This window comes from Petromyzon marinus, unplaced genomic scaffold, assembly GCF_048934315.1.
Source record: "Petromyzon marinus isolate PM22_M1 ecotype Great Lakes invasive population unplaced genomic scaffold, UKy_Petmar_22M1.pri1.0 PM_Scaffold_23, whole genome shotgun sequence".
Classification (NCBI taxonomy): Eukaryota; Metazoa; Chordata; class Hyperoartia; order Petromyzontiformes; family Petromyzontidae; genus Petromyzon; species Petromyzon marinus.
The window spans coordinates 934391-1006479 of record NW_027423202.1 but is presented as its reverse complement, the minus strand read 5'-3'; the positions used below and the strand labels follow the sequence as shown (position 1 = coordinate 1006479).

The window sequence follows — 72089 nt, the reverse complement described above, 5'->3', positions numbered from 1 at the left end:
AAATCAAACAGGAGAATTTAGCATTGAAATAACTAGGCGAATTTAGCATTGAAACAACTGAGTGATTAGCTAGTGACTGGTCACAGAAATGACTATGTTGAAGTCAAGGCCTACACATCTGAGCTATTCACAGTACTATATAGTGAACCAATAAAAAACTAAAATATAAATTACCTTAATGTTATCAATAAACTCTATATTCTCCAATCAGCTAAGCTACCAACAATAAGTCGTTATATATCACAATGCTATATGGCGAAAAAATGGGTGGATTCTTACCCTCAACTTTAGCACCACGGATAGCTACGGGCCCCGTTCAGATGGACGAGTTCATCCATGGTTGGAACAGAGGAGGGGGAGAGAGACAACTGCGAGGCGCTATTATACTCCATGTTGTAAACCATACCATTAACCGTGGTGTGAGAGGTATTAAGAGTCAATGCTGGTGAAAGAGCTGCGGTCTGAAGGTCATCGTAAAATACAATTAATTAAGAACAGAAATGGTTTAAAACATCTTTCCAATGGTTACTAAGCCAGAATCCATCTTCTCGGTTGAAATTGTCTCTGTGCTTGTATATGTGAATGGCCTCATGAACGAATCTCTCATGGTAGCCGGTTGGTTTGCAAAGAACCTCCGTCTTGGAGAAGTCAATGTCATGTGAGCCCACTGAATTATAACAGTGATCTGCCACGGCAGAGGAGTTCGTCCTACCGTGTTTCAAGTCTGATTTATGTTCGCGGATGCAGTCCGAGATATGTCGTTTGGTTTCTCCAATGTAGCTACTACCACAGAGGCACTTTAGTTTGTAAACGCCCGGGTACTGTATGTCTGGAACAGCATCTTTTACAGATGGAACTAAATCACGGATTTTATGTACTGTGTTGAATCGGACCTGGATCTTGTGTTTATTCAGGATTTTGGAGATCTTTTTAGTGACCCCTGCAATGTAGGGTAAGGTGATGGTTTTGAGTGGCTCCACAAGAGGATCCTTCTTCATGACTGGAGTGATGGCTTTGCGGATTGTGTAGTCGGAGTAACCATTAGCCCTGAGAGCCTGGTGTACGTGCTTGAGTTCAATGGTAATGTGTTCCTGGTCGGAAATGCATTGGGCTCTATGGTATAGAGTCTTGATGAGGGAGTTCTTCTGGGATGGATCGTGGTGGGAATCCGGTTTCAAGTAAGCATCTGTATGGGTAGCTTTCCTGTAGACAGAGTGGCTCATTGAACCATCATGTCTCCTTTTAATTAAGACATCCAAAAAGGGGAGTTTGCCATATTTTTCGACCTCCATGGTAAATCTGATGGCTGGGTGTATGGAATTGATGTGGTCGCGGAATTGGTCTAGAGCCGGCTGGCCATGTGGCCAGATGACAAAGGTGTCATCAACGTACGTCTTCCATAAGGTCGGGCGTAGAGTGGCAGTCTGGATGGCGTTAGTTTCAAAATTTTCAATGAATACGTTGGCTACAACCAGAGATAGGGGGGAGCCCATAGGGGTGCCCTCAGTTTGTTTGTAGAAAGTTCCATTCCAGGTGAAGTATGTGTTGGTTAGCAATGTCTCACCAGGGGGGGCACATCAGTATGCAGTCCTTGATTAACCAGGTCTTCAATGATAGTGATGGTGTCAGGTACCGGGACTTTCGTGAACAAGGACTCCACATCAAAACTGACAAGCAGGTCGTCTGGGGACAGGGAAATGCCTTTGATTGTCGATACCAGGTCAGTAGAATTTAGTACCGCAGAGGTGTTTTTTACAGTGAAAGGTCGCAGTATATCAGCAAGAAAACGTGCCAGTTTGTAGGTGGGGGAGTTGATAGTAGAGACGATGGGACGAAGGGGTGTATCTTCTTTGTGTATCTTTGGAAGGCCATATAATCTTGGTGGTCTGGCAGCAGAGGGTTTCAACGAGAACTGTTTGATCTCATCAATTAATGCTGTTGAATCAGAGATGATTTTGTTCGTTTTGGTGACCAGGCTGACGGTGGGATCTCTTTTTATTTTTGTATAGCTGCCATCGTTGAGTAGTTCTTGAATTTTGTTGTTATATTCTGTTTTGTCCATGATGACAGTGGCATTGCCCTTGTCGGCTGAGAGGACGACAATATCATCCCTCTTTTTTAATTGAGATAATTCAAAACGTTCGTCTTTGCTGATGCTGCTGGGTGGCAACTTAGCGTTTTTGAGGGTTGCAGCGATTTCAGATCTTGCTACGTCTGCAGAGATGTGACTCAAGCCCTTGAGTGCAACGTCGACATGGTCAATGATATCATTAACCGGTAAGTATCTCGGTGTGACAGCAAAGTTTAGACCTTTAGGTAAATCGGATTTCAGACCATCAGAAATGGAACTGTTACTGCGATTAAATACGACTTTGTTGACGTCTATCTTTTCGGTGTGCGGATGCGATTTTTTGCTGGAGAGGTGATTGAATTTGGAAATCAAATTGTCCCTACATTTGGTCGACATAGTGGTAGCCGAAGAGGTAGTCATATTGTCTACATGTTCCCAATCCGATGTAGACATTGTTGCTGTCAATTTTAAGTGTGATTTGTAGAGTGTCTTGTCTAACTGATCGAGTTTGGTGCGTGTAAGTCTGATTTTTTCCGAGATAAGAGCGAAGCTAGTTCTAGCTAGAATTCGTTTTGCATTGAGAGAAGTTGCAACAGCAGAGGTTAGTGTAAATGCGGTTGGTATTACCTTAGAGTCGCGGCATCTCTTCAGAAAGGTGAGAGACTCGATTAGTTGAGCCTTCTTATCCCGGAGTCTGTTGAATGATCTTAAGGATGTGTGGAATCCCTCCCCGTAGAGGCGGTTAAATTTCGATTTAAAGCTTTCGTGACTGCAATGTTTCATCTTCTTTGGTTCTTTCGGTAAAGTCACGTAGAATGAGAATAAAATAATAAATTGATAAAATAAAATAACACAATAATATTCTCACGACGTTTCGGCCACAACACAAGCGGCCTTCATCAGGTGACGGGACGAGACTGTCTGGTAGGACAGCGCTGGAGTGAAAGAGCCACGTTCAGATCACGACCTTTAAGCTGTGTGAGAGGAAACAAAGCGCCTTGACAAAGGAATTAGCATATAATTTAGCATTGAAATGGCTGAGTGATTAGCTTGTGACTGGTCACAGAAATAGCTATGTTAAAAGTTAAAGCATACACATCCGCAGAGGCACCCCTTGATAAAGGAATTAGCATAGAATTTAGCATTGAAATAGATATGTTAAAGCAAACACATCCGCAGAGGCACCCCTTGACAAAGGAATTAGCATAGAATTTAGCATTGAAATAGCTGAGTGATTAGCTTGTAACTGGTCACAGAAATAGCTACGTTAAAGTCAAAGCATACACATTCACCGAGGCACTTAGTACAAATCAAACAGGAGAATTTAGCATTGAAATAACTAGGCGAATTTAGCATTGAAACAACTGAGTGATTAGCTAGTGACTGGTCACAGAAATGACTATGTTGAAGTCAAGGCCTACACATCTGAGCTATTCACAGTACTATATAGTGAACCAATAAAAAACTAAAATATAAATTACCTTAATGTTATCAATAAACTCTATATTCTCCAATCAGCTAAGCTACCAACAATAAGTCGTTATATATCACAATGCTATATGGCGAAAAAATGGGTGGATTCTTACCCTCAACTTTAGCACCACGGATAGCTACGGGCCCCGTTCAGATGGACGAGTTCATCCATGGTTGGAACAGAGGAGGGGGAGAGAGACAACTGCGAGGCGCTATTATACTCCATGTTGTAAACCATACCATTAACCGTGGTGTGAGAGGTATTAAGAGTCAATGCTGGTGAAAGAGCTGCGGTCTGAAGGTCATCGTAAAATACAATTAATTAAGAACAGAAATGGTTTAAAACATCTTTCCAATGGTTACTAAGCCAGAATCCATCTTCTCGGTTGAAATTGTCTCTGTGCTTGTATATGTGAATGGCCTCATGAACGAATCTCTCATGGTAGCCGGTTGGTTTGCAAAGAACCTCCGTCTTGGAGAAGTCAATGTCATGTGAGCCCACTGAATTATAACAGTGATCTGCCACGGCAGAGGAGTTCGTCCTACCGTGTTTCAAGTCTGATTTATGTTCGCGGATGCAGTCCGAGATATGTCGTTTGGTTTCTCCAATGTAGCTACTACCACAGAGGCACTTTAGTTTGTAAACGCCCGGGTACTGTATGTCTGGAACAGCATCTTTTACAGATGGAACTAAATCACGGATTTTATGTACTGTGTTGAATCGGACCTGGATCTTGTGTTTATTCAGGATTTTGGAGATCTTTTTAGTGACCCCTGCAATGTAGGGTAAGGTGATGGTTTTGAGTGGCTCCACAAGAGGATCCTTCTTCATGACTGGAGTGATGGCTTTGCGGATTGTGTAGTCGGAGTAACCATTAGCCCTGAGAGCCTGGTGTACGTGCTTGAGTTCAATGGTAATGTGTTCCTGGTCGGAAATGCATTGGGCTCTATGGTATAGAGTCTTGATGAGGGAGTTCTTCTGGGATGGATCGTGGTGGGAATCCGGTTTCAAGTAAGCATCTGTATGGGTAGCTTTCCTGTAGACAGAGTGGCTCATTGAACCATCATGTCTCCTTTTAATTAAGACATCCAAAAAGGGGAGTTTGCCATATTTTTCGACCTCCATGGTAAATCTGATGGCTGGGTGTATGGAATTGATGTGGTCGCGGAATTGGTCTAGAGCCGGCTGGCCATGTGGCCAGATGACAAAGGTGTCATCAACGTACGTCTTCCATAAGGTCGGGCGTAGAGTGGCAGTCTGGATGGCGTTAGTTTCAAAATTTTCAATGAATACGTTGGCTACAACCAGAGATAGGGGGGAGCCCATAGGGGTGCCCTCAGTTTGTTTGTAGAAAGTTCCATTCCAGGTGAAGTATGTGTTGGTTAGCAATGTCTCACCAGGGGGGGCACATCAGTATGCAGTCCTTGATTAACCAGGTCTTCAATGATAGTGATGGTGTCAGGTACCGGGACTTTCGTGAACAAGGACTCCACATCAAAACTGACAAGCAGGTCGTCTGGGGACAGGGAAATGCCTTTGATTGTCGATACCAGGTCAGTAGAATTTAGTACCGCAGAGGTGTTTTTTACAGTGAAAGGTCGCAGTATATCAGCAAGAAAACGTGCCAGTTTGTAGGTGGGGGAGTTGATAGTAGAGACGATGGGACGAAGGGGTGTATCTTCTTTGTGTATCTTTGGAAGGCCATATAATCTTGGTGGTCTGGCAGCAGAGGGTTTCAACGAGAACTGTTTGATCTCATCAATTAATGCTGTTGAATCAGAGATGATTTTGTTCGTTTTGGTGACCAGGCTGACGGTGGGATCTCTTTTTATTTTTGTATAGCTGCCATCGTTGAGTAGTTCTTGAATTTTGTTGTTATATTCTGTTTTGTCCATGATGACAGTGGCATTGCCCTTGTCGGCTGAGAGGACGACAATATCATCCCTCTTTTTTAATTGAGATAATTCAAAACGTTCGTCTTTGCTGATGCTGCTGGGTGGCAACTTAGCGTTTTTGAGGGTTGCAGCGATTTCAGATCTTGCTACGTCTGCAGAGATGTGACTCAAGCCCTTGAGTGCAACGTCGACATGGTCAATGATATCATTAACCGGTAAGTATCTCGGTGTGACAGCAAAGTTTAGACCTTTAGGTAAATCGGATTTCAGACCATCAGAAATGGAACTGTTACTGCGATTAAATACGACTTTGTTGACGTCTATCTTTTCGGTGTGCGGATGCGATTTTTTGCTGGAGAGGTGATTGAATTTGGAAATCAAATTGTCCCTACATTTGGTCGACATAGTGGTAGCCGAAGAGGTAGTCATATTGTCTACATGTTCCCAATCCGATGTAGACATTGTTGCTGTCAATTTTAAGTGTGATTTGTAGAGTGTCTTGTCTAACTGATCGAGTTTGGTGCGTGTAAGTCTGATTTTTTCCGAGATAAGAGCGAAGCTAGTTCTAGCTAGAATTCGTTTTGCATTGAGAGAAGTTGCAACAGCAGAGGTTAGTGTAAATGCGGTTGGTATTACCTTAGAGTCGCGGCATCTCTTCAGAAAGGTGAGAGACTCGATTAGTTGAGCCTTCATATCCCGGAGTCTGTTGAATGATCTTAAGGATGTGTGGAATCCCTCCCCGTAGAGGCGGTTAAATTTTGATTTAAAGCTTTCGTGACTGCAATGTTTCATCTTCTATGGTTCTTTCGGTAAAGTCACGTAGAATGAGAATAAAATAATAAATTGATAAAATAAAATAACACAATAATATTCTCACGATGTTTCGGCCACAACACAAGCGGCCTTCATCAGGTGACGGGACGAGACTGTCTGGTAGGACAGCGCTGGAGTGAAAGAGCCACGTTCAGATCACGACCTTTAAGCTGTGTGAGAGGAAACAAAGCGCCTTGACAAAGGAATTAGCATATAATTTAGCATTGAAATGGCTGAGTGATTAGCTTGTGACTGGTCACAGAAATAGCTATGTTAAAAGTAAAAGCATACACATCTGCAGAGGCACCCCTTGATAAAGGAATTAGCATAGAATTTAGCATTTAAATAGATATGTTAAAGCAAACACATCCGCAGAGGCACCCCTTGACAAAGGAATTAGCATAGAATTTAGCATTGAAATAGCTGAGTGATTAGCTTGTAACTGGTCACAGAAATAGCTACGTTAAAGTCAGAGCATACACATTCACCGAGGCACTTAGTACAAATCAAACAGGAGAATTTAGCATTGAAATAACTAGGCGAATTTAGCATTGAAACAACTGAGTGATTAGCTAGTGACTGGTCACAGAAATGACTATGTTGAAGTCAAGGCCTACACATCTGAGCTATTCACAGTACTATATAGTGAACCAATAAAAAACTAAAATATAAATTACCTTAATGTTATCAATAAACTCTATATTCTCCAATCAGCTAAGCTACCAACAATAAGTCGTTATATATCACAATGCTATATGGCGGAAAAATGGGTGGATTCTTACCCTCAACTTTAGCACCACGGATAGCTACGGGCCCCGTTCAGATGGACGAGTTCATCCATGGTTGGAACAGAGGAGGGGGAGAGAGACAACTGCGAGGCGCTATTATACTCCATGTTGTAAACCATACCATTAACCGTGGTGTGAGAGGTATTAAGAGTCAATGCTGGTGAAAGAGCTGCGGTCTGAAGGTCATCGTAAAATACAATTAATTAAGAACAGAAATGGTTTAAAACATCTTTCCAATGGTTACTAAGCCAGAATCCATCTTCTCGGTTGAAATTGTCTCTGTGCTTGTATATGTGAATGGCCTCATGAACGAATCTCTCATGGTAGCCGGTTGGTTTGCAAAGCACCTCCGTCTTGGAGAAGTCAATGTCATGTGAGCCCACTGAATTATAACAGTGATCTGCCACGGCAGAGGAGTTCGTCCTACCGTGTTTCAAGTCTGATTTATGTTCGCGGATGCAGTCCGAGATATGTCGTTTGGTTTCTCCAATGTAGCTACTACCACAGAGGCACTTTAGTTTGTAAACGCCCGGGTACTGTATGTCTGGAACAGCATCTTTTACAGATGGAACTAAATCACGGATTTTATGTACTGTGTTGAATCGGACCTGGATCTTGTGTTTATTCAGGATTTTGGAGATCTTTTTAGTGACCCCTGCAATGTAGGGTAAGGTGATGGTTTTGAGTGGCTCCACAAGAGGATCCTTCTTCATGACTGGAGTGATGGCTTTGCGGATTGTGTAGTCGGAGTAACCATTAGCCCTGAGAGCCTGGTGTACGTGCTTGAGTTCAATGGTAATGTGTTCCTGGTCGGAAATGCATTGGGCTCTATGGTATAGAGTCTTGATGAGGGAGTTCTTCTGGGATGGATGGTGGTGGGAATCCGGTTTCAAGTAAGCATCTGTATGGGTAGCTTTCCTGTAGACAGAGTGGCTCATTGAACCATCATGTCTCCTTTTAATTAAGACATCCAAAAAGGGGAGTTTGCCATCTTTTTCGACCTCCATGGTAAATCTGATGGCTGGGTGTATGGAATTGATGTGGTCGCGGAATTGGTCTAGAGCCGGCTGGCCATGTGGCCAGATGACAAAGGTGTCATCAACGTACGTCTTCCATAAGGTCGGGCGTAGAGTGGCAGTCTGGATGGCGTTAGTTTCAAAATTTTCAATGAATACGTTGGCTACAACCAGAGATAGGGGGGAGCCCATAGGGGTGCCCTCAGTTTGTTTGTAGAAAGTTCCATTCCAGGTGAAGTATGTGTTGGTTAGCAATGTCTCACCAGGGGGGGCACATCAGTATGCAGTCCTTGATTAACCAGGTCTTCAATGATAGTGATGGTGTCAGGTACCGGGACTTTCGTGAACAAGGACTCCACATCAAAACTGACAAGCAGGTCGTCTGGGGACAGGGAAATGCCTTTGATTGTCGATACCAGGTCAGTAGAATTTAGTACCGCAGAGGTGTTTTTACAGTGAAAGGTCGCAGTATATCAGCAAGAAAACGAGCCAGTTTGTAGGTGGGGGAGTTGATAGTAGAGACGATGGGACGAAGGGGTGTATCTTCTTTGTGTATCTTTGGAAGGCCATATAATCTTGGTGGTCTGGCAGCAGAGGGTTTCAACGAGAACTGTTTGATCTCATCAATTAATGCTGTTGAATCAGAGATGATTTTGTTCGTTTTGGTGACCAGGCTGACGGTGGGATCTCTTTTTATTTTTATATAGCTGCCATCGTTGAGTAGTTCTTGAATTTTGTTGTTATATTCTGTTTTGTCCATGATGACAGTGGCATTGCCCTTGTCGGCTGAGAGGACGACAATATCATCCCTCTTTTTTAATTGAGATAATTCAAAACGTTCGTCTTTGCTGATGCTGCTGGGTGGCAACTTAGCGTTTTTGAGGGTTGCAGCGATTTCAGATCTTGCTACGTCTGCAGAGATGTGACTCAAGCCCTTGAGTGCAACGTCGACATGGGCAATGATATCATTAACCGGTAAGTATCTCGGTGTGACAGCAAAGTTTAGACCTTTAGGTAAATCGGATTTCAGACCATCAGAAATGGAACTGTTACTGCGATTAATTACGACTTTGTTGACGTCTATATTTTCGGTGTGCGGATGCGATTTTTTGCTGGAGAGGTGATTGAATTTGGAAATCAAATTGTCCCTACATTTGGTCGACATAGTGGTAGCCGAAGAGGTAGTCATATTGTCTACATGTTCCCAATCCGATGTAGACATTGTTGCTGTCAATTTTAAGTGTGATTTGTAGAGTGTCTTGTCTAACTGATCGAGTTCGGTGCGTGTAAGTCTGATTTTTTCCGAGATAAGAGCGAAGCTAGTTCTAGCTAGAATTCGTTTTGCATTGAGAGAAGTTGCAACAGCAGAGGTTAGTGTAAATGCGGTTGGTATTACCTTAGAGTCGCGGCATCTCTTCAGAAAGGTGAGAGACTCGATTAGTTGAGCCTTCATATCCCGGAGTCTGTTGAATGATCTTAAGGATGTGTGGAATCCCTCCCCGTAGAGGCGGTTAAATTTTGATTTAAAGCTTTCGTGACTGCAATGTTTCATCTTCTATGGTTCTTTCGGTAAAGTCACGTAGAATGAGAATAAAATAATAAATTGATAAAATAAAATAACACAATAATATTCTCACGATGTTTCGGCCACAACACAAGCGGCCTTCATCAGGTGACGGGACAAGACTGTCTGGTAGGACAGCGCCGGAGTGAAAGAGCCACGTTCAGATCACGACCTTTAAGCTGTGTGAGAGGAAACAAAGCGCCTTGACAAAGGAATTAGCATATAATTTAGCATTGAAATGGCTGAGTGATTAGCTTGTGACTGGTCACAGAAATAGCTATGTTAAAAGTAAAAGCATACACATCTGCAGAGGCACCCCTTGATAAAGGAATTAGCATAGAATTTAGCATTGAAATAGATATGTTAAAGCAAACACATCCGCAGAGGCACCCCTTGACAAAGGAATTAGCATAGAATTTAGCATTGAAATAGCTGAGTGATTAGCTTGTAACTGGTCACAGAAATAGCTACGTTAAAGTCAGAGCATACACATTCACCGAGGCACTTAGTACAAATCAAACAGGAGAATTTAGCATTGAAATAACTAGGCGAATTTAGCATTGAAACAACTGAGTGATTAGCTAGTGACTGGTCACAGAAATGACTATGTTGAAGTCAAGGCCTACACATCTGAGCTATTCACAGTACTATATAGTGAACCAATAAAAAACTAAAATATAAATTACCTTAATGTTATCAATAAACTCTATATTCTCCAATCAGCTAAGCTACCAACAATAAGTCGTTATATATCACAATGCTATATGGCGAAAAAAATGGGTGGATTCTTACCCTCAACTTTAGCACCACGGAGAGCTACGGGCCCCGTTCAGACGGACGAGTTCATCCATGGTCGGAACAGAGGAGGGGGAGAGAGACAGCTGCGAGGCGCTATTATACTCCATGTTGTAAACCATACCATTAACCGTGGTGTGAGAGGTATTAAGAGTCAATGCTGGCGAAAGAGCTGCGGTCTGAAGGTCATTGTAAAATACAATTAATTAAGAACATAAATGGTTTAAAACATCTTTCCAATGGTTACTAAGCCAGAATCCATCTTCTCGGTTGAAATTGTCTCTGTGCTTGTATATGTGAATGGCCTCATGAACGAATCTCTCATGGTAGCCAGTTGGTTTGCAAAGAACCTCCGTCTTGGAGAAGTCAATGTCATGTGAGCCCACTGAATTATAACAGTGATCTGCCATGCCAGAGGAGTTAGTCCTACCGTGTTTCAAGTCTGCTTTATGTTCGCGGATGCGGTCCGAGATATGTCGTTTGGTTTTTCCAATGTAGCTACTACCACAGAGGCACTTTAGTTTGTAAACGCCCGGGTACTGTATGTCTGGAACAGCATCTTTTACAGATGGAACTAAATCACGGATTTTATGTACTGTGTTGAATCGGACCTGGATCTTGTGTTTATTCAGGATTTTGGAGATCTTTTTAGTGACCCCTGCAATGTAGGGTAAGGTGATGGTTTTGAGTGGCTCCACAAGAGGATCCTTCTTCATGACTGGAGTGATGGCTTTGCGGATTGTGTAGTCGGAGTAACCATTAGCCCTGAGAGCCTGGTGTACGTGCTTGAGTTCACTCGTAATGTGTTCCTGGTCGGAAATGCATTGGGCTCTATGGTATAGAGTCTTGATGAGGGAGTTCTTCTGGGATGGATGGTGGTGGGAATCCGGTTTCAAGTAAGCATCTGTATGGGTAGCTTTCCTGTAGACAGAGTGGCTCATTGAACCATCATGTCTCCTTTTCATTAAGACATCCAAAAAGGGTAGTTTGCCATCTTTTTCGACCTCCATGGTAAATCTGATGGCTGGGTGTATGGAATTGATGTGGTCGCAGAATTGGTCTAGAGCAGGCTGGCCATGTGGCCAGATGACAAAGGTGTCATCAACGTACCTCTTCCATAAGGTCGGGCGTAGAGTGGCAGTCTGGATGGCGTCAGTTTCAAATTTTTCCATGAATACGTTGGCTACAACCGGAGATAGGGGGGAGCCCATTGGGGTGCCCTCAGTTTGTTTGTAGAAAGTTCCATTCCAGGTGAAGTATGTGTTGGTTAAGCAATGTCTCACCAGGGGGGGTACATCAGTGTGCAGTCCTTGATGAACCAGGTCTTCAATGATAGCGATGGTGTCAGGTACCGGGACTTTGGTGAACAAGGACACCACATCAAAACTGACAAGCAGGTCGTCTGGGGAAAGGGAAATGCCTTTGATTGTCGATACCAGGTGAGTAGAATTTAGTACCGCAGAGGTGGTTTTTCCAGTGAAAGGTCGCAGTATATCAGCAAGAAAACGTGCCAGTTTGTAGGTGGGGGAGTTGATAGTAGAGACGATGGGACGAAGGGGTGTATCTTCTTTGTGTATCTTTGGAAGGCTAAATAATCTTGGTGGTCTAGCAGCAGAGGGTTTCAACGAGAACTGTTTGATCTCATCAATTAATGCTGTTGAATCAGAGATGATTTTGTTCGTTTTGGTGACCAGGCTGTTGGTGGGATCTCTTTTTATTTTTGTATAGCTGCCATCGTTGAGTAGTTCTTGAAGTTTGTTGTTATATTCTGTTTTGTCCATGATGACAGTGGCATTGCCCTTGTCGGCTGAGAGGACGACAATATCATCCCTCTTTTTTAATTGAGATAATTCAAAACGTTCGTCTTTGCTGATGTTGCTGGGTGGCAACTTAGCGTTTTTGAGGGTTGCAGCGATTTCAGATCTTGCTACGTCTGCAGAGATGTGACTCAAACCCTTGAGTGCAACGTCGACATGGGCAATGATATCATTAACCGGTAAGTGTCTCGGTGTGACTGCAAATTTCAGACATTTAGCTAAAACGGATTTCAGACCATCAGAAATGGAACTGTTACTGCGATTAATTACGACTTTGTTGACGTCTATCTTTTCGGTGTGTGGATCCAATTTTTTGCTGGAGAGGTGATTGAATTTGGAAATCAAATTGTCCCTACATTTGGTCGACATAGTGGCAGCCGAAGAGGTAGTCATATTGTCTACATGTTCCCAATCCGATGTAGACATTGTTGCTGTCAATTTTAAGTGTGATTTGTAGAGTGTCTTGTCTAACTGATCGAGTTCGGTGCGTGTAAGTCTGATTTTTTCCGAGATAAGAGCGAAGCTAGTTCTAGCTAGAATTCGTTTTGCATTGAGAGAAGTGCAACAGCAGAGGTTAGTGTAAATGCGGTTGGTATTACCTTAGAGTCGCGGCATCTCTTCAGAAAGGTGAGAGACTCGATTAGTTGAGCCTTCTTATCCCAGAGTCTGTTGAATGATCTTAAGGATGTGTGGAATCCCTCCCCGTAGAGGCGGTTAAATTTCGATTTAAAGCTTTCGTGACTGCAATGTTTCATCTTCTTTGGTTCTTTCGGTAAAGTCACGTAGAATGAGAATAAAATAATAAATTGATAAAATAAAATAACCCAATAATATTCTCACGACGTTTCGGCTACAACACAAACGGCCTTCATCAGGTGAAGGGACGAGACTGTCTGGTAGGACAGTGCTGGAGTGAAAGAGCCACGTTCAGATCACGACCTTTAAGCTGTATGAGAGGAAACAAAGCGCCTTGACAAAGGAATTAGCATATAATTTAGCATTGAAATGGCTGAGTGATTAGCTTGTGACTGGTCACAGAAATAGCTATGTTAAAAGTTAAAGCATACACATCCGCAGAGGCACCCCTTGATGAAGGAATTAGCATAGAATTTAGCATTGAAATAGCTAAGTTAAAGCATACACATCCGCAGAGGCACCCCTTGACAAAGGAATTAGCATATAATTTAGCATTGAAATAGCTGAGTGATTAGCTTGTAACTGGTCACAGAAATAGCTACGTTAAAGTCAGAGCATACACATTCACCGAGGCACTTATTACAAATCAAACAGGAGAATTTAGCATTGAAATAACTAGGCGAATTTAGCATTGAAACAACTGAGTGATTAGCTAGTGACTGGTCACAGAAATGACTATGTTGAAGTCAAGGCCTACACATCTGAGCTATTCACAGTACTATATAGTGAACCAATAAAAAACTAAAATATAAATTACCTTAATGTTATCAATAAACTCTATATTCTCCAATCAGCTAAGCTACCAACAATAAGGCGTTATTATTACGAGACCTCCTTTGCCAGAAACAAGATATAAGAATAGGTTTTACCCTTTTAACTGGCACAAAAACTGACACCTTTATTCAAGGCATCATGTTTGCAATAACCGCAACACAAGCAGTCAAAATGCAAACAAAAAAGACAACTCTGATAATATTATGCACTGTCCTTGAATTTGATTGGTCCACACCCGAGACAGCTTTTCTTAGAGCCTAGTCTCCATTGGTGTGGGACCAGAAGACGCCAAAAGGCGTACAACTCAAAAACAGCGCACTATCAGAGTATTGAGGGCTCGGGGTGAGCATTAACATTATGAGACCTCCTTTGCCAGAAACAAGATATAAGAATAGGTTTTACCCTTTTAACTGGCACAAAAACTGACACCTTTATTCAAGGCATCATGTTTGCAATAACCACAACACAAGCAGTCAAAATGCAAAAAAAAAAGACAACTCTGATAATATTATGCACTGTCCTTGAATTTGATTGGTGCACACCCGAGACAGCTTTTCTTAGAGGCTAGTCTCCATTGGTGTTGGACCAGAAGACGCCAAAAGGCGTACAACTCAAAAACAGCGCACTATCAGAGTATTGAGGGCTCGGGGTGAGCATTAACATTATGAGACCTCCTTTGCCAGAAACAAGATATAAGAATAGGTTTTACCCTTTTAACTGGCACAAAAACTGACACCTTTATTCAAGGCATCATGTTTGCAATAACCACAACACAAGCAGTCAAAATGCAAACAAAAAAGACAACTCTGATAATATTATGCACTGTCCTTGAATTTGATTGGTCCACACCCGAGACAGCTTTTCTTAGAGCCTAGTCTCCATTGGTGTTGGACCAGAAGACGCCAAAAGGCATACAACTCAAAAACAGCGCACTATCAGAGTATTGAGGGCTCGGGGTGAGCATTAACATTATGAGACCTCCTTTGCCAGAAACAAGATATAAGAACAGGTTTAACCCTTTTAACTGGCACAAAAACTGACAGCTTTATTCAAGGCATCATGTTTGCAATAACCACAACACAAGCAGTCAAAATGCAAACAAAAAAGACAACTCTGATAATATTATGCACTGTCCTTGAATTTGATTGGTCCACACCCGAGACAGCTTTTCTTAGAGCCTAGTCTCCATTGGTGTTGGACCAGAAGACGCCAAAAGGCATACAACTCAAAAACAGCGCACTATCAGAGTATTGAGGGCTCGGGGTGAGCATTAACATTATGAGACCTCCTTTGCCAGAAACAAGATATAAGAATAGGTTTTACCCTTTTAACTGGCACAAAAACTGACACCTTTATTCAAGGCATCATGTTTGCAATAACCACAACACAAGCAGTCAAAAATGCAAAGCAGGTCCCATAATGTTAATGCTCACCCCGAGCCCTCAATACTCTGATAGTGCGCTGTTTTTGAGTTGTACGCGTTTGGCGTCTTCTGGTCCAACACCAATGGAGACTAGGCTCTAAGAAAAGCTGTCTCGGGTGTGGACCAATCAAATTCAAGGACAATGCATAATATTATCAGAGTTGTATTTTTTGTTTGCATTTTGACTGCTTGTGTTGTGGTTATTGCAAACATGATGCCTTGAATAAAGGTGTCAGTTTTTGTGCCAGTTAAAAGGGTAAAACCTATTCTTATATCTTGTTTCTGGCAAAGGAGGTCTCATAATGTTAATGCTCACCCCGAGCCCTCAATACTCTGATAGTGCGCTGTTTTTGAGTTGTACGCCTTTTGGCGTCTTCTGGTCCAACACCAATGGAGACTAGGCTCTAAGAAAAGCTGTCTCGGGTGTGGACCAAACGAATTAAAGGACAGTGCATAATATTATCAGAGTTGTCTTTTTTGTTTGCATTTTGACTGCTTGTGTTGTGGTTATTGCAAACATGATGCCTTGAACAAAGGTGTCAGTTTTTGTGCCAGTTAAAAGGGTAAAACCTATTCTTATATCTTGTTTCTGGCAAAGGAGGTCTCATAATGTTAATGCTCACCCCGAGCCCTCAATACTCTGATAGTGCGCTGTTTTTGAGTTGTACGCCTTTTGGCGTCTTCTGGTCCAACACCAATGGAGACTAGGCTCTAAGAAAAGCTGTCTCGGGTGTGGACCAATCAAATTCAAGGACAGTGCATAATATTATCAGAGTTGTCTTTTTTGTTTGCATTTTGACTGCTTGTGTTGTGGTTATTGCAAACATGATGCCTTGAATAAAGGTGTCAGTTTTTGTGCAAGTTAAAAGGGTAAAACCTATTCTTATATCTTGTTTCTGGCAAAGGAGGTCTCATAATGTTAATGCTCACCCCGAGCCCTCAATACTCTGATAGTGCGCTGTTTTTTGAGTTGTACGCCTTTTGGCGTCTTCTGGTCCAACACCAATGGAGACTAATCTCTAAGAAAAGCTGTCTCGGGTGTGGACCAATCAAATTCAAGGACAGTGCATAATATTATCAGAGTTGTCTTTTTTGTTGGCATTTTGACTGCTTGTGTTGTGGTTAATGCAAACATGATGCCTTGAATAAAGGTGTCAGTTTTTGTGCCAGTTAAAAGGGTAAAACCTATTCTTATAATAAGTCGTTATATATCACAATGCTATATGTCGAAAATTGGGTGGATTCTTACCCTCAACTTTAGCACCACGGATAGCTACGGGCCCCTTTCAGATGGACGAGTTCATCCATGGTCGGAACAGAGGAGGGGGACAGAGACAGCTGCGAGGCGCTATTATACTCCATGTTGTAAACCATACCATTAACCATGGTGTGAGAGGTATTAAGAGTCAATGCTGGCGAAAGAGCTGCGGTCTGAAGGTCATCGTAAAATACAATTAATTAAGAACAGAAATGGTTTAAAACATCTTTCCAATGGTTACTAAGTCAGAATCCATCTTCTCGGTTGAAATTGTCTCTGTGCTTGTATATGTGAATGGCCTCATGAACGAATCTCTCATGGTAGCCGGTTGGTTTGCAAAGAACCTCCGTCTTGGAGAAGTGAATGTCATTTTAGCCCATTGAATTATAACAGTGATCTGCCAAGGCAGAGGAGTTCGTCCTACCGTGTTTCAAGTCTGCTTTATGTTCGCGGATGCGGTCCGAGATATGTCGTTTGGTTTCTCCAATGTAGCTACTACCACAGAGGCACTTTAGTTTGTAATCGCCCGGGTACTGTATGTCTGGAACAGCATCTTTTACAGATGGAACTAAATCACGGATTTTATGTACTGTGTTGAATCGGACCTGGATCTTGTGTTTATTCAGGATTTTGGAGATCTTTTTAGTGACCCCTGCAATGTAGGGTAAGGTGATGGATTTGAGTGGCTCCACAAGAGGATCCTTCTTCATGACTGGAGTGATGGCTTTGCGGATTGTGTAGTCGGAGTAACCATTAGCCCTGAGAGCCTGGTGTACGTGCTTGAGTTCACTGATAACGTGTTCCTGGTCAGAAATGCATTGGGCTCTATGGTATAGAATCTTGATGAGCAACAATATCTACATCGGATTGGGAACCTGTAGACAATATGACTACCTCTTCGGCTGCCACTATGTCGACCAAATGTAGGGACAATTTGATTTCCAAATTCAATCACCTCTCCAGCAAAAAATCAGATCCACACACCGAAAAGATAGCCGTCAACAAAGTCGTAATTAATCGCAGTAACAGTTCCATTTCTGATGGTCTGAAATCCGTTTTAGCTAAAGGTCTAAACTTTGCTGTCACACCGAGACACTTACCGGTTAATGATATCATTGCCCATGTCGACGTTGCACTCAAGGGCTTGAGTCACATCTCTGCAGACGTAGCAAGATCTGAAATCGCTGCAACCCTCAAAACGCTAAGTTGCCACCCAGCAACATCAGCAAAGACGAACGTTTTGAATTATCTCAATTAAAAAAGAGGGATGATATTGTCGTCCTCTCAGCCGACAAGGGCAATGCCACTGTCATCATGGACAAAACAGAATATAACAACAAAATTCAAGAACTACTCAACGATGGCAGCTATACAAAAATAAAAAGAGATCCCACCAACAGCCTGGTCACCAAAACGAACAAAATCATCTCTGATTCAACAGCATTAATTGATGAGATCAAACAGTTCTCGTTGAAACCCTCTGCTGCCAGACCACCAAGATTTTATGGCCTTCCAAAGATACACAAAGAAGAAACACCCCTTCGTCCCATCGTCTCTACTATCAACTCCCCCACCTGCAAACTGGCACGTTTTCTTGCTGATATACTGCGACCTTTCACTGGAGAAACCACCTCTGCGGTACTAAATTCTACTCACCTGGTATCGACAATCAAAGGCATTTCCCTGTCCCCAAACGACCTGCTTGTCAGTTTTGATGTGGTGTCCTTGTTCACCAAAGTCCCGGTACCTGACATCATCGCTATCATTGAAGACCTGGTTCATCAAGGACTGCATACTGATGTACCCCCCCTGTTGAGACATTGCTTAACCAACACATACTTCACCTGGAATGGAACTTTATACAAACAAACTGAGGGCACCCCAATGGGCTCCCCCCTATCTCCGGTTGTAGCCAACGTATTCATGGAAAATTTTGAAACTGACGCCATCCAGACTGCCACTCTACGCCCGACCTTATGGAAGAGGTACGTTGATGACACCTTTGTCATCTGGCCACATGGCCATCCTGCACTAGGAACACATTACGAGTGAACTCAAGCACGTACACCAGGCTCTCAGGGCTAATGGTTACTCCGACTACACAATCCGCAAAGCCATCACTCCAGTCATGAAGAAGGATCCTCTTGTGGAGCCACTCAAAACCATCACCTTACCCTACATTGCAGGGGTCACTAAAAAGATCTCCAAAATCCTGAATAAACACAAGATCCAGGTCCGATTCAACACAGTACATAAAATCCGTGATTTAGTTCCATCTGTAAAAGATGCTGTTCCAGACATACAGTACCCGGGCGTTTACAAACTAAAGTGCCTCTGTGGTAGTAGCTACATTGGAGAAACCAAACGACATATCTCGGACCGCATCCGCGAACATAAAGCAGACTTGAAACACTGTAGGACGAACTCCTCTGCCGTGGCAGATCACTGTCATAATTCAGTGGGCTCACATGACATTGACTTCTCCAAGACGGAGGTTCTTTGCAAACCAACCGGCTACCATGAGAGATTCGTTCATGAGGCCATTCACATATACAAGCACAGAGACAATTTCAACCGAGATGGATTCTGGCTTAGTAACCATTGGAAAGATGTTTTAAACCATTTCTGTTCTTAATTAATTGTATTTTACGATGACCTTCAGACCGCAGCTCTTTCGCCAGCATTGACTCTTAATACCTCTCACACCACGGTTAATGGTATGGTTTACAACATGGAGTATAATAGCGCCTCGCAGCTGTCTCTCTCCCCCTCCTCTGTTCCGACCATGGATGAACTCGTCCGTCTGAACGGGGCCCGTAGCTATCCGTGGTGCTAAAGTTGAGGGTAAGAATCCACCCATTTTTTCGCCATATAGCATTGTGATATATAACGACTTATTGTTGGTAGCTTAGCTGATTGGAGAATATATAGTTTATTGATAACATTAAGGTAATTTATATTTTAGTTTTTTATTGGTTCACTATATAGTACTGTGAATAGCTCAGATGTGTAGGCCTTGACTTTAACATAGTCATTTCTGTGACCAGTCACTAGCTAATCACTCAGTTATTTCAATGCTAAATTCGCCTAGTTATTTCAATGCTAAATTATCCTGTTTGATTTGTACTAAGTGCCTCGGTGAATGTGTATGCTCTGACTTTAACGTAGCTATTTCTGTGACCAGTTACAAGCTAATCACTCAGCTATTTCAATGCTAAATTCTATGCTAATTCCTTTGTCAAGGGGTGCCTCTGCGGATGTGTATGCTTTTACTTTTAACATAGCTATTTCTGTGACCAGTCACAAGCTAATCACTCAGCCATTTCAATGCTAAATTATATGCTAATTCCTTTGTCAAGGCGCTTTGTTTCCTCTCACACAGCTTAAAGGTCGTGATCTGAACGTGGCTCTTTCACTCCAGCGCTGTCCTACCAGACAGTCTCGTCCCTTCACCTGATGAAGGCCGCTTGTGTTGTGGCCGAAACGTCGTGAGAATATTATTGTGTTATTTTATTTTATCAATTTATTATTTCATTCTCATTCTACGTGACTTTACCGAAAGAACCAAAGAAGATATTTTTCTCACTTATGCTCACACATGCCTTTGGGACAGCACAAGAGGGAGTCTTTCTCCATACAAGAACTGATGGCAAACTGTTCAATCTTGGCCATCTCAGATCCAAAACCATAGTTCGCAGAGTCCTCATCAGAGAACTCCAATTTGCCGATGATGCCGCACTGACAGCTCACACAAAACAAGGTCTGCAGATACACATGGACCACCTTGCCAATGCCTGCAACAACTTTAACTTGACAATCAGTCTGAAAAAGACCAATGTCATGGGCCAGGATGTCAAAGACACCACTTCCATAAACATTGGCAGCTACACCCTGGAAGTCGTTCAGGACTTCACTCACTTGGGTTCCACCATCACCTGCAATTTGTCCCTTGTCACAGAGATTGACAAGCGCATTGGGAAGGCGTCTACAGCTATGTTCAGGTTGACCAAAAGAATGTGGGAGAACAAATCTCGAACGCTCAACACCAAAGTAAAAGTGTATCGGGCCTGCGTCCTTAGCACCCTCCTCTATGGGTCTGAGTTCTGGACAACATACGCCCATCAAGAACATCGACTAAACACATTCCACCTCCGATGTCTCAAGACGCATCCTCGGTATCAGATGGCAAGATTGCATTGCCAACACCTCAGTCCTCAACTTGGCCAATATTCCCAGCATGTACTCTCTACTCAGTCATAGGCGCCTGAGATGGATTGGACACGCGCGCCACATGCAGGATGGCAGAATACCCAAGGATGTCTTGTATGGCGAGCTGGCATCAGGCACACGGGTCACTGGTCGCCCAGTCCTGCACTTCAAAGATGTCTGTAAACGGGACATGAAGAGCTGCGACATAAACCCAAATGACTGGGAAAAAACTGCCGTCGACCGACTCAGCTGGCAGCAGGCTATGAAAACAGGCCTCAGGAGAGGCAAGGAGAAAAGACACTGCTTGGCAGACCAAGAGAGAGCGACGTAAAGAAAAAGCAACAAACACCTCTGGAGCTGCCACCGCCTTCACTCGCAATTGCTGTGGCAAGGATTGTAACTCAAGGATTGGCCTACTAAGTCATTATAGACGCTGCAAAACCTACAGCTGACCTCCTAAGGTGCAACCGAATTGTCTCTCGAAACACAAAGGCCGATGTATCTTTAAAAGTAGTTTGATGCTTACACACATCTCAAAAAGGTTTTTCGAGAAAATGTAACAATGAAAATTAAATCAAATGTACATATGCAGGTCATCACATATGCTAACAAAACACTTAAAAATGAGCAACATCTGCCGACTTATGTACAAGTGTGCATGATAAAATTAACCTGTCAGGCAAAAGTCTACATTTGATGGAAGGCACTGGCATATTTAAGATTCTATGAAAGTCACAATGCAAGCAAAAAGGGAAAAAAATCTGGATTGTTTCACAGCGGCCAGGGTAGAACATGTTGACACGTGATTACAAGGAGGAATGTATTGTAAAGGCAAGACTGGAGTGTGGAATCTATTTACGCAATCTTAACAAAACAGCTTTAAAAAAATAATAATGGCATTGTAGATTATAAGCATGGCAAATCTCAACAACAATTTAACGTGATTCGGGACAAACCACGAGATCTGAGACAGCACACGCACATCCATCCATTCGTTACTACTTTAGCAAATGATAACAAAATAGAAAACTGGTATGCATGCATGGTGGCACCCATTTGTATGGACTTAACAAAAACAACATTGTATAAAAGTAGGACTGATATTTTTTCAATATTATAAACCAAGCGTTCAGAAATATTTGAACATAAATACCCCCAATTGCCGCACATATGCAGATTCTGATTGACAGGCTGTGGTACAGACTTATTTTATTAATGTTGACATTTTTTTGCACCGTATGTAGCCAACCATGATAATCAGGGGTGGAAGCAGGGACGCTCCTCTTTAGGAGATAATTGTATGTTTTTAATCAGTCATGAAGCAATACGGGCAGTCCTCGGGTTACGAACATCATTCATTCTTGAGACCCATCCATAACTTGAACGGTTCGTGAATCGGAACACAATAATCCATTGTATTTAAATATGGTCAGTGTTAAGAAATATGCTAAGGTTCAACAGAAAGGGAAGCACTGTCCAACTCACAATTAAGAATATGGTACTTTTACATGTAACGCTATAAAACTACTGTATATTAAATAAAATAAAACATTAAATAAAGTGGCATTATTGGAAAAAAACACTATTTCCATGAACCTTGAGTCCTGATGCTCGTCAGAAGAGGGGCAATGAGTTACCACAATTGCAGACACCCACACACAGACAGAGACACACACACCACGACGACAATGATCCCCCGTGTAGCCTTAACAGACTATAGGGGCAAGTGCTGTTAGTAAGTAGAGCCGATGAAGGCCGGCACGGCACACGAGGAGGTGAGTAGCCAGCGCCACGTCCGACTGCCTTTGTCTCCCCAGTGGCGATGTTTACACACCACACCAGGTACTCATTTGACGATGAGCCGCCATGACGTCACCACGGCGCCTGTGCCAGGCTAGGTGCACTTTGAGGCTCTAAATGTGTGGTTGGCTGTCTTGCTTTCTTCTCAAACAGTGGGATGTTTTCCAAGCAAGAAAATCTCACGAAAATATAGATTTGAGACAAAAATAAAATCAGAAATGCTGGATATGATTAGCACTTCGAGACCAGTCTGTAGTTTGACTGCTTACAAATGCTGCTTGGTGATTGATGTTCGCCTGGAAAAATAAACGGTCGATGGACTATACTATTTTTCTAATTATATTTGGATAAAGAATGGAGTTCTTGCTTATTTGTCCTTTCGCCCATGATGCTCCACATATATGCAAAACAAGTTAGTGTATGATTTAAGTTTTAGTGCTTTGAGAGCCTTAGTATAATTTGGAAATTATATCTCATTGTCCGACTCCTCGATAGACTCCTTCATAAGCTATCCTCACTGCTGAGGCAACATGCTATGTTCAACAACTCAAAGGGCATACCCTCAAAATCTTCATAAATCATCTTTAAAACTCCTGGCCTCGCCCCTGAAAGAAATGCATGTGATTGTGTGTGTGTGCGTGCGTGCGGTCTCGTAATCTGGTGTCATCCATTCGCCCGTACGTCATTGTGACTTTTATAGATTCTGAAATGGACAAGTGCCTTGAAGGCATTCGCTAGGAATGCAGTCCATAGTGTTTAGAGACCACACCTTTGCTCTTGTCGGCTTGAAACAGTCTGCCACTGCATTTTCAAGCTGTCATCATTCAATATCCCACTCAAAAACTCACCTTTCTAAAGTTATAAATGCTACATATATTTCTCACTTCAATTGCCGAACGACTCGTGATTAATTTGTTTGTTGCTTGTTCAGATAGCCCATGTAAAGGCACTCTATAAATTGTCATTATGTTTTAATATTATTGGGAGCCCTGAGATGATGGATTAGTGCAAACTCTAGAGGATAGAGTTGCAGTAGATCAGTCCAAATGTGATGACAACATGGGGGAAGGTCTTGAGTGACAGATCTGGCAAGGAATATTGGATGTGGGAAATTTTACTCAGGTGGAGATATAGGGCCCAGCAGAATTAAGATATGGGAAAAATTTGTTCAGGTTTAAATATAATGGGAAGATTTTGCACACTGTCTAGCAGTGCAATGTAAGACGTGAGCATTTCCACACTTAATCTACAGTCTTGGCTGAGTGTGGTCTTTTTGGAGAAGTGAATTCGTTAATTTTTACATTTAACTTGAAAAGGTCAGTACCAATCCGGTTGGAGCACCATTGGGGTATGTCCTCAGGTCCTTCCTATTTTTAACAGAAGTCTCTCCGATCGTCGATGTCATCAAGTTACATCAATATGCTTATTTCCCGCTGCTGCATTCAGGCTCAGGTTAAAACAGATTTTGGGCGGACCAGGTGTGGTGGTTGCAGACGTCAGGATTCAGTTGTCTACTAATCTAAAGAGCCTCGGCACCTTTCTCGATACAAAATATGTTGTATGATCTCCACGTACGATATATAGTCAAGTCCTGCAAGTTTAATTCCATGGCTCTACAACTCATTCGACTACCATTGAGTCATGGCATAGCCAACATGGTGGCGTTTAGTATCGTAGCGATGAGGTTTGATAATTACAACTATACTCTACGAGACGATGGCAAAAACATGAAAAGCTGCAGCCTGTACAAAATTCGTTGGAACATGTCATGACGGGTACTGCAAGATCACACCACGTCCATCCAGTGCTCACCCAGCTCCATTGGCTTTCGGTTGCCAAACGAATGCATTAAAAGTTTGATGCCATTACACACAAAATTATTTCCACAAATGTGCAACGAAACCTTTCTGATCTCGTCAAAGATCATGAACCATCACGTGAACTCTGCTCATCCTTGCAGTGGATTTTGACTGACCATCGAACAAAGACGGTCACTGCATCGTATGCTTTCGATTTAAAGCTTTCGTGACTGCAATGATTCATCTTCTTTGGTTCTTTCGGTAAAGTCACGTAGAATGAGAATAAAATAATAAATTGATAAAATAAAATAACACAATAATATTCTCACGACGTTTCGGCCACAACAAAAGCGGCCTTCATCAGGTGAAGGGACGAGACTGTCTGGTAGGACAGCGCTGTCCTACCAGACAGTCAGTCTCGTCCCTTCACCTGATGAAGGCCGCTTGCGTTGTGGCCGAAACGTCGTGAGAATATTATTGTGTTATTTTATTTTATCAATTTATTATTTTATTCTCATTCTACGTGACTTTACCGAAAGAACCAAAGAAGATGCATCGTATGCGTTCAGGAGCACGTCTTTGTCCATCAGGAACGCTCTTCCGTCCGACATGAGGAAGCTACTGGAACCATGCAATTTTAAATCAAGATGGGAAGCAAATTTCTTAAGAACTGCTTTGTGTTCAGTTTGTTGTCCTTCCCCCGAGCCTCTGATGAGTGTGGTTGGCTACATATGGTGCGAAACAAGTTTAACGATTTACAACTAGGGCTACAACAGCCCTTTGTTTATCTACAACTGTTGAATAATGCTTTAAAGTTAATTCTCAAAAATCAAATGTCGGTGCCCTGGCGACACAAATGCTGGTGAGGTGAACTGCGGTGGTGGACTTGCGCCCTCCGTGGCGCGCTTCCCTCCCCCACCTGCATCGTAAAGGCCACTGCTGACTTCCTCTTGGCAGAGTGACGCGTGCGCTAGGGACGGGTGAAGGCAGTTAGCAATGGTTTTAAACGGTTTGCCCTCCACTCTGTCCTTCATTCCTACAAAAGAACTCATCATAGCAAACTCTATATCACTTGGAATTTGACCATCCTTGACATCCTAAAACACTGCCACAGGGCAGTCTTCATTCTGAAAGCGCTTTTAAACAAATCCGCCCAATATCTACAGGACCTCTTGAAACAGTCACAGCATCAGATGTACATCCATATTCTTACTGTAATCCGAGCGATTCAAAGTAGAGTTTGTGACCTCTTTTCACCCTGCCGCCCCATGTTCCTGGGATGCCTTTGCTTCTCAACTTAGGATCGACTCCCTTCCCTCCCTCCACCACTTGAAATTATTCCTAGCTCAAAATGCACAATTCCGTTAACAAAATGCATAATTTGCATATATATTTTACACGTACTTTGACAAAATTAAAGGGTACAAAAGGTTGCTCAAGTTTTCAGAAAAGTTTAAACGATGATGAGTTAAAGGAAGCCGGTGTGAGTCAAGTTTTCAGTCATTCACGATATGCTGTCATACAGCCGAATACGCACATCAGGGAAACTGCAATGACTGTTTGTCTAGAGTCAAACAATATAAATCCCAATGTATATACGTGTGAAGATTAACGCGTTTTTACTTTCAAAGTAAGTAGTTCGATGCTTACACACATCTCAAAAGGGTTTTACGAGAAAATGTAACAATGAAAATTAAATCAAATGTACAAATGCAGGTGATCACATATGCGAACAAAACACTTTAAAATGAGCAACATCTGCCTACTTACGTACAAGAGTGTATGATAAAATGCACCTGTAAGGGAAAAGACTACAATCTGAGAGACATTTGATGGAAGGCACTGGCATATTTAAGATTCTATGAAAGTCACAATGCAAGCAAAAATGGAAAAAAAACTGGATTGTTTAACAGCGGCCAGGGTAAAACATGTTGACACGTGATTACAAGGAGGAATGTATTGTAAAGGCAAGACTGGAGGAGTGGAATATTTTTACGCAATCTTAACAAAACAGCTATAAAAAATAATGGCATGGCAAATGTCAAGAACATTTTAACATGATTCGGGACAAAACACGAGTTCTGAGACAGCACACGCACATCCATACATACATTCGCTACCACTTCAGCAAATAACAAATGGAAAACTGGTATGCATGCATGGTGGCATCCATTTGTATAAACTTTAAAAAATAACATTTTATAAAAGTAGGACTGATATTTTTTCAATATTATAAACAAAGCGTTCAGGAATATTTGATACTGATTGACAGATTGTGGTACAGACTTATTTTATTAATGTTGAAAATATTTTTCACCGTATGAAGCCAACCATGATAATCAGGGGTGGAAGCAGGGATGCTGCTGTTTAGGAAATAATTGTATGTTTTTAATAAGTCATGAAGGAATACGGGCAGTCCTCGGGTTACGAACCACATTCATTCCTGAGACCAGTCCATAACTCGCACGGTTCGTGTGTCGGGACACAATAATCCACTGTATTTAAATGACCATATGGTCAGTGTTAAGAAATATGCTAAGGTTCAACAGAACGGGAAGCACTGTCCAACTCACAATTAAGAATATGGTACTTTTACATGTAACACAATAAAATACTGTATATTAAATCAAATAAATCATGAAATAAAGTAACATAAAACACTTTTATTTCCATAATACCTTGAGTCCTGATACTAGTCAAAAGGGGGGCAATGAGTTACCACAATTGTAGACACCCACACAGACACACAGAGATACCCACACACACACACACAGAGACACACAGACAGAGATACCCACGCACACACAGACAGAGATACCCACACACAGACAGAGACACACACAGAGACACACACCGCGCCGACAATGATCCCCCGTGTAGCCTTAACAGGCTATAGGGGCAAGTGATGTTAGTGAGCAGCGCCTATGAAGGCCGGCACGGCACACGAGGGAGTGGGTGGCCAACACCACACCCGGCCCCCTATGTCTCCCCAGTGGCGATGTTTACACACCACACCCAGGCACTGATGTTAGCCGTGAGCAAAAATCGAACTCGGGTCGCCACCTTTGTAGCGCAGTGCGCTCACCGCTACACTACCGCTCCGCACACACCAATACCAATATCAGTCATTCGCCACAAAGTGACGGCGACGTCACCACGGCGCCTGTGCCAGGCAAGGTGCCCTTTCAGACTCTAAATGTGGTGTTGGCTGTCTTGCTTTCTTCTGAAACAGCGGGATGCTTTCCAAGCAAGAAAATCTCACGAAAATATAGATTTGAGACGAAAGAAAATCAGAAATACTGGATATGATTAGCACATCGAGACGAGTCTGTAGTTTGACTGCTTACAAATGCCGCTTGGTGATTGATGTTCGCCTGGAAAATAAACGGTCGATGGACTAAACTATTTTTCTATATACGTGGATAAAGAATGCAGTTCTGCTTATTTGTCCTTTCGCCCATGATGCTCCATATATATGTATAACAAGTTAGTGTATGATTTAAGTTTTAGTGCTTTGAGAGCCTTAGTATAATTTGGAAAATATATCTCATTGTCCGACTCCTCGATAGACTATTTATTCATACGCTATCCTCACTGCCTAGGTAACATGCAGTATTTAACAACTCAAAGGGCATACGCTCACAATCTTTCTTTCACGTCCACACACGCGTTGTCTCTCACACACAGGAAAACACGCATTCGTTATTATCAAGCACTGGGTGGAGTCTGGGAAGCTTCACCTTTTTGTGAATCTGAATATAAAGCCGGGGTGAATGCAGAGCAGAAGAGACGGAGCGAATTACTTGCGCCCTACGACTCTCCATCACCTGAACATCGTAAGTATTATAAGAGATGCAAGTCGGCTGCACATTGGCCAGTAATAGGCTAAAACTATTGAAATCAGTTATAGGTAAATTATATACGGCATAGATGTGAGAACGTACATTGTATAGACTATGTGTGGTCAATACATGATCGCTATTGTATATCAGATATTTTAACAGGCTACGTTTAAAAAAGAATACCATATTAAAATGCATGTTAATGTCTTATGGGTTAGTGATGTTAAATATGTTGAACAAATGGCCCTGTAATTTTGGACTGCATGCAAACACCACAATAGTGAAATATAGGTTATTACAATCTAGGCAAAAAAAAAAGTTTTGAAAATATGTCAGACATGAATCTTGCCTGAACACTTGCACTTATGCTAACCTTGATGTTGGTTTATAATACTATCCATAGCCCAAACACAACATTAGCAACTCCCTTAATAGTCTTCATTTATCAAGCGCATTATCTACTGATATGCCAATAACAGTGCATGCTACCTTCAATGACATTGCTCGGAGATATGGTCATTAACGAAAAATATAGAACAAAAACTCAGGGAAAAAGAAGAGATTTTATCCGTTCTGGCAATAAAAGAGGTGTTAAGATGTTAAAACACCTAACTGCATCCTTTGCAAGGCATCATGTCTGCATTAACCACGTGCACCTGTGGTGAACAAATAATGCTTAAGTTTAAACACAGGACACAATCTAACCACCAAAGTATGCAAGGGAGCATGGAGAGGTGTGTATGTGTACAAAGAATTGTACATACAAGTGACGCTGTGTAGACTAAGGTTGCCGCGAGTCAGTACAGGGTTTTCACTTTATGCGGGTCCGGTTTGTGTAATATGTATATTGGACGAATGCATTTCTACCCAAAATTCTCTATATGCTGTTTAAATTCACTCATATACAGCTTCGTGATCCGACGTGGGACACCATTGTGTGTGTGTACTGTTTGGCAGGTAAGCTGTCCTGTGTGGTTTAGGTTTGTGTGCCCTTTTTCTTGGACCACATCTACAACCACAAAGCGAGGGAAACCTGTATGTGTTGCACTTCAGGCCCTTTCCAATGAATGTGCAGTATCATACGGAAAATTCCATCGCACAACAGTGGCATAAAAAGGGCTGTATAAGACGACCACAACTAGGGTGCTCTTATTAAAACATTTCTATCACAACTAATTGCAACACTACAGGCGCAGTCCTTGGCTCGGAAAGCGGCCCAAAAACAAACGAAAAAAACGTAAGATAAGCCTTCTAGCGACACCGTGTGCCTCAGCAGGAATAAAGCTCTGTTGCCAGTCACGAGGGCAAGCCCCGCAGTCTGCCAGTGCAGAACCGACTAATATGATTGTGTGCTGTATATATAGGATTTCTAGCTCATGCGATTAATAACCTAATATACATTATGGCCCGACATTCTCCTCCCACCTTTGCACACGTGGTGCATCCATCGGGTCAGCCTGAGATCATTCCTGGTTCTCCGCAGACATCCTGGCGCTTGATGTCATAACCCTTATCAAACTCCTTTCTTCGGAGGTCATCCCACGATATGTGTGAGCACAGACCCACTCAATTTCCCCTACGTGTTGTGTGTCTGTAGCCATGTTTATTGTGAAACGGCTTTCCTCGTTAGGTCGACTCATCCTTAAAATTAATTCCTGCTGCAGCAAGCAATGACAGTCACTGGGAAGACAAAGGCGGTTGGCAGGCTCTGGTTATACCCCTGGATGACATGTTATTTTTGTCGTGGAGATTACGTATATTTTCTGAATTATCCTTTGGTTCAATACTTCACTATAAAACTTCCATACATCATTATCAACTTTATATGCTTAACCCAGATCTCATGTATTGATAAGTGGATGTTAATAGAACATGTAACTAGTCGTATTCACAACCCCCTGACTATGTGCTGTATTGTCACTTAACAACATATCATATCACCAAAGTTAATGTTTAATACCATGATTTTGATTTAAAGCTATCGTGACTGCAGGGATTCATATTCTTGGTCCTTTCGGTAAAGTCACGGAGAAGGAAAACAATAAAATAATAATATAAAACAATAAAATTCTCACAACGTTTCGACTGCAACACAAGCAATCATCATCAGGCGTGAAAACCACAGTAAAAAGAGGCCCGATGGTTCAATGAGCCACTCTGTCTACAGGAAAGCTACCCATATGGATGCTTACCTGAAACCGGATTTCCACCACCATCCATCCCAGAAGAATTCCCTCATCAAGACTCTGCACCCTAGAGCCCAATGCATATCCGACCAGGAACACATAGTCAGTGAACTCAAGCACGTACACCAAGCTCTTAAGGCTAATGGTTACTCCGACTACACAATCCGCAAAGCTATCACTCCAACCATGAAGAAGAACCCTCTTGAGGAGCCTTTCAAAACCATCACTTTACCCTACATTGCTGGGATCACAAAAAAGATCTCCAAAATCTTGAATGAACACAAGATCCAGGTCCGTTTCAACACATTACATAAAATCCGTGATCTGGTTCCGTCTGTAAAAGATGTGATTCCGGACATACAATACCCTGGTGTCTACAAACTAAGTTGCCTCTGTGGTAGTAGTTACATTTGAGAAACCAAACGCCATGTCTCGGACCGCATTCGTGAACACAAAGCAGACCTTAAACACGGTAGGACCAACACCTCGGCCGTGGCAGATCATTGTTCTAATTCAGTAGGCTCACATGCCATTGACTTTTCCAAGACAGAGGTTCTTTGTAAGCCATCTGGCTTCCATGAGAGATTCGTTCATGAGGCTATCCACATATACAAGCACAGAGACAATTTCAACCGAGAAGATGGATTCTATCTTAGCTATCATTGGAAAGATTTGATAAACCATTTCAGGTCTTAATTGATTGTTCACGCTTACAGTGGCTTTCAGACAGCATACATTATAAAAAATTTCGTCTCCCCCCTCCTCTTTTCAGAATATAGATGGACTAGTCCTAAATAAACTGCCAAATCGTTGCGCGTGGCGCTAACGTTTTTTATAAATAAATAAATGCGCCGTTTAAAAATACATTTATGCGAACCAACACACCTGAAGACGACCGTTTGAGTTATGGTCGAAACGTCGTGAGAATTTTTTATTGTTTTATATATATTTTATTATTTTGTTGTTTCTCTTCAACGTGACTTTACCGAAAAAATTAAGAATATGAATTACTGCAGTCACGAAAGCTTTAAATCAAAATTTAATCGCCTCTACGGGGAGGGTTTTCACATAACTTTAAGATCCTTCAACAAACTCCGGGATAAGAAAGCTCAGCTGATCGAGTCTCTCACCTTCCTGAAGAGATGCCGTGACTCTGGGGTAATACCAATCACATTTACACTGACCTCTGCTGCTGTAACTTCTTCTAATGCGAAACGAATTCTTTTCAAAACTAGCTTAGCTCTTATCTCAGAAAAAATCAGACTTATACGCACCGAACTAGATCAGTTAGACAAGACACTCTACAAATCACACTTATCATTGACGGCAACAATGTCCACATCGGATTGGGAACATGTAGACAATATGACTGCCTCTTCAGCTGCTACTATGTCGACCAAATGTAAGGAAAACCTGATTTCCAAATTTAACCTCCTCTTCAACAAAAGACCGGACCCACAGAACAAAAAGTTAGACGTTAATAAAGTCGTAATTAATCGCAGTAACAGTTCTATTTCCGATGGTCTGAAATCCGTTTTAGCTAAAGGTCTAAACTTTGCAGTCACACCTAAACACATACCAGTTAATGATACAATTGCCCAAGTAGACGTTGCTCTCAGGGGCCTGGGTCACATCGCTGCAGACGTAGCAAGATCTGAAATCGCTGCAACCCTCAAAAACGCTAAGATGCCAGCTAGCAACCTCAGCAAAGATGAGCGTTTTGAATTATATAAATTAAAAAAGAGGAATGATATTGTAGTCCTCTCAGCTGACAAAGGCAATGCTACTGTCATCATGGATAAAATAGAATACAACAACAACATTAAAGAATTACTCGACGATGGTAGTTATACAAAAATAAAAAGAGATCCCACCAACAGCCTCGTCACACAAACCAACAAAATAATTTCTGATTCAACCACATTAATTGATCAATCTAAACAGTTTTCGTTGAAACCTTCTGCTGCCAGGCCACCAAGATTATACGGCTTACCAAAAATACATAAAGTAGATACACCCCTTCGTCCCATAGTCTCTACTATCGGCTCCCCCACCTACAAACATGCTCGTTTTTTGTCTGAAATCCTGCGTCCTTTCACTGGAAAGACCACCTCTGCGGTACAAAATTCTACTCACCTGGTATCGACAATCAAGGGTATTTCCCTGTCCCCAGACGACCTGCTTGTCAGTTTTGATGTAGTTTCCTTATTCACCAAGGTTCCTGTACCTGACACCATTGCAATCATTGAAGACTTGGTTCATCAAGGATTAAACACTGAGGTACCCCCCTGGTGAGACACTGTTTAACCAATACATACTTTACTTGGAATGGAACTTTCTACAAACAAACTGAGGGCACCCCAATGGGCTCCCCCCTTTCTCCAGTTATAGCTAACATTTTCATGGAGAAATTTGAGACTGACGCCATCCAGACTGCCATTCTGCGCCCAACCTTATGGAAGAGGTACGTGGATGACACTTTTGTCATCTGGCCACATGGCCGGCCTGCTCTAGACCAATTCTTCGACCACATCAATTCCATACACCCAGCCATCAGATTTACCATGGAAGTCGAAATAGATGGCAAGATACCTTTTTTGGATGTCCTAATTAAAAAGAGACCTGATGGTTCAATGAGCCACTCTGTCTACAGGAAAGGTACCCATACGGATGCTTATCTGAAACCGGATTCCCACCACCATCCATCACAGAAGAATTATCTCATCAAGACTCTGTATCATAGAGCCCAATGCATATCCGACCAGGAACACATAAGCAGTGAACTCAAGCACGTACACCAAGCTCTTAGGGCTAATGGTTACTCCGACTATACAATCCGCAAAGCTATCACTCAAACCATGAAGAAGAACCCTCTTGAGGAGCCTTTCAAAACCATCACTTTACCCTACATTGCTGGGATCACAAAAAAGATCTCCAAAATCTTGAATAAACACAAGATCCAGGTCCGTTTCAACACATTACATAAAATCCGTGATCTGGTTCCGTCTGTAAAAGATGTGATTCCGGACATACAATACCCTGGTGTCTACAAACTAAGTTGCCTCTGTGGTAGTAGTTACATTGGAGAAACCAAACGCCATGTCTCGGACCGCATTCGTGAACACAAAGCAGACCTTAAACACGGTAGGACCAACACCTCGGCCGTGGCAGATTATTGTTCTAATTCAGTAGGCTCACATGCCATTGACTTTTCCAAGACAGAGGTTCTTTGTAAGCCATCTGGCTTCCATGAGAGATTCGTTCATGAGGCTATCCACATATACAAGCACAGAGACAATTTCAACCGAGAAGATGGATTCTATCTTAGCTATCATTGGAAAGATTTGATAAACCATTTCAGGTCTTAATTGATTGTTCACGCTTACAGTGGCTTTCAGACAGCATACATTATAAAAAATTTCGTCTCCCCCCTCCTCTTTTCAGAATATAGATGGACTAGTCCTAAATAAACTGCCAAATCGTTGCGCGTGGCGCTAACGTTTTTTTATAAATAAATAAATGCGCCGCTTAAAAATACATTTATGCGAACCAACACACCTGAAGACGACCGTTTGAGTTATGGTCGAAAGGTCGTGATAATTTTTTTATTGTTTTATATATATTTTATTATTTTGTTGTTTCTCTTCAACGTGACTTTACCGAAAAAACTAAGAATATGAATTACTGCAGTGACGAAAGCTTTAAATCAAAAAATAAAATGCTCTATATCTTCTAATGCAAGGATGAGAACTTAAAAGATTAATTGCTTCCATCATGTATTTATTAAAGTGTTTTAATTGAAATAGAACAAACATAGAACAATTGTTAAGTTACATTTATAAAGTTAGAATAATAAAAAATAAAACAATTCCAATGTAAAATAGAATTGTCAAGATGTGTATGCCTTAACTTAGCTATTTCAATGCTAAATTCTATGCTAATCCCTTTAACAATGGGTGCCTCTGCGGGTGTGTATGCTTTAACTTTTAACATAGCTATTTCTGTGACCAGTCACAAGCTAATCATTCAGCCATTTCAATGCTAAATTATATGCTAATTCCTTTGTCAAGGCGCTTTGTTCCTCTCACACAGCTTAAAGGCCGTATCTGAACGTGGCTCTTTCACTCCAGCGCTGTCCTACCAGACAGTCTCGCCCCCTTCACCTGATGAAGGCCGCTTGTGTTGTGGCCGAAACGTCGTGAGAATATTATTGTGTTATTTTATTTTATCAATTTATTATTTTATTATCATTCTACGTGACTTTACCGAAAGAACCAAAGAAGATGAAAGTAATAGGACTTTTCAAATCGAAAAAATCGTAGCCTTTGTGATTTGCTAATCGCATTGTTTCAAATAGCGATTTCGATTTGAAATCGACCCTTTCACATCGTGGGGGTTAGGGGAGCAGGCCCCCTCGATCTGGAAAAACCGAGTAAAATTTTTGGTCCCCTTGGTCCCCTTGGCGAGCGAAGCGAGCACTTCCAGCCCGGGGGGTTCGGGGGTGGGATGCTGTGAGATATCACGCGAGAGGCTACCGTAAATACGCTTGGCATCCTCCCAACCAACGTGCAAAGTAACTTTTTACAAAATGTAATGTAAAAAAATGGTGTATATTTATGGTATTAAAATAATAAAATACATTCATATCATACACATGTTGTGAGTCCAACTGAGTCACAGACTTTATTCTTCAGAGGCAACACGTTTATCATAACAGTATATACAAAGAGGTAACTGCCCCTTTACCAGATACAGCCTGGGGTGGTGACCACCCAGCTAACTACTCTATACATAAGAGTTATAGCTACGAAGGGTCGGACCCTCACTCGGGTCCCCGGCCACATGTTGATGCCTCGTAGGACGTAGAGCTTCCAGCATGTAGACGTAGAGCTTCCAGCGTGTAGACGTAGAGCTTCCAGCGTGTAGACGTAGAGCTTCCAGCGTGTAGACGTAGAGCTTCCAGCGTGTAGACGTAGAGCTTCCAGCGTGTAGACGTATAGCTTCCAAGCGTGTAGACGTAGAGCTTCCAGCATGTAGACGTAGAGCTTCCAGCATGTAGACGTAGAGCTTCCAGCTTGTAGAACGAAGTGACTCTGGTCCCTCTCAGGGACCCACCTTATATCCTCCCGGGTCGGGGTCGGCTCCACCCTCGGCCCCGCCCACTTTCTCGAGCATTCTAGCTCCTCTCTCAATCCCCCTCGAGAGCTCTCCCTGGACACGTGATCACTCCCTAGCCCCCCCCCCCCCCCCCACCTGGGGCCTTCTCTGTGAACCCACCCGGTGCTGTCCGCAACGTAAGAACATCGCATGCTACGGTGACATTCCCGATGTCACTACACATATATTTGAAGCATTTGTGCAGTACTAAACGTTGTGTGTGTGTCATCTGCTGGCCTTCGTGTGTCGTATGCGGCTTTTGAAAAACTCCCAAAAACTTCCCCAAAAAATTCCCATTTTATTTCTCTTGCCGACCCCGCGATATATCAAAACCACGATGTAGAAAGTCGTGATGGAGAAGGGTCGTCTGTATATACAATAAGGAACCAAGATGAGCTAGCTTTGTTGCCCATATAGACACGCAGTTAGGTATTGATCAGCATCATCCATATCACAAGGATTGTTTCGAGGCAAGGAATGGTCCTTGTGAGCTTCCACATCAAGTCCTTAATCTAGGCTGTTTTTTCGGCCAATGACAAGTCCACACATCCCGCTTGTTCTTCAGGGATCACTGATTCGAAGAAGGGGTTGATCCTCCGGAGGATGATGCGTTCTAGGAGTCTGTAGGTCGTTCACATGAGTAATATTGGCCCATAGCTTCCCAGGTCATCGGTTGGCTTGGCGGGTTTGAGTATTGCAATGACCAACACCTCCCACCATGATTTTGGGATTCGTCTGGTTTTAATGGTTTTGTTCAGATTAACTGATATTTAGATGCTGTATAAATGTGTATGTTGTTGTAATAACCCTTAAATGAAAGTCTATGCGAGTCAGTAAACCCATGCATAGTTCACAGCTATCTGAAATTGTGGTTGCTGTGTAGTGTACGGTGAAAATAATTAATCACGTGTTTGATTTTCTTTTCTTTTCAAGCTGGACACAATGCAACTCCACCTCACCCTGACACTTGTCTGTCGATAAAGAAGGTCAGGAAGAGAGTTCCAGCCTCCTTTGTGCTCCGAGCAAGCGAGAGGTGAGTCCATGAGACTGTCAACTCTGGCACTTGCATTGTGAACATGTAGGTTGCCGTTGGCATCACGATTATAATGTCTCTGTCATGTAAATGGCATGTTTAATTATGCAATTGTAGTAAACAAATAATTTAAATCGTATTTAATAGTCAGGAATAGATATTTATTTTCGTTGTCAAGTATTTTATGCATATAAAGATTGCTATTCACAGCTTCGAAGTGGATTACGCATTCGAAAAAAAACACTTAATACAGAATTAGGGAGACTGCAGTCAAAAGATGTAAATTTTCATATGATACAGTAGTTATGATGAGCCTAAAAGCAGACGCACACATTTTTTTTATTCAACGAAGAGTATATAATTCTGTGTCAGCACGCGGATAGCAAGTTACAGAATAAATGGTGCTGCCATCTACCAACCTAAACATCGCCTCACCACCTGCATTAGGCAAGGCCTAAAGGGCCGAGCTCTCAAATCCAGCACAAGTGACGGCACATGAATAATAACAGTCATGGTTGGTAATGTGATGGTAATCAATGTATACAAGCCACGAAAAAGCAATGGCCATTACCACCTCAGCAGTCACTGCAATGGCTAATGTACTTTGCATTACATTATCGCATAGGGATAATGTAATGTACAATATAACATTGGGATAATGTAATATGATGCCCAACACATTATCCCTATGTGATCGACTGACTCCAGTGTAATTGTAGCTTTGAGCAAAGCCTAGAGCCACCCTTCTCTCGCGCAGGAGCGCACAGGGTATGCGTGTGTGGTCTTAGCTCAGCTCTTTCTACCACCACACCTTAGTACCACCACTTTTAACCTCTGCCAGATCCTGCAATTGCACAGTAGACACACGATCTCTAAGACCATACCTCATAATATCCCCCATCTGTAAACTCCAAGCGCCGCACCACTTTTTTCAATACATGACGTTGGCCCCACCCCAGTACATCCCTTACTACTGCCTCTAGGGGGGCCGGTGTAGTATTGGCTAAAGACCGACTTTTATCAACATTTGCATTGGGAAATGACATGCAGACAAAAACGTTCTCATGTGGCATGAGAACCATGTGTGGAGCTTGAGCACAGGAGATGGGCAGGATTGATCCATTAGCTATGGTGCCATGGCTGAAGTGCTGCTTGTTATAGCATGGTAAGTTAAAACACTTCCCATTAGTCTCTTGAGAATATTGGGCCCGTTGAAGGAATGAATTTCGTGCTGTTATATTCCAAATTTCAACCTGCAATGACTCAATCAATTGTTTAAATATTAAAATTGTATATTTATTTCATTTTTATTATTTAAAAAGTAGATAAGCGTGGTAGGTATTTGGAAATACTTAATTTAATATTTATCACAGATGTTTGACATTAAAATAGGTGATGAAATTCGGTTATTCGTCTGAATATTTGTTATGCTCATGATTAAAACAACATTCAATATTCAACTGAATTATAAATTGATTTGTATTATTGTTAAATGTTGTATTACTAATTAAGGACGGTCTATGTGTGTATTCAAGGCTATGTCTGAAGAGGAGGACCACGACATTAAAGCTCAAGATGAGCTTGCCAAAGTACTTACAGACTTAGGTCTTAATAAAACTTTTTGGATTACAAAACTACGAGATATTTTGGGTATCACCAATGTACAAGCATTGCAATATTGTGGCCCTGAGGAATTTGAAATCATAGAACCACATTGCCGGCATTCATGGGAGAAAAAGGCATTGTGTAAGTTAATGAAAATGTCTGGCAATAAACAGGAGCAAGATACACCAACAAAGCAGCATCCAGAACAAATACATCAGAAAATATTAACTCGCAGTGATAATTCTAACATAGAGACTGAGACAGAGCAGCGAATGGAATTGAAAGGAGCAAAAGAAAACCCATTGCGTGATGGCAACCATTCCACTGATATGGCAAACACTTATCTAAAGCAGTTAGATTTATCAGACATTTCAACTTTACGTGGAACAATATCACATATAAGTCTTTTACAATATGCATCTAAAGGACTTGTTTTGGAGGGGGTGTATCGAACTGGTCAAATAAACGATATGTTAAAGAAAAGAGGCAAACTCCTAAACATCCCAATGTCGTTTGATCTTGCTGGGCCAGTACATCAACCGATGATAAAGCAACAAGAGTTTTCATCCTCTGAAGAGGAAAACATATTTGAGACAGCAGTGGAAAAATTGGGATTCAATACCATAACGACAGAAGAAGGTTTCTTACAGGCCTTGAATGAAGAAATCACCTCGTGGCATAGCAAGGCATTACACACTGAAAAAAAGCAACAAAAAAATCCCACGGATACCTGCATTCATAGCGTCAAATACCTGTACTTACCACTTGCCTCAGGAAGTCTGAACTTTGATCAACTCAAGCTGTCTGATGAGGCGTTGGAGGAATTACAAAGCATTGAAAACACTTTAAAAAACGTCAATGAGTCTTTTAAAACGCGCGTGCTAAGCAGCAGATTTGGAAGTTTTTTTGAGAACTTTGGCTCTCATGCCCATACAGGCCCTGTCCACTTTGGTGGGATATTTAAGTGGAAAGCATCAGCAGAGGGCATCAGCTCAGATGAGGAAAAGGAAGAAAGAAATATGCTATCGGAGGCAGTGGAAAGGTATTCCACTTCTGCCTACAACAGCAGTGGCTGTGGTGGTGGTGGTGAAAGCATGATGGCATCCGAATTTACAACGGAATTTTCCGAAAAATACAATGCTACACCTCTTAGTAAGGTGACAATTTCCGTAGGTACAATAGGTGGATCACCTGGCATTTGTTCTTTTCAACAATGGAAAACTGACATTGTCTCGAACACCAAGACGTGGACTGGCATTGATCTAGGCACATCATTGGTTCCAGTGTGGGACATTGTCACGTTTAACCACAAGGATTACTTTAAAAATACCTTGATAGCTAGCAGGCTCAAGGAGGCATACACACTTTTGACAAACCAAAATCCAAATTTTGGTCTTGAGGATAAATTGGTCTCTGCTAATGCTAAAGCCAGGTCAGTGATGCAAGATATTAAACAGTGGCAAGAATCCAACATGGAATATAATTTAGAAAAGATACTTGATTTGAAACAGACGTTATATGATGAAACGAAAAGCAATTTAATTTGGATAAACACCTGTTTGTCTCACCCAGCCTTTCAATCATTTTTGTCAAATCTTGTTACAGCACCTGCCAAAACGGTGAAAATCAAAAAGCTTATGCGCTCTATTATGGAGCCAAACAGTTGTGAAGTTAACAGCTTTCCACAATTCGCCTCCATTATGCAGTGGCTGAATGAGTATGAAAGAGTCCCTAATCATTTATCTGAATTTAAAGATCTTGTGAACATCTTAACAAAAGCATAAGAACATTTAAAAGTTGACTTTTCACCAACTTATTCAGAAATACATGAAAAAAACAAAGAAATCACACATTCATTTAATTCATTATGCCAATCACTGAGAACAACAAAACTCATCGAACAAGAGCTACTCATCATTTCAGTAGCTTCTGCTGTTGGCTACTGTGTAAAAGAAAAACGATTTCAGCATCCCCTGAATTACGACAACATTGATCATCTTCAACGTGCACTAGAGTCCGCTTACGGAGAGTACTCAAGACTGATGGAACAAGACAAATCCAGAGCTCAGGCATACGTGTTCCGGACAGGTTGGTCTAATGCACGAACTCCTGCCGAAAAGCAAAAACAGTTCGATTTCATGAGATCCCAGATCGAAGCAACAATGTGTGCTGAAGTTTCCCATGTAATTAAATGCAGTGAAATAAGGCCAACTTACTGGAATAAACTTGATATGATGCTGGAATCCATTATCGTTGGAACTTTAAGGCAAGAAGAATTACAAAATAAACCATCTATTCAACCACGAAAAAATAATGAAGAGTTATTGAATCTGCTTGAAAGACTCGCACTGATAAACTACTACCCTAAGAAATTACACACAAGTGATGTATGTGTTGTCAACAGGTCTCCAATTCAAACTAACCCTGATCGATGCACAGAACAAGAACTTGCTCTTTCTTATCTGCAAAAACTGATGATGATTGACTATCGAGCAAGATGTGTTAGTTTTCAGTGTAACAATCTAAACAAAGGTAAATTAAACAACTTATCTCAGTCCACGTATACAAATACAAGCGCTAATAGTGATAACTTCTTTTCTGATGATAAGAATGATGATGACATAATAAATAACAGGGATAGGCCTAGTACAAACACTGAAACCCACATTCACCCTATGGATTTACAAATGGCAATATTCCATTGTGGAGACAATTTTGTAAGGCAGTACATTTTCACCAAACTTTCATTCATCCAGTTCGCACTTCCGCTATTAGTTCCAAATCCTTGTTGTTCAGAAATAGAATTCCCTATCTGGTCATTCAGACAGATTAAAAAAAAGCTGGAAATGCCGTGATGCATCTACCACAAAATGGAAATCTAAAAACTGTGCAATCAGTGATGCCAACACTGCACTCGTGTCCTTCGTAAGATTTGGTGAATCACCCACATCAAAATCTCAGATAATGAATTCTCTGCTCGGCAAGCAAAAGCATTTAGTTTTCTTTCATAGGCACTGCCGAGGCAGCAGCAGGAATGGTCAACTAATGAAAGGAGTTGCAGAGATCGCCTGGTATCTTCCAGGTGGCAAGGACGATGATGTATTTAATGACTGCATAGCATTCACTAATCTCCACGGAGATGCAAGAGAACACAAAACACAGGTGCAATTTTTACATGAGATATCGTCTATAAATGTGATATTACTGTCAGATGGTGATCGCAATGAAGAAGGTAAACGCATCTTAGACGAATGTTTGAGTTCCCCAAAGCCGCTAGTTTGCCTCTGTGCTGACAATAAGAGTTTCCAGTGGAGTATCTGGAACAAACGCGAAAATTGCTGTCGGGAATCGAAATGAGGCTGAGTTAATTGATGAATTGACGTCAATAATAAAATTATATTTAGACAATTCAAAAAGAAATATTAATATCGAAGCTTGCTCAGATATTGCAAGACAGTATGGCTTCATTGTTGATGAAGATGATAAACAATGTTTAGAGGGCAAGGATATGGCGAAAGTTTTGCTGAGTCTTATAAGTAACAAGCCGCTGTGTTCCATAAAGGAGATATTTTTGCCTCTTCAAGGAAAATTGTGGCAGTCGTGGTGCAAGAAAGACAAAGAATTGACTCGCATGAAGGTAAAGGGGGGCCTAAGTGTTGAGGAACACAAAAGTAATATTTCAATGGAAAAAACACTCATTAGGAAAGAACAGCTTGAAAAAGCATTTCCTCTTAACGATTTTATGAGATCATTGATCATAATTTTGACCAAGAAGTCATGCACAGTAAAAACATACTTTATGCATTGGCTACGCATATACTTAGAAAATATGTATGCAGATCGCTTATCACAACTTAATCTCACTTATCATCAGGTCTGGACAGCAATAATACAATTGAAAAAACAAGGTTCTAACACGACTACCATTGCTGCAAAACAATCAGAGTTGGATAAAATATCAGAAGAACTTGATGCCTCTTCCTTTGGAATTTATCACGTTTTTAGGGAAGTTGGTCAGATCTACGAAGCTTCACAGACAACGCCATCAGTTGAAAAACTCCCAGCTACTTTGTCAAAGATCGCAGCAGAAATGATGATCTCTGGATTTCCCCTTGAACTCATGGATGGTGATGCTGCACATGTCCCTCTCATTTGGATTAGCTCAATCTTGGATGGAATCATTAATGAAATTGGGAACGTGAGGCTGTTTGTAATCTCAATACTGGGAATACAGAGCAGTGGAAAGTCCACGCTACTTAATGCCATGTTTGGTCTCCAGTTTCCTGTTGGTAGTGGGAGATGCACCCAAGGAGCCTACATGCAGTTAGTGAAGGTGGAGGCAGAGTTCAGTAAACAGCTGGGATATGACTTTGTGCTGATAGTCGACACAGAAGGACTACGTTCTGTAGAGCTGTCAAATGCAACACATAGTCATGACAATGAGCTGGCAACGTTTGTGATTGGGCTGGGAAACATGACCGTGATCAACATTTTAGGAGAGAACCCTTCTGAAATGCAAGACATTCTACAAATTGCTGTGCAGGCATTTCTGAGAATGAGGCAGGTCAAGTTATCACCAAGCTGTGTGTTTGTCCATCAAAACGTAGGGGATGTGACTGCTCACAATAAGAACATGGAGGGAAGGAGACGCTTTCAGGAGAAACTTGATGAGATGACCCGCATGGCTGCAGCCCAGGAGCAGTGCGCTGTTGAATCATTTGATGCGGTTATCAGGTTTGACGTGAACTCTCAGATCCGTTACTTTGCTCATCTTTGGGAGGGAGACCCTCCGATGGCTCCGCCAAATCCAAGCTACTGCCAAAATATTAAAGACCTTAAAGAAATGTTACTTAGAAATGCGAAAAAAGAAAAAAACAGTCAACGTCTTGAAGATATCAGAATTCAAAGCACGCATTAAGGATCTATGGACGGCTTTGCTTGCAGAAAACTTCGTTTTCAGCTTTAAGAACACATTAGAGATTGCAGCTTATACCAAACTGGAAGAAATGTATGGAAAATGGACTTGGGAACTCAGGAGTGATGTTCTTCAGCAGGAAAACAAACTCTATAACAGCATTGATAACAATACAGATGCTATGACACGATCACAGATTGAACTAAGAATTTTGTCAAACTATCAGGATATTAAAAATAAAATGGAAGAACATTTCAATAGCGCAGATGATGCGGAAATGTTGGTTCAATGGAAAGTTAAATTTGAAAAAGGATTTGAAACAGTGAAAGAAGAGCTATTGTCTGATGCTTACAAAAACTACACAGCCCTGATGGCTCAAAAAGACAAAAAACGAAATCTCGATCTACAGAGATCAAGTTACGAAGATCAGCTTATTAGAAAGAGCAAGGATTTGGCTTCAAAATTGAGAGACAAAAATGTAAATGACGGACAATGGGACAGGGATTTTGATAAAATCTGGCAGGAGTGGATTAAAGTGATAAAAGACAGTATGACCAGCCCTGCAACACTTGATGTAAAAACACAAATTGAAAACCTTCTTTACGAAGGTAATGCGAATCAAATTAAACACCTACAAACAGCGATATGTCACTATCACATAGGGACAGAATTTTACGTTAATCAAAACGAACACATTATGATGGGCACGAAATGGCTTGGAAGTCGGAGTCACCATTTCAAAGATGAGGATATGGAGTCAATTAAAAAAATAATTACTGACATAAAATTCAATGTCAATAGATGCATTACCACCCAAGAGAAACATAAAACGAATTTCAATTCATCCTACATATATGAAATTTTAGAGGTAATTAATTCAGAAATACAATAATTTTCACAATACAATAAAAGATTTATGCTCACAGATAAGTTCAAAATTAATTTATCTGTCCACATATTGGCAGCGGTTACAGGGCGATTTCAGAAAATGCATGAGAATTTCCAGAGGGAAAATGACCCATTAGTATACTTCGTCAGTAAAAAAGAAGAATACTTCAACAGCTTCAAAATTCGCTGCCAAGGCTCAACATCCACAGCTATTTTTGTGGATATTTTGTGTAACAAACTGAAAACATCCATTCAACAGGCAGTTTATGATAAAGTTTGTGTTGACATTGCAGGCAGGATGAAGTCCACATTTCCGGCATTCAACGGAAATCGATCAAAATTAGAAAACTACATTCTCATAGATTTAGCGAAGAAGAAAGATTTTAATGCATTTGATGAATATATTCACCATCCAAAACACCACTTTGAGAAATACATTACGGAATGTGTAGAAGAGTATTGCAAGGAAAACGATAATGAAATAATTTATGAGATGTTAAAGTCAAGTCTTGGGGATTCCACAGCTGCAATTACTCGTGCAATTAATAAAGCAACTGAAATCGTACAAGAAAACGAGTATGATGCATCTTCATGGCTGGATGCATTTTGCACACAGCTTGATGACGCCATCAAGCTCCCAAGACAAACTTTGGACAAAGGCGACTACAAAGAAATAACGGATATTGAATTTCTTAAAGAAGAATTAACAAACGGACTAAAAACCGTGGTTCAAGGCTTAAAAGATAAATTTTCTTCAGCATGCTTAAATGATTTACAAAACGTTCAGAACGAACCTCACGAAATACTATTTCGGCAGCTATGTGGGTGCTGGGTGCAGTGCCCGTTCTGTAAAGCCATCTGCACAAACACGATGTCCAATCATGAAGGAGACCACAGTGTTCCCATTCACCGCCCCAGGGCAGTACGTGGAGGACATTGGCATGAAACTGATCACTTTGTCACCGACATCTGCACTAGTTTAGTTGCCAGTAACTGCAGCATAGTGTTTCCAGACAGAAAAATACCATGGAAGGATTATCGTACAGCCGGGCCAAATTATGCTTGTTGGAGCATAACACCAGACTTAACCACACAGCCATATTGGAAATGGTTTGTCTGCAAGTTCAAGTCAAACTTAGAAAAGCGCTATAACCTAAAATTTGCAGCGCTGGGAAAAATTCCATCAGATTGGAAATGTATTAAAGAACATGATGTTATTGAGGATTTAGAGAAACTGTAGGTTAATAAAACTACAAATGAGCATCCTATGTCACAGATGAACTTATGAATATGTGGCTCTGTTTCAAAGTCTGAAAGATTTTCATTTTTATGTTATTAATAATAACGAACAAAATTCATCATCAAACAGGAACATCTCTAAAATGGCATGTCATTTAACGGTCGTTACATGCATGCATATGGACATACATTTAACTTGAGACATTGTAGATGTTATAGTAAACTGATCATCTGCCTTAGACGTGAATATTTTCGCGCAAAATAAATATATGCATCTTTTTAAGTAATCCATAAAGAAATATCTACAATCATTTACAATGTGTTTATTCCTCTATACCCTTGTTTTGTTTAAACGTGCATTTTGTTTGTGATGCACTTCAAATGTAAATCCAAAATTAAGAATAGAAATGTCAATAAAAATGGTAAATTACACATCAGCTAACTGCGTGCTTAATATTAAATTGTGTTTCTACTTTAACATTTGTAATTGAAATCTAAAATCAATATTGCATGTTTTAATAGTAAATTTGTGCTTCTAGTTCCCACAAATACTCACCAGCCTTGCACTTTCTTCTTCATGTTGGTGTCGGACCCCTATTTCATGATGCAGAACCTTCTCCCCTGGGTGCTCTCTTCTAGAGCTTTAATCACCTGCCCATCCCCTCTCATGAATGCCCAAGACAGGTATTTTGCCTCTCACGATCGTTCTTTTCAGACTTTTATGTTCATCCAAAATTGCTTCATCATGAGCATAATACTATATTTCCATGGGATAGCATATGGCCAGTTGAAGTCAAATCCAAAGCTGAAAAGGTTCCAATATTATCAAGTATTCCGTTCTCAGCATGGATATCTGCCAAATGTAACATTTAAGTAAATGTTGAAACATCTTTACCAGTAACTTCTTCTTTGCTGCTTATTTCCCTTTGCAGCAGCAATTCTGTCTTGCTGAATGCTATTTTTTCCATTAAAATAATGATATCACCATTACGCACAATTAACTCGTTTGCTCTCCAATTATACGTTCAGACCCAACAATAACACATGTGAGTAAATACAACACAATTTCAGCAAACCTCAGGGTACTGTAATTCTATAATCGCAACAAATGCTTCCAATGACTGGAAAGGCACCAAATGAGACACAAAAATTAGCGGGGTTTACAAGGCTCTTAGAATTTACAAAATTAAACAACATTGTACTGATCAACACCATTCACCCCCACAAATAATCAAGAAGATCAACGTAGCACTCATGTTGTGGTGCATTTCACTACTGGACTGACGATACACGAATGTCAAACCATTTTTGGTCAAATAAAAAGAGTGGATATTTCTCTGGGGCAGACATTGGAAGTGATGACGGTGGCTTAATCATGATGATGGTCACAATAAAACTCAGAAAGAATTTCAGGGAAAAGAGCACGAGAGCGAGATATGACTTGGACAAACTCTACAGCCGACAGATAAAGGTAGAATATTAAGCAATGATTTCAATAAGGTTTGCGCCATGACTAATGTTAGTGCTACATTAAGTTACGGATGATTTCATGTAATATCACAATAAAGGGCCAAAATATGTTATTAACAAGGCTTGGGGGTTTAAACAGCAATGAGTGACTAAGGGGGGCATGTACCAAAGTGACTAGTCATGGAATTTGAAATCCAAGAGACCTGATGGAGAAGACGATACAATGATCAATCATCCACTAAACAATCCTGTCAGAACTGAAAAACTATTTTTTCTCGACAGAAACAGAAGAAAGCTCTTGAGACTGTTAGGAAACTCATCAAATGGAACCAGTCAATACAATCAGCAACATAACTATTTAGCAACTTATTTGCAAACAGTAACACACACTTACACGCTCTAACCCAAAAACCTCTATTTATGGATGATATTGCTCGCGAAAACCTCCATGTTAAACTGAGTAACACAAACAGACAGCCAATGACTCCCTCCAATATCAATGTTGCTGAAATGATGTGCTTCCAAAATGTCGTGTCGCTAATGGGATGTGAAAAAATATTTGTTTAATGTTCATGTTGAGGTAAAGATATTGGAGAGATGTGCATTGTGACCCTATTGATTTTGGAACTTTTATTCGAATAATTATGTCATGATACAAAGTATCCAAGTCACAGTAAGGTTGGCAGCATACTGTGAAATATCTGTCGAAGCCCAGAGGAACTTTTTAACCACATTTTCTAGGGCACAGTCGAAGTTAAGAGAGGGTGGCCAATGATCAACATCGTGCCTTAGACGTAAATATCAAAGGCATACATGTAGATCACAAGAGACTGATAAAGGTGGAATCGGTTGATACATCACTGGCCACACCTACGACATTACAAGTTAAGTAAACAAAACTCACATTCGTAATCTTCAACTCTTATCCACTCTATATCTCTGGCCTCTGTTTATGTGCTATGAAAAAGGGCCATTGTCACGAATAATCTGTTATATATATAAATGAGTATTTATAGCAGTGCTATTGCTTTTTTAAGCCAAACGTCCAGTAACTTATGATAATGACGATACCAACATTTTCATACGTGGACATATAATCATACAGGTTGGTAAATGTGAAGAAATAGTAACAGTTTTGCATACAATTAATAACATTTCTAGGTTTGATGCATCGAAGTCAATAGGCTGTATGACTTGAGCATTATAATGTTTTAGGTGATTTTCAGATAAGCATAGGAGCAAATATTGTCCACGCTGCCTACTCATCTTCCTCTCTTCCAGATCCATTGTCAGTTATTGCAAAGTCTACATTATTTTTAACACCACAATTTGCATAGCATGAAGATGGAAAAAACTGCATATTAAGTGTAACACGATCAATATCAATGGACAAAAGCAAACAACTTTAAAATGTAAATGAGTGGAAGCTGGATCAAGAAAACGACAAATGCAGAGTTCTATTAAATATCAACGAATAGGCTGAGATAAATAAGTAGAACAACAGATTCATCCTCTGGGCATTGTTGGCAATACAGGCGGCAGGAAGACGTCACTTTGAAGGGACATGGAAGGCGATGAACAAGACGACAGAGATGGATTCATAAAAGCAACTAATAAAAGTGGCATCATTGCTGACAAATGCTTCAGAAGGGTGGACGAGTGGAAAGATCAAGTTCTACAACTGCCAACCGCTTCCAAAGACAACATAAATTGTTGACTTTTGATATAATTATTTTACACGAAGCTTCATATTTTACTTCATTAACAACTTTAAGTTAATTACATCTATTGTCAATTTGGTCATTGTAGATAAGGTGCGTGAGCAATTGGGAGGTGTTCTGGAATTTGAGTTATTTTCGATCGCATGCAACTTTATATATACATAGAGTAAGATGATACTATCTGAATACAATACAGGAATATATATGTACATCTTTACGTCATATTTACGAAGTGGAGTGTTGGCATAGTGCTTTGCTATCTGCCATATGATATTTGCCATCTGTGCATCTTATATTTTGTGGCAATAAGAATCTGATTTCAATAATATGGTTGGTATTGCAACAACCAATGAACTAAGGATTGTTTGGATGTCGCATTTTTTTTGTTTAGCTAATCTTGATTGTATAATGCTGAAGAGGTCAGTTATTTTATGAATTAATACCTGTTTGTATGTTTCGGAGCATGAACATGATATAGTGGTTGTGCAAATAGATACAAAACATATAAGTTTAACATAATATGTTTTCAAAGTCACAATTCAATGTTTTATTGGGGCCATAACTATCGGTTTTAATCAATACATTTATAAGCATACAAATATTAACATATTTTGTGTTTTAATGAAAGCAGCATTTCAAAGTGGTGAACAAGACAAACACGAAATACAAAACACACCAAGGGACAATTGAAAAAATGTAAAAAATGAGACGATCAAAATATTCTTAGTTTTTTCGGTAAAGTCACGTTGAACGTGAAAGTCACGTTGAACGTGACTTTACCGAAAAAACTAAGAATATGAATTACTGCAGTCACGAAAGCTTTAAATCAAAATTTACGATCAAAATAGTGAAGATATGCCAAGGAATGTGGGGAACGTTGGGTTCTGTTTTGGAAAAAAAAGGTTCCAAAGAGAGTTGTATTCTATTTGCATAGTTCTTCGAGCTCAATTGCCTTGCTTTTTAAATAATCCACAGCATCAGGTTTAAGAATCCGCATTACTTGTAAGTCTAAATCAAGGATTGTGTATTTATTAGAACAATTCTTCAAGGAGTAGATTTTACCTCTCCCTCTACCAGCCACTAAGGCCCACTGGTGGTTGTTGTGAAGAAGCCCGATGGTTCACTGAGGTTTTGCTTAGTTCTTAGCCACCTAAATCAGGTGACTTTTGATGGTACTTATCCCCTGCCGAGTATTAACGACTCATTGGAGGCATAAGCAGGGTCAATTTGTATTCGTTCGTTCGTTTCTCAATCCGCTAGTCCTGGTGAGGGTCATGGCGGCAGCATGTTGCGTAGGGTAGTCCAGACCTCCCTTTCCCTGGCAATGGACTCCAGCACTACTATACACTACACTATCATGCGCCACTATACACTACACTGTACTCTACACTATACACTGCTATACACTACACTACACACTGCTATACACTACACTTATATGCAATACAATACACTATTATACACTACTATACTAGACGCTACACAATACACTACATTACTATATACTACTAGACACGTACTCTAGCTCGACAGTCCCGCCAGCGTGTCCGGGGACATGCTGGCGGGACTCCGATAGGGAGTCTATCGGAGGGCATCCTAACCAGGTGCCCGAACCACCTCAACTGGCTCCTGTTAATCTGGAGGAGCAGCAGCTTGACTCTGAGGCTCTCCCAGATTACCGAGCTCCTTACCCGATCACCGAGCTCCTTACCCAATCACGGAGAGTGAACCTGGCAACCCTGGTGAGAAACCAATTACCCAAGGATCATGTTCCGGATCCATCGCTGAGTCTGAGCCAGTTCTGCAACAGACTCAAAACAGTGTTGTTTCAGAGAGCCTACTTCAATGTGTGATCAATGCACATTCGTGATGGACTGGACTCATAAGACTGCACAATATCAAATGCTCTTACTTACTTCTTACTTACTTACTCATGACCATAGGTTAGAGTGGGAATGTAGATCGACCTGTAAACCACTTCACTACCACAAAATGGTACAGTGCCCGCAACACAGCGGGCGCCACACCAATCCGCCAGCCAATATCACGCTCCCACTCACCATCACTCAACTTCTCCACTGAGGGCAGCTGTTCCCCCCTTCCCTGGGGAGAAAAATCCACCGTATCCCGTGAGTGAACCATGACCCAGATTTGGAGGTACTGATCCTCATCTCAGCTGCTTCACACTCGACTAGAGCAGAATTCCAATAACATCTCACCATTCGGGTTCAGATCAGGGGGGGCATTCCTCCCAATCATGCCTCTCCAGGTATCGCCATAATTTCCCACGTGAGCATTGAAGTCGCCCAGTAAGACTGTGGAACCGGTAGACGGCACTCTGTCTAGCAGTACACCCACCATCTCCAAAAAGGCCGAATACTATGAACCGCTGCTTGGCGCATAAGCACAGACAACAATCAGAGTTTTCCTTTCTGAGACCCGAAGTCTCATTGAGGGGACACTCTCATCCACTCGGGCAAACTCCAACTGAACAGCACCCAGCTGGGGGCTTGTGAGTATCCTTACACCCGCTCGGGTCCTCTCACCAGTGGTCACTCCGGAATAGGAGGCCACCCCGATCAAGAAGTTTGTTCCAGTGCCAATGCTGTGTGTGGAAGTGAGACCGGCTATATCTAGTCGGTACTTTTCCACGTCCTCCACCATTTCTGACCCGGTCCCAATAGCAAGTGTCCATCACTATGGTCCAGCCCATCTGAGACCATCCCTTTTCCTGCCAAACTGGCATCGCATCCACCCCTCACACTTTGTCCTGCGAATGGTGCGCCCACAGTACTGGGAATCGATAACAACCATGCTAAAAAAACGGAATCGATTCCCTGATATATGTACTGACGTCATCACAGGTGTGTGCAATCAATTCTCTGATATCCCGATCACACTCAATCGTATCAAATATTAAAAATGTGGGTATCGATTTCCCAAAGAGGAATGGACAACGACCACGCTATTAACCAGAATCGATTCACTTCACTGCTATAATATATAATGACGTCACTACAGGTAGGCAGAATCGATTCTCTTCGACTTCTATTTGCCGTATTGGAATCGAATTTTAACATTGTGGATATGGATCTCGCCAAGAAGAAACAATAACAGACGGGCTATAAACCGGAATCGATTTCCTGATATATGGAGTGAAGTCTTAATACGTGTGTGGAATTTATACTCTGCTATCCTGATCATGCTCAATCAAATCGAATATTAACATTGCCGGTATGGATCTCGCCAAGAGGAATCGACAATGCTATAAATAATAATAATTCAATGCATAATGTGCATTCCATACTAGGATCAGGAAACAAAAACAGAACCAGGGCAACCGACCAAACGAAAGAGGGAAGGCCACTTTAAAGAGATGGGTTTTCAAAGCAGACTTAAATATTTCAACCAACTCTGATTTCCAGACTTCAAGTGGCAAAGTTTTCCATAATTTGGGTGCCATGATAACAAAAGCCCGATCACCAAAAGAGCGCAACCTAGACCTGGGAGTGCCGAGCAGTTGGAGATCAGAAGATCTTCAGGATATTAATGGAATATATACATTCATTAGTTCCTGCAAGTAATGTGGGGTGAGTCTTTTAAAGCCATATAGGTTAATAGCAATATATTAAAATCTACTTGGAATTTGACTGGTAGCCAATGAAGAAATAAGAGGACTGGTGTGATGTGCTCACGTGTAAGCACTTGCGCAGCTGCATTCTGAACAAGCTGGAGTCTGCCAAGTACTTTGCTCGGTATCTCAACCAGTAAGGCGTTGCAGTAGTCGAGTCGGGATAACACAGAAGTATGGACCACTCTCCAACGCAGAAGGTGACACGATTACTCATGTTGTAAATACTCTTTGGTTCCTTCGGTAAAGTCACGTAGGTATAAAATAAAATAAATCACGACCTTTCGATCGCAACAGCAAGCAATCGTCTTCAGGTGAGAGAGAAACAAGCTGCTGTGACGAGATATTATATAGGTCCAAGAGGCGGAGGGAGGGGGGTTGCCGCAACGGGCAAGAGGGTGGGGGTGAAATCCAAACAGGGAACGTGCGGAAGAGAGTGAGGTGATCCAATCGTCTTAGGTGAGAGGGAGAAAAAGAAGCTGAGACATCAAATTTAGCAAACTTAGAAATGCAATTCAACTCAGAGAGTCGGCTAACACAAAAGTTAACACTTTACCTGGTTGATCACGTCCTCCCAATGATACATATCTTAGTTGGGTTGGTTCTGTCGATTTGTAAACGAATGTGGTTCGTGGTATAGTTTGCATATTTACTTATTTTTGATAGCATGGGGCCATGCAGCACTTCGTTTATAACTGCCTGCTCTGTTATTGACGTTGCTTTTACGTCCAGGCTCAAGCCTGCTTTTACATAGTTTATACGGCGCCTTAACCAATGAATGCAATGATGGAAATAAGGTAAATTCAATATATGATGGGAAGCATTGGGCAAATCTTTGATGCGTGAATTTGGTAAAATCCAAATAATTGACAGTAAATTATGATGAATTAAATGAATGAATGTGGGAATGAGTGATAGCCATGTCATGAGAATTTTGTCATGAGAATCTGCAGAGACCCATCGCGGCTCTCAGGCCACGCGGTGTTCCCAGCCCACAGCGAGGAGGCGGTGGAGGTTCAGCCGCCCACGATTTTTCTTTCTCTAGTGTACAGACGCTATATTCCTTTTTATTTCATTCTATACATTTACCATACAATATGTATTTAACACGAGAAAATATTAATCAGAGTTTACATTCAAAATACTTAATGTTTAATGTCTGGGTTGATCCCATGAAAGGAAATGAGAGGGGTGTCGTTTTACGAACCATGAACCAATTGCCAGTGTTCCCATTGTCGTTGACTTTGCCTATCGCGGATTTACCGATAGCAGGTATATTTTTAAAGAACGTAACCTCCGCGACAGGCAATGCTTTGCTGTTCGTGGTGTTTCCACCAACCCATAACTCTGGGTACAAAGGTCAAAGTTCCTGGCTGATAAAACAAAAATGGGGGAAGCTCGTTGAGTTTATTGGTGTTTTACATCAACAATAAATGACGACCCTTTACAGTCTCGTGTAATATTTTACTTGCCAGTTTTCCCCTTCATCGCCAAATGTATTTTACTTGTTGCCCTCACGAACAACTCAGCCTAGTTCAGTCCTAATTGCGAAGCCTTCCATGTATTTCAGTACAGTAAACGTGGTAGACACCCATTGTGAACCTGTTAACTGTGTTGTATACAACATTTCAACTTGTTGGTTGGCATCTATTTATTCATTTTTTTTCTTTTCCAGTCATCTTCGTGAAGAATATAACCGCGCATGCAATACTAGTTTAACATTCTGTCGCAACGTTTAAATAGAGGGAAGATTGAGACATCATGCCACGATTGAGGCATTTCATGTCTGTAGAGCAGGCATGAGCAAAGTACGGCCCCCGGGCCGTATACGGCCCATTGGGCTTTTTAATCCGGCCCGCCGAACTTGTCCAAATATTGTTATTATTAAATTAAATTTTACTTTCTCCTGTAATGCCCCCATTTCCCCATTAGATGGCGCACTTTGACCGGGAGTGGCCCGGCCCCTCTGTCAAATTTTAGAACTCATTGTGGCCCGCAAGTCAAAAAATTTGCCCACCCCTGCTGTAGACTCTTCATAAATTAAAAATCAGTGTATGCTCTTAGTTTAATTAATAATCGGACATGCTTAATTTGCTGCCGGATGTAGACCTATTTGATTTGGGGCCAACTCTCACAACACTTGCATTGTAATAATCCACCAAGCAGCTCTACACGAACTGATTTAATCGCTCCATCTCCTTAGTTATCTTTCTCTTGGATTTATGGCATCATAAATCCATGAACTAAACTATTTTTATTGTACCAGGTAAAGTCAACCGAGAGATGCAGCTCCTTAATGAGCCAGCCCTGGACCTCCTCTTGGTCAACTTAGCCTCAAATGACGACCTGTTGTGGTGCGTAAACATTATTATTGGGAAGACAAAGGCTGCCAGGCGTGGTACTAGCCACCCAACCCCTGGTGTGTTGTGTCAGTCATCATAGGTACTCGCCAATACCACTCACTCAGGTTAAGAACCAGGCTACAGTCTACATTATAGACTCCCATTTTTGTTTAATCAGGCAGGAACTTTGACCTTTGTACCCAGAGTTATGGCTTGGTGGCAACACCGCGAACAGCAAAGCCTTGTCTATCGCAGAGCTTATGTTCTTAAAAAATATCTGCTATCGGTAAATCCGCGATAGGCAAACTCAACGACAATGGGAACACTCGGGATTGGTTCATGGTTCGTAAAATGACACCCCTCTCATTTCCTTTCATGGGATAAACCCAGACATTAAACATTAAGCATTTTGAATGTAAACTGATTAATATTTTTTCGTGTTAAATACATATTGTATGGTAAATGTATAGAATGAAATAAAAAGAAAGAATATAGCGTATACAATACTATACATGTATATAGTACTGTACGCTAGAGAAAGACATCTTGGGCGGCTGAACCTCCACCGCCTCCTCGCTGTGGGCTGGGAACACCGCGTGGCCTGAGAGCCGCGATGGGTCTCTGCAGATTCTCTTGACAAAATTATCATGACATGGCTATCACTCATTCCCCCATTCATTCAATCAATTCATAATTTACTAGATTTGTGTGCGTGTCTCCCCATATGTCTCTGTGCTAACCCGTGATGCTGGGATGTCGTTATATGTGTATGCAGTCTGTTTTCCAGCACTCTCCTGGATTTCACACTTAACTTATAATTTAGCAATCTTTGAAATAACATATTCAACCAGACCATGCGTTAATTGTGTTTTGACCAACCGTCTGTGTTGCTTTATATAGTTTCTAAATTTTGCTAAACCCTCTTTGATTTAGTGTGCTCCTCCGTCTTTGTATCCCCTTGTGTATCTGTTAATTCCCTCTATTTGGGTGTCTGTATATATATCTGCGGTTATGTGTTTCCTCTCTCTCTTAAATTTAGCTTTTCTGTACCTGATGAAGATTGATTGTGTTGCAATCGAAACGTCGTATAGTATTAGTATAGTATTATGTTATTTTATGTCTTATTTCTACGTGACTTTACCGAAAAAAAACAAAGAGTATCATAATTTACTGTCAATAATTTGGATTTCACCAAATTCACGCATCAAAGATTTGCCCAATACTTCCCATCATATATTTCATTTACCCTATCCCCACCATTACATTCATTGGTTAAGGCGCTGTGTAAACTACAAAAAACCAGGCTTCAGCCTGGACGTAAAAGCAACGTCAATAACAAAGCAGGCAGTTATAAAAGAAGTACTGCATGGCGCCACGCTATCAAAAATAAGTAAATATGCAAACTATACTACGAACCACATTCGCTTACAAATCAACAGAACCAACCCAACTAAGATATGTATTATTGGGAGGACGTGATCAACCAGGTAAAGTGTTAACTGTTGTGTTAGCCGACTCTCTGAGTTGCATCGCATTCCTAAGTTTGCTAAATTTGATGTCTCAGCTTCTTTTTCTCCCTCTCACCTAAGACGATTGCTTGCGTGGCAATAGGATCACCTCTCTCTCTTCCGCATTTTCCCATTGCGGTAACCCCCCTCCTTCCCCCTCTCGGACCTATATAATATCTCGTCACAGCAGCTTGTTTCTCTCTCTCTCACCTGAAGACGATTGCTTGTTGTTGCGATCGAAACACCATTTTTTTTATTTTATACCTACGTGACTTTACCGAAATAACCAAAAAGTATGGATTCCTGCAGTCACGAAAGCTTCAAATCAACATGTTGTAAATGTTGGAGATTTACTCTGCAACAACCGATGGCCTGACATAGAAACTAATTGGCACGTTTTGTTTACGTGACAAATCTTATTGGTTGGTGGTGGCGGGTTACGACACATTTATATGTACATGATCTGACCCAAAAATCTTAATCATATCTCATAATACGCTTGGGGGCATTGTTCCTGTAACACTCTGCCCTCTGGTTGACTGGGTTGTACGCGGTGACGCCACGCACTGCAACAAATCAGCGTGTGCAATGGGACTCCAGAAGATAATTTAAATTAGCACCATCGCACAGGTGAGACACCCTGTCCATGCAATAATTAATCATCCTGTGCTGCAAAATGCAACATTATTTGCAGCTCACCGTCATAACACTTTACGGTCATTCCCCGCTTTACGCACGGGTTCTGTTCCTGAGGATCGTTCATTGGTTCAACTGATCGTAAGTTGACACACTCATTGCACAAAATGAACCCTACTTGCATTGGCGAAATGAACTGCCGAACTATTTGGTTTGGTGGAGCAATCCTTCGCCAGCTGTAATGAGTCTTAAAATCACCACGGAGAGTGTGTGTGCGTGTTGAAAGTGTGTGTTGAGAGTGTGTGTGTGTTGAGAGTGCGTGTGTTGAGAGTGTGTGTGTTGAGAGTGCGTGTGTTGAGAGTGCGTGTTAGGAGAGTGTGTTGAGAGTGTGTGTTGAGAGTGTGTTTTGGGAGTGTGTGTGTTGAGAGTGTGTGCTGAGAGTGTGTGAGTTGAGTGTGTGTGTTGAGAGTGTGTGTTGAGAGTGCGTGTTTTGGGAGTGCGTGTGTTGAGAGTGCGTGTTTTGAGAGTGTGTGTGTTGAGTGTGTGTGTTGTGAGTGAGTGTGTGTGTGTTGGGAGTGTGTGTGTTGGGAGTGTGTTTGTTAAGAGTGTGTGTGTACGCACGTGCGTGTATGTTGTGGATACGGTAGTGTAGCGGTTAGCGCTACGTTGCGCTACGAACCTGGCGACCCGAGTTCGATTCCCACTCATGCGCAACCGAAGTGACGATTATCTAAACCAGTCCTGGGCCTCCCCGAGGTCGACTCAGCCTAAAATGAGTACCGAGTGTGGTGTGGAAACATCGCCACAAGGTAGACAAAGGCGGTCAGGCGTGGTGCAGGCCACCCACCATGTCGTGTGCCGTGCCGGCCTTCATCCGGTGTTCGCTAACTGCACTTGCCCCAATAGTCTATTACAGGCTATACGGGGGATCTTTGTTTTATTTTGCGTCAGGAGTGGCGCTGTAGCGATTAGCGATATAGTGCGTTAAAAACCTGCCGAGCTGAGTTCCCTTCCCGCACACGGCCACCACCAGTGACGATGATCTAAACCGATCTTGGGCCTCCCCAAGGTCGACTCAACCTTAAATAAGTACCTGATGCGGTGTGTAAACATCGCCACTGGGGAAACAAAGGCGGTCAGGCGTGGTGCTGACCACCCACCCTCGTTTGTAGTGCCGGCCTTCATAGGTGCTACTCGCTAACAGTTAAGGCGAGGCAGGGGATCTTTGTCTAAATGTGTATGCGTGTTAAATTGTAAGCGTTTACTGATAAGTAGCGATCTGATCCTCATCATGACATTCTCAAGGAACTTCCGCGGGTTACTGCTAGTTATGAATATCGGTCGCGAAAGCCGACTACGATGTGTCAAACTAACATCGACAAGATCGGCGATTCTATCGCAGTCGTTTCTATTGCACCATAGCACCCCCTGCCGCCGCGGGACGCATTTGATCGATCGGTATGCAGGATCAGGATCCTTGAGAATCTCCTCCGCTCGCGACGCGAACATTTGCAAATTTTGTGAACAAATTGGGTTACACTCAAATTGCTCATTGTAGGGAAATATCGTCAAGAGAACGCTCGTTAAGCGAAACACACCTGTATACAGTGTACACACAGCACACTGTATATGAGCGTTTACACAATGTATGCACAGTTCACACCAGCGTATACACACACAGTACACCACACATTCTTTAGAATGTAAAGACAGCCAGTACATTCACTCTCACAATCCGATTCTATAAGAATAGGTGTTCCCCCAATGCACTCAGGACAATGAGAGCTCGGGGTGAGCAGCTACATCATGGGACCTCCTTTGCCAGTAGCAAAATATGATAATAGCTTGTTAAACACCAAACATAAACCTTTTGCTTCGGTGTTTAACAACTTAACCCCTGTTTTGTTGCTAGGAAAAAATGGAAAAACCTATTTTCATATTTTGGTACTGGCAAAGGAAGTCCCATGGTGAGTGAGTGGAGTATGTATGTTCTCCTCCTGTTATAAAGAGTGAGTGGCGTTTGGGTGATCTCTCCATGTTCTGCAGAATTTGAGCGAGTGGAGTTGGTATGTTCTCCCCCTGTTATAAAGTGTTATAGTGAGTGGAGTTTGCATGATCTCCCCTTGTTCTACAGAGTGAGTGCAGTTTTTATGTTCTTCCCCTGTTCTCCAGTGTCAGTGAGTAAGCGGAGTTTGTATGCTCTCCCCTTGTTATGTAGTGTGAGTGAGTGGAGTTTATATGTTCTCCCCCTGTTCTGTAAAGTGTGAGTGGAGTTTGTATGATTTCCGCCTGTTCTGTAGTAAGAGTGTGTAAGTTAGTTTGTATGATCTCCCCCTGTTCCACATAGTAATAGTGGAGTTCATATATTGTCCCCGTGTTATACAGTGAGTGTAGTTTGTATGATCTCCCCTTGTTCTACAGTGAGAGTAAGTGAGTGGAGTTTGTATGATGTCTCCCTGTTCTGTAGTGTTAGTGGAGTTTGCAAGTTTTACCCCAGTAGTGCAGAATATGATTTAGTGAGTGGAGTTTGTATGTTCCCCGCTGTTCTGCAGAATGTGAGTGGAAACTGTATGATCTCCGCCTGTTCCGTAGTGTGCGAGTGAGTGAAATTTGTATGATCATCACTTGTTTTACAGAGTGAGTGAGTGGAGTGTATATAATCTCCCCGTTCTAAAGAGTAAGAGTGAGTGAGTGGAGTATGTGCATTCTCCCGATGTTATAAAGGGTTAGTGAGTGGAGTTTGCATGATCCCCCCTTGTTCTACAGGGTGAGTGGAGTTTGTATGTTCTCCGCATGTTATGCAGAATGTGAGCGAGTGGGTTTGTATGTTTTCCCCATGTTATATAGAGTGAGGGGCGTTTGTATTATTTCACCCTGTTCTGCAGTGTGAGTGAGTGGAGTCTGTATGTTCTTCCCCTGTTCTTCAGTGAGATTGAGTGAAGTTTGTATGATTTCCCCCTATTACGGAGTGAGAGTGAATGAACGGAGTTTGTTGTATGTTCTCTCCATGTTCTCCAGTGTCAGTGAGTAAGTGAAGTTTGTATGATCTTCCTTTGTTCTACAGTGAGTGGAGTTTATATGATCTCCCCTTGTTCTGCAAACTGTGAGTGGATTTTGGACAATTCACCCCCGTTCCGAATAGCGTGAGTGTAGTTTGTATGATGCCTCCCTGTTCTGTAGTGTGAGTTCGTAGATTTACATGTTCTCTCCCCATTCTGCAGAATATGATTGAGTGAGTGGAGTTTGCATGATCTCCCCTTGTTCTACAGAGTGAGTGAGTGGAGTTTGTATTATTTCCCCCTGTTACGTAGTGTGAGTGAGTGGAGTTTGCATGTTCTCCCCTTGTTCCGTAGTGAGAGTTTGTATGTTCTCTCCATGTTTTTAAGAGTTAGAGTGAGTGTAGTTTGTATGATTTTCGGTTGTTCCACAGTGAAAGTGAGTGGAGTTTGTATGATCTCCCCCCGTTATAAAGTGTTATAGTGAGTGGAGTATGTATGTATGTTCTCCCCCTGTTATAAAGAGTAAGTGGAGTTTGCATGATCTCCACTTGTTCAACTTAGTGAGTGTAGTTCGTATGTTCTTCCCTTGTTCTCCAGTGAGATTGAGTGGAGTTTGAATTATTTCCCCCTGTTCTGTAGTGAGAGTGAATGAGCAGAGTTTGCATGTTCTCTCCATGTTATAAAGAGTTAGAGTGAGTGTAGTTTGTATGATTTTCCCTTGTTCTACAGTGAAAATGAGTGGAGTTTGTATGATCTCCCCCTGTTATTAAGTTTTATAGTGAGTGGAGTTTGCATGATCTCCCCATGTTCTGTGAGTGGAGTGTGTATGTTCTCCCCTGTTATGTAGCGTGAGTGAGTGGAGTTTCTATGATGTCTCCTTGTTCTGTCGTGTGAGTGATTGGAGCTTGCATGTTCTCTCCCCTTCTGCAGCATATGATAAGAGTGAGTGGAATTTGTATGATCTCCCCTTGCTTGTAGTGTGAGTGAGCGAGTGAGTGGAGTTTACATGATCTCTCCCTGTTCTTAAGAGTAAGAGTGAGTGGAGTATGCATGTTCTACGCCTGTTCTGCAGTGTGAGTTAGTGGAGTTTGTATGTTCTCCCATTGGTATAAAGAGTTAGTAAGTGAAGTTTGTATGATCTCCCCTTGTTCTGTAGTGAGAGTGAATGAGCGGAGTTTGTATGTTCTAATCGTGTTATAAAGACTTCGAGTGAGTGCAGTTTGTATAATTTTCCGTTGTTCTACAGTGAGTGAGCGGGGTTTGTATGATCTCCCCCCGTTATAAAGTGTTATAGTGAGTGGCGTTTGCATGATCACCCCTTGTTCTACAGTGAGTGAGTTCAGTTTGTATGTTCTTAGCCTGTTCTCCAGTGTCAGTGAATAAGTGGAGTTTTTATGCTCTCCCCTTGTTACGTAGTGTGAGTGAGTGGCGTTTATATGTTCTCCCCCTGTTCTGCAAAGTGTGAGTGAGTGGATTTTGTACATCCCCCCCCCCCATTCCGAATAGCGTGAGTGGAGTTTGTATGATGCCTCCCTTTTCTGTAGTGTGAGTTCGTGGATTTACATGTTCTCTCCCCATTCTGCAGAATATGACTGAGTGGAGTTTGTATGATTTCCCCCTGTTCTGTAGTAAGAGTGTGTGAGTTAAGTTTGTACGTTCTCCCTCTGGTATAAAGAGTTAGTGAGTGAAGTTTGTATGATCTCCCGTTGTTCTGTAGTGAGAGTGAATGAGCAGACTCTTTGGTTCTTTCGGTACTGCACGTAGGTATAAAACATTGTTGTTTTATACCTACGTGACTTTACCGAAAGAACCAAAGAGTATGGATCCCTGCAGAGTTTGTATGTTCTAACCGTGTTATAAAGAATTAGAGTGAGTGCAGTTTGTATAATTTTCTGTTGTTCTACAGTGAGAATGGATTTAAAGCTTTCGTGACTGCAGGGATTCATATTCTTGGTTCTTTCGGAGAAATTTGAGACTGACGCCATCCAGACTGCCACTCTGCGCCCAACCTTATGGAAGAGGTACGTGGATGACACTTGGCCGGCCTGCTCTAGACCAATTCTTCGACCACATCAATTCCATACACCCAGCCATCAGATTTACCATGGAAGTCGAAAAAGATGGCAAGCTACCTTTTTTGGATGTCCTAATAAAAAAGAGACCTGATGGTTCAATGAGCCACTCTGTCTACAGCAGGGGTCTCAAACTCGCGGCCCACAGGTCAATTGCGGCCCGCAGAACGATATTTTGTGGCTCCCTAATTGACATAAATTTTTTTATTTTATTTTTAATTTTTACCATAGTTCAGGCTCGTGACAGCTTCCGGTGTTTGTTGACAAGTTAGCCAACGCGAATTAGCAACGTTAGTCACTCGGTTGAAACGTGATTCCGGAGTGACACCAAGTGGAAGGAAAATATATCCTGTCACCCAGTGCAAGGTACAGAGGACTTAGGAAATGGGATATTTACACAGAAAGATGTTTTTTTTTTACTTTTAATTAAATAGTACCGGTAACATACACAAATACATACTGTAAATGTTTTTTTCTGAACAGTAGCCAACCAGGAACTGATCTGAAGAATTTAGTGTGAGTGCATTTGATTGGTCCACTGTGGCCTGTTCGGTAATTTAATTGGTCTGAAGTGACGGTAAATGTTTTGGCTGCATGAAGCTTGTGTAAAAAAAACATAAATTAGCCGCATCATTGTTTAAGCCGCAGTGTTCAAAGCGTGTAAAAAAGTAGCGGCTTATAGTCCGGAAATTATGGTCGTTTTTTATTAACTTTTTTTCTATTATTATTAAATGTGTTTTGGGTTTTTTTTGTCACCCAGCCCCAGTCATGTCTTTCTCAAAGTCTGCCGTGAAGAGAAAGGTTGGCGAAGAGCACAGACAATTTCAGGAAAAGTGGGAGACGGAATATGTTTTTGTTGAGAACAAGGGCACCCCGACGTGTCTTATATGCACAGAGAAAGTTGTGGTGCACAAGGAATACAACATCAGATGTCATTACTTAACTAGACATACTGAGGAGTATGCAAAATACCAGGGAGATGAGAGGACCAGGTCGCCAATCTTAAAACATGTCTACTGAGGAAACATGATTTTTTCAAGAAAGCAAGCAAAGACAGTGATGCAGCAGTCGAAGCTAGCTACGTGGTGAGTGAGATGATTGCTAAGGCGGGAAAGCCATTCAAAGACAGCGAGTTCATCAAAAAGTGCATGTTATAGGCTGAAAGTATAGTCTGTCCGGAAAAGAAGGGTCAGTTTAGCAACATCAGCCTTTCAGCCAACACAGTGGCAGAGCGCATTTCTGACCTGTCAGGTAACATATACGATCAACTGCGTGAGAAAGCCAAACATTTCCGTGCATACTCAGTCGCTCTTGATGAGAGCACAGACATCACTGACACTGCGCAGCTCGCAATGTATGTCCGTGGTGTTGACGACAATTTTGAAGTGACAGAGGAGTTGCTCACAGTGAATCCAATGCATGGCCAGGCCACCGCTCAGGTGATATTCCGCCAGCTGTATGATGCCATTGTGGATGCCGGTTTACCATGGAAGAGGTCTCCTGGAATAACAACCGACGGAGCACCATCGATGACAGGGAGGAGAAATGGACTGGTGGCAATTGTTCAAAGAAAACTGGAAGAGGAGGGTGTGGAGGAGGCCATTGCTCTGCACTGCATTATCCATCAGCAGGCCCTTTGCAGCAAATGCATGAAGTTTGACAATGTGATGTCTGTCGTTGTGAAATGCATCAACCATATCAGATCCAGGGGCTTAAAGCATCAGCAGTTTCGCGCCTTTTTAGAGGAAATAGAGTCAGCATATGAGGATGTGCTCTACTTCACCGAGGTACGTTGGCTCAGCAGGGGAAACGTCTTGAAGAGGTTTTTTGAGTTGAGAGCAGAAGTGAAAGCCTTCATGGAGAAGGATGGGATGGCTGTTCCTGTGCTAAGTGATCCCAAATGGCTCATGGACTTAGCTTTTCTTGTTGACATCACACAGGAGCTGAATGTACTGAACAAGAAGTTACAAGGCCAGGGGCAGCTTGTCAGTGCTGCCTATGACAACAAAGTCAGAGCATTCTCCACAAAACTTGTGTTATGGAAAGCCCAGCTCTCTCAGACAAACCTCTGCCATTTCCCAGCAGGCAAGGCACTCATGGATGCGGGCACACCATTCAGTGGTGAGAAGTATGCTGATGCCATTGTAAAGCTACAGGAGGAATTTGATCACAGGTTTGCAGACTTCAAGACACACAGAGCCACTTTTCAAATTTTTGCTGACCCCTTCTCCTTCGATGTGCAAGATGCCCCTCCTGTGCTTCAAATGGAGTTAATTGACCTGCAGTGCAATTCTGAACTCAAGGCCAAGTTCAGGGAGGTGAGTGCAAAAGCAGACAAGCTTGGACAATTTTTGAGAGAATTGCCCCCCACCTTCCCTGAGCTTTCCAGGATGTTCAAGCGGACCATGTGCCTTTTTGGGAGCACATATCTGTGTGAAAAGCTCTTCTTCACCATGAACTTTAATAAGTCAAAGTACAGGTCCAAAGTTATTGATGAGCATCTTCAAGCAATACTGAGGGTCTCAATTGCTTCCTCCCTCAAGCCAAATGTGGCTCAGCTGTGTAAGAAGAGGAAGCGCTGCCAGGTCTCTGGCAGCAAGGAGTAGGTAAGAGAAGCCTATGTTCTGAAGAACCGTTCATGTTCTGAACTGTTATTAATAAAGATTGAGAAGATTGGATCAGTTGTACTTTTTTTAATACTTGATGCGGCCCAGCCCCGCCCAGACTCTACCTCCAGCAGCCCCCAGGTAAGTTGAGTTTGAGACCCCTGGTCTACAGGAAAGCTACCCATACAGATGCTTACCTGAAACCGGATTCCCACCACTATCCATCCCAGAAGAATTCCCTCATCAAGACTCTGTATCATAGAGCCCAATGCATATCCGACCAGGAACATATAGCCAGTGAACTCAAGCACGTACACCAAACTCTTAAGGCTAATGGTTATTCCAACTACACAATACGCAAAGCTATCACTCCAACCATGAAGAAGGACCCTCTTGAGGAGCCTTTTAAAACTATCACTTTACCCTACATTGCGGGGATCACAAAAAAGATCTCCAAAATCTTGAACAAACACAAGATCCAGGTCCGATTCAACACATTACTTAAAATCTGTGATCTGGTTCCATCTGTAAAATATGTGATTCCGGACATACAGTACCCTGGCGTCTACAAACTAAGTTGCCTCTGTGGTAGTAGTTACATTGGAAAAACCAAACGACATGTCTCGGACCGCATTCGTGAACACAAAGCAGACCTGAAACACGGTAGGACCAACACCTCGGCCGTGGCAGATCACTGTTATAATTCAGTAGGTTCACATGACATTGACGTCTCCAAGACAGAGGTTCTTTGCAAACCATCTGGCTACCATGAGAGATTCGTTCATGAGGCTATCCACATATTCATAATAAAGGTTTTTGGGTTAGATCGCGTTATTTATGTGTCGTAACCCTCCACCACCCGACATGGCCAATCAGCAAAAAAAGTGTCACGTTGACAAAAGACAAATAGTTCACTACTTTAGCCCACCGGTGTGTTGAAGAGTGAATCCACAACATTTACAGTTTGAGTACGACGTTTCGATGGTAATTACATCCAGCATCATCGGGCAATTCGCCAGAATGGTAAAGCCCTCGCTTGCTCCCGGAATTATGAATAATATTGGTCGCAAAAGCCTACGTGTTTAAACCGCTATCCACATATACAAACACAGAGACAATTTGAACCGAGAAGATGGATTCTGGCTTAGCAATCATTGGAAGGATCTGATAAACCATTTCGGGTCTTAATTGATTGATCACGTTTAAGGTGGCTTTCAGACCGCATCCATTTTTTTTGTCTCCCCCTTCCTCTTTTCTGAACATAGATGGACTTGTCCATCTAAACAAACTGTCAAATCTCTCTCCGTGGTGCTAACGTTAAAAATAACCGCCAATTTTTTCAAATTTTCTTGTTGTGGTTTTCACACCTGATGATGATTGCTTGTGTTGCAGTCGAAACGTCGTGAGAATTTTATTGTTTTATTTTTTGATCATTTTATTGTTTCCCTTCTACGTGACTTTACCGAAAGAACCAAGAATATAGTGAGAATGGAATTTGTATGAGTGAGTGGAGGTTGTATGTTTTCCCCTTGTTCTGCAGAATGTGAGTGAGTGGAGTTTGTATGTTCTCCCCCAGGTAAAGAGTTAGTGAGTGGAGTTTTCATGAACTCCCCTTGTTCTAGAGAGTGAGTGGAGTTTGTACATTTCCTCCCTGTTCAGAAAAGCCTGAGTGAGTGGAGTTTGTATGATGTCTCTGGAGTGTGAGTGAGTGGAGTTTGCATGTTCTCCCCCTGTTCTGCAGTGAGTGCAGTGTGTATGATCTCCCCTTGTTCAACAGTGAGAGTGAGTGGAGTTAGTATGTCTCCCTGTTCTGTAGTGTGAGTGGCGTTTGGAAGTTTTCCCCCAGTAATGCAGAATGTGATTGAGTGAGTGAAGTTTGTATGACTTCCCCATATTCTATAAAGTGAGAGTTTGAGTATAGCTTGTATGATCTCCCCTGGTCTGTAGTGTGAGTGAGTGGAGTTTGAATGATCTCCCACTGTTTTGCAGAGTGAGTGGAGTGTGTATGTTCTCCCCATGGTATGAAGTGTTATAGTGAGTCAATTTGTCTGATCTCCCCCTGTTCTATAGAGTTAGTGAGTGGAGCTCGTATGATCTCCCTCTGTTTTGCACAGTAAGTAGGAGTTTTATTCCTGCTCATGATCGATAAAAGTGTTGAATATTTAAACCGGTCCTGGGCATCCCCTAGGCCAACAATAATCTCGAATGAGGACCTGGTGCAAAATGTAAACATCGTCCTGGGGAAGACAAAGGCGGCCGGGCTTGGTGTTACCCACACACCTCCTTCTGCGCCGTGCCGGCCCTCATTGGTGCTGCTCATGAACAGCACTTGCCCCAAAACATGTTAGGGCTATATGGGAGTCTTTTTCTTCGTGTGTTTGTGTCAGTGAGTACTTGTTTTATATTCTTGGGTCTATCGGTAAATTCACGTAGATAGGTTCAAAGAAAAAACTAATATTTTCTTTACCGAAAGACCCAAGAATATAAATTCCTGTAGTCACGAAAGCTTTAAATCAAGATTTAGTGCTTGTTTTTGTTTGTGTGAGTCTGGTTCATGTGTGTTTGTCTTCGTCTTTTTGCGTGTGTTGGTATTTGCGTGTATGTGTTCGTGTGTTTGTGAGTCTGAGTGTGTGTTGAGTTTGAAACATCCAGGCAAAACTGCCAGTTATGCAGTGTGAGTGTGCAAGTGAGTGCGAGTGCGCTATTGAGTGCGTTAGCGATGTGCTAATGAGTATGTTAGTGAGTATGCTCAGTGAGTGTGTTATTGAGTGTGCAAGTAAGTGAGAGTGTTTACGTGAGTAAGAGTGAGTGTGTGAGTGTAAATAGTATGGGTCAAACATCATTTCAATACTGAAAAATCAGCTGCAGAACACTCACCCGGGATCACACAACAGCAACATCGCCCCTTACTTGGCAGGAACCTCCTGACACGAGTCTTGATACTTTGACAGGATCTCCTGGATGAATAAACATGATAATAACAATAATAAATACATAATACTCTAATGCATTTATGTTAAAGTATAAAGTGGTTGAAAATAACAGGTACTGTATATGAAATATCACAATCGAATACTACAGTGCTGCTTAATAATAAGATTATATAAAATATTCTTAATCCAGGGAGATGTTTCTCCAATTAACAGATGAATGCACATTTGAGTTACAAACTCCTGAAAACCTTGAACTTTACACACAGAGCATTACAGTGTACATAACTAGTGAGTAGGCTGGGATTAGTAATAATAATAAGAGGTAACTCACTGACAGCGGCAGTTGAAACAATGGGGCACGTTTATTACATCTCCACCGCCTCTGACCACCCAGCAATGTGCCAGGTGCAGTGGAGTAAAGTGTGTGGTACTCCCGCCTCTTACCCCACACTGGTGTGCCGAGATGTTAACTACCTTGCCTGGTGTACAGGAGGTCGTGGGATTGATCCCAAACTTCATGAAGCCTGCTGTATATTTGAAGTTTGCATGTCTCCCTCTCACCGTGGTCATGTGAATTTTTCTCCGGATCCTCCAGTTCCCCCTCCACATGTAGAAACATGCGTTTAGAGTATTTGGCTGCTATACCTTTCCACGCAGTCAGCCACTTTGCTGAGCTATCATTTGTGGCCAAGTCGCTTCGAAGAAAGAGCTATATAGCCCAGTGGGCCTTGTCTGGTAAAATATAAATAAATGTTTAAACAGTTTAAGACGATCTGGCCACGGTGTAAGATTTTGACAAGATAGCCTCTAGAGGAGCGCTCTCTACTCTAAGTAGGTCGTCCCACCAGCAGTGGAGTGAGCAAGCAATTGCAGGGCTGCTCCTGCAGTTGCTGCATTATCAACTATTTTGTATTGTACCAGGTAATTCATATTCTTTGGGTCTATCGGTAAAGCCACGTAGATAGAAAAAAATAATCAAAATAATAACAATATCACGACGTTTCGATCGCAACACAAGCAATCGTCTTCATATGAAAAAAAGAGGGGGGAATCTGCCGAGGCAGGCTGTTTGTAAAGGTTTAGAGATGGGCGGGGTAGCTAATGGAGAGATCTCCGACACCTCCAGTAGGTCTACACCAACCACAGAGCTGTTTACAAATGGTTTGGAGATGGGCGTGGTAGCTAATGTTAATGTGGGGGAGGTCTCCCATCAAATGCAGCTCTACACCAATCACAGAGCTGTTTACAAATAGTTTATAGATGGGCGGGGTAGCTAATGTTAATGTTGGGGAGGTCTCTCGTCAACTGCAGCTCTACACCAATCACAGAGCTGTTTGTAAAGGTTTAGAGATGGGCGGGGTAGCTAATGTTAATGTGGGGGAGGTCTCTCGTCAAATGCAGCTCTACACCAATCACAGAGCTGTTTGTAAAGGTTTAGAGATGGGCGGGGTAGCTAATGTTAATGTAGGGGAGGTCTCCCGTCAACTGCCGCTCTACACCAATCACAGAGCTGTTTGTAAAGGTTTAGAGATGGGCGGGGTAGCTAATGTTAATATTGGGCAGGTCTCTCGTCAACTGCAGCTCTACACCAATCACAGAGCTGTTTGTAAAGGTTTAGAGATGGGCGGGGTAGCTAATGTTAATATTGGGCAGGTCTCTCGTCAACTGCAGCTCTACACCAATCACAGAGCTGTTTGTAAAGGTTTAGAGATGGGCGGGGTAGCTAATGTTAATGTGGGGGAGGTCTCCCGTCAACTGCAGCTCTACACCAATCACAGAGCTGTTTGTAAAGGTTTAGAGATGGGCGGGGTAACTAATGTTAATGATGGGAAGGTCTCCCGTCAACTGCAGCTCTACACCAATCACAGAACTGTTTACAAATGGTTTAGAGATGGGCGGGATAAATTTTGATTTAAAGCTTTCGTGACTGCAGTGAATTGGTTCTTTCGGTAAAGTCACGTTGAAGGGAAACAATAAAATAATAAAAAATATATAAAACATATATAAAACAATACAATTCTCACGACGTTTCCACTGCAACACAGTCATCATCAAATGTTCTTGCCGTTGGTTTTCACACCTGATGATGACTGCTTGTGTTGCAGTCGAAACGTCCTGAGAATTTTATTGTTTTGTATTTATTTTATTGTTTCCCTTCAACGTGACTTTACCGAAAGAACCAATAATATGGGCGGGGTAGTTAATGCCAATGTGGGAGAGGTACTACGGAGCTGTGTGGGGTGGCCATTGTATTGTGAGGGTTTAGCATTTTACCTGTTGCGATCGAAACGTCGTGATATTGTTATTAGTTTTTTAAATTTTTCTATCTACGTGGCTTTTCTGAAAGACCCAAAGAATATGAATTCCTGCAGTCATGAAAGCTTTAAGTCAAGATTCGTACCAGGTAAGGCACACCGAGCTAAAGAGTTATTTTTCAAAGCGACCTGGCCACAAATGATAGCTCAACGAAGTGGCTTTTCATTTGGAAATTTATAGCATTCAAATACTTTGTAATTTGATTCAATGTGTCATATATGCAACACAGTACTATGGTGATAATGCAAAACCTGTTTAACAAGATGGTCAGATGTTTGTAAGAATATTGTTGCAATTGCTGATGTGACACGGATACTTACATTAAGCACCCCATGCATGAACATCCACATGGCTTGTTCAATCTACTGCTAGATGAATGTCTCACCACAATGTTTTGGTGGCTGTTTGACCATCCCTCGCCGGGGGGTCACGCGTAATGAATCCACTGCCTGGATGAGGGCTTCCCCGAAGCCGTCGCCCCCTTCCACAAGCCCGCGATGTAACAATCCACGCATCCCAGACGCGCTCCGTTCGCTTGGTCGCCACTCCCCTCGCCGTTCTTGGCCATCAGTCATCGCCCCTTCTGGCCGGGACGCGTCCACTCTAAAGCCCCCTGATGATGATGTGGATGCAGATGATGATGATCATTATCATGTGCATGATGTAGATCATGATGTGGACGATGCTGATGATGCGGACGATGGTGATGTGGCCGAAGACGATGGTGATGTGGCAAAAAGACGATGGTGGTTGGTCATGGTGATGTGGATGATGGTTACGTGGATGATGCTGATGTGGCTGAAGATGATGTGGGTGGTCATGATGATGTGGATGATACTGATGATGATGTAGATGATTATGATGTGGATAATAATGATGTTGGTGGTGATGTCGATGATGATGTAGATGATGATTATGATGTGGGTGATGATTTTGATGATGTAGATGATGTGGATGAAATCAGATTCTAAACTTTCATGACTTGTTTCTTTCAGTAAAGTCACGTAGGAATAATTTATTTATTTCCATGTGACTTTATCGAAAGAATCAAAGAGTATGATGATAATGTGGATGATATTGATGTCTTTACCGTGCGTGTATTCTCCACTCCACGTCTTCGTCGACCAAATTCACATCTCTCTCCTCGCTTCTTCTTCTTGGTAGGCGTGTTCTGCCACTGCCGACAGTTGTATTTGGGAGTATTTAATATTTTTTTGGTGATCTTGTACTCTCGTGCTGATCATTTGTCCTTTTTGTCCAACATAGTATTTGCCAGACGTGCAAATTAATCCGGTACACACCTTCTGTTGACAGCATCGGTAATACATCTGTTGTACAACATATTAATTTACGTATTATATGTACTATGCCAAATATGATTCAGATGCTTTTTTTTCTACAACCATCTGGCTAGTTTATCAATTACTCCTGCAATGTACGGTATTTTAATAGTTTTAATTACTTGGTCAGTTTCAACGGGCATGTTGTTTAATTTGATTTGCCATTCAGTGCCCTGTTGATTTGTGTATCATTGTAACCGTTCAATTGCAGAGCTTCGTTAACATGGTTAATTTCAATTCCTCGACTGTCACCATTTGACACTTTCTTAGCCCGATGTCTGAGCATTTTGATGAGAGGATTTCTGTGCAGGATGATGGTGGGACTGCATTAATTAAATTAACACTCCAGAGTTTTGCAGTTCAACTTTCAATGATTGTCCCACACTCAGGGGTCATTTTATTATATACTGTTTTATCAGTCATTAGATTTAGCAAACCTAAAATGTGGAAGATCATTACTCCATCGCTACAGCTATTGAGAGAGCCATGCCTTAATCTCGATGCAATGACTATTGCAGAAGACTGCACAAGAGCAACACCTTAGTACCTTAAATCCAAGAAAAGTTATTTAATGGCAAATCCTGCATTTTTATGGAAACGGATTGAAAACCCATTGCATAGTTAATGATACATCTACTGCCACAGTGCAACTGCAGATCAAGTGTAATGCCTTCACTATTACAGGGGTCACCTTGCAGGGTTGAGAACAGATCACTATTCCATCACCTACGGGACGTCTGGTAAATGCATTACCAAGTTGCAGCATGTACAACATTCTTTACAAGATTGTGCCATGTCCGTCCAGTGCTCGCAGAGCAGAATTGGCGTCCGGTTTCCCAACGAATACACTAGAATGTCGCACTCATTACACACAAGGTGCTTGCCACAAATGTACCACAATACCTAGCTGAGCATAAACGATGAAAAAATGCGGTCCTTTCAGCAGTTTTGGCTAACTATCGAACAAAGACGGTCACTTAGATACACCCCTTCGTCCCATCGTCTCTACTATCAACTCCCCCACCTACAAACTGGCTCGTTTTTTGTCTGAAATCCTGCGTCCTTTCACTGGAAAAACCACCTCTGCGGTACAAAATTCTACTCACCTGGTATCGACAATCAAGGGTATTTCCCTGTCCCCAGACGACCTGCTTGTCAGTTTTGATGTAGTTTCCTTATTCACCAAGGTTCCTGTGCCTAACACCATCGCAATCATTGAAGACTTGGTTCATCAAGGACTAGACACTGAGGTACCCCTCCTGGTGAGACACTGTTTAACCAATACATACTTCACTTGGAATGGAAATTTCTACAAACAAACTGAGGGCACCCCAATGGGCTCCCCCCTATCTCCGGTTATAGCTAACATTTTCATGGAGAAATTTGAGACTGACGCCATCCAGACTGCCACTCTGTGCCCAACCTTATGGAAGAGGTACGTGGATGACACTTTTGTCA

At 41.9% G+C, this 72089-nt stretch overlaps 1 protein-coding gene and 2 pseudogenes across 1 annotated transcript; all 3 read left to right on the top strand.

The window, feature by feature from the left end:
* The first annotated feature begins 26523 nt into the window (after positions 1-26523).
* LOC142922963 (interferon-induced very large GTPase 1-like) lies at positions 26524-41501 on the top strand (annotated as a pseudogene).
* Positions 41413-43827, top strand: LOC142922962 (interferon-induced very large GTPase 1-like; annotated as a pseudogene).
* On the top strand, positions 43827-48847 carry LOC142922964 (interferon-induced very large GTPase 1-like). The gene has a single exon (XM_076063902.1). The coding sequence runs from the start codon at positions 43847-43849 to the stop codon at positions 45056-45058; it is 1212 nt and encodes a 403-aa protein (XP_075920017.1). The 5' UTR covers positions 43827-43846; the 3' UTR covers positions 45059-48847.
* The last annotated feature ends 23242 nt before the right edge of the window (positions 48848-72089 follow it).

What these genes read in the sequence shown, in the direction of transcription:
- LOC142922964 (XM_076063902.1), top strand. Translation starts at nt 43,847, where the DNA reads ATGCTCACAGATAAGTTCAAAATTAATTTATCTGTCCACATATTGGCA.